This window comes from Ipomoea nil, unplaced genomic scaffold (genome assembly GCF_001879475.1).
Source record: "Ipomoea nil cultivar Tokyo-kokei standard unplaced genomic scaffold, Asagao_1.1 scaffold2036, whole genome shotgun sequence".
Taxonomy (NCBI): Eukaryota; Viridiplantae; Streptophyta; class Magnoliopsida; order Solanales; family Convolvulaceae; genus Ipomoea; species Ipomoea nil.
In genome coordinates this window covers 1,169,152-1,232,461 of record NW_017618464.1, presented here as the reverse complement: position 1 = coordinate 1,232,461, position 63,310 = coordinate 1,169,152, and the positions used below count along the sequence as shown (strand labels likewise).

The 63,310-nt window shown below is 34.7% G+C and overlaps 2 protein-coding genes, 2 long non-coding RNA genes and 1 pseudogene across 8 annotated transcripts; 1 reads left to right on the top strand and 4 right to left on the bottom strand.

The window, feature by feature from the left end:
- Window positions 1-2,581: 2,581 nt before the first annotated feature.
- LOC109148129 (cellulose synthase A catalytic subunit 1 [UDP-forming]) lies at window positions 2,582-9,415 on the bottom strand. Of its 2 annotated transcripts, XM_019295919.1 has the most exons (15): window positions 9,363-9,406; window positions 9,101-9,233; window positions 8,040-8,235; window positions 7,716-7,897; window positions 7,066-7,180; window positions 6,778-6,970; window positions 6,421-6,687; window positions 5,949-6,294; window positions 5,423-5,560; window positions 5,183-5,308; window positions 4,751-4,963; window positions 4,374-4,638; window positions 4,058-4,254; window positions 3,607-3,957; window positions 2,582-3,516 (listed from the first exon to the last, which is right to left on the bottom strand). In XM_019295919.1, exons 2-15 carry the CDS (start codon window positions 9,179-9,181, stop codon window positions 2,929-2,931), a joined length of 3,258 nt encoding a protein of 1,085 aa, XP_019151464.1. In that variant the 5' UTR covers window positions 9,182-9,233; window positions 9,363-9,406; the 3' UTR covers window positions 2,582-2,928. The 2 variants fall into 2 exon arrangements, with proteins under 2 accessions (XP_019151464.1, XP_019151463.1); XM_019295918.1 differs by having other exon boundaries at window positions 9,101-9,415.
- A 6,066-nt stretch (window positions 9,416-15,481) lies between these two features.
- LOC109147755 lies at window positions 15,482-19,477 on the bottom strand (annotated as a pseudogene).
- A 441-nt stretch (window positions 19,478-19,918) lies between these two features.
- Window positions 19,919-35,514, top strand: LOC109148194. Its single transcript, XR_002048767.1, has 3 exons — window positions 19,919-20,405; window positions 20,590-20,859; window positions 35,504-35,514. It is a non-coding gene; the product is annotated as an uncharacterized LOC109148194 (long non-coding RNA).
- On the bottom strand, window positions 30,910-35,142 carry LOC109148193 (homeobox protein BEL1 homolog). 4 transcript variants are annotated; one of them, XM_019296040.1, is made up of 6 exons: window positions 34,754-35,142; window positions 33,761-34,646; window positions 32,883-33,265; window positions 32,362-32,422; window positions 31,620-31,890; window positions 30,910-31,571 (listed from the first exon to the last, which is right to left on the bottom strand). In XM_019296040.1, exons 2-6 carry the CDS (start codon window positions 34,595-34,597, stop codon window positions 31,198-31,200), a joined length of 1,926 nt encoding a protein of 641 aa, XP_019151585.1. In that variant the 5' UTR covers window positions 34,598-34,646; window positions 34,754-35,142; the 3' UTR covers window positions 30,910-31,197. The 4 variants fall into 4 exon arrangements, with proteins under 4 accessions (XP_019151585.1, XP_019151583.1, XP_019151584.1 ...); XM_019296041.1 differs by having other exon boundaries at window positions 31,194-31,338; window positions 31,437-31,890; XM_019296038.1 differs by having other exon boundaries at window positions 30,910-31,890.
- Window positions 35,515-55,699: 20,185 nt separating the features above from the next.
- Window positions 55,700-59,983, bottom strand: LOC109147910. The gene is made up of 3 exons (XR_002048727.1): window positions 59,974-59,983; window positions 56,122-56,243; window positions 55,700-55,998 (listed from the first exon to the last, which is right to left on the bottom strand). It is a non-coding gene; the product is annotated as an uncharacterized LOC109147910 (long non-coding RNA).
- Between the last annotated feature and the right edge of the window lie 3,327 nt (window positions 59,984-63,310).

Genomic DNA, 63,310 nt, shown 5'->3' with positions numbered 1-63,310 from the left:
GAAAAAAGAAAAAAGAAAAAAGAAAAAAGAAAAAAAAAATTCTTCTTATAGACCTGGAGCTCTTGATACCATGTTAAACTCCATATGTTTTATATATTTCAATTAAAGGATATACCTATTTATACAAGAGTTTACACGCTAACTATGATAAGTATCGAAATACATCTCTAAGAATATATTCTGAATCCCTAAGATTATGCTAAATATAATCCTACCATATAATGTCTAACAGAGTTGAGAGGCAAGAACAAACTGACCATCCATTCTAAAGGGCTCAATGTGAGTTATGACGCAGAGTTGTTAATCAGTGGTGTGTGTGTTTGAATGTCGCTCTGTGACTGTATGTATATATATACCCAAAGAAGTAGCATAGATAAAACAAATAATCATAACGCCATAGCTACTATTATGAAGCTAAACAGGACTAAAGAGGACGAATCATTTTCCAAGAACGGTACACACCAATGAGATTAAATATAGCTACACTTCTAATTAACTTGAATAATTACAAATGATAAATAAATACCATAAATAAGTTCAACCAATGAAAAAAAGAATTCAAATCAATGACAATCGTCTTATGATACCAATCGCTTTGGGAACCAAAATATCTTAACCATCATCGCAGCTTCATCCGTAAAATCTGAAAAAAAAAAAAAAAAGATCAAACTTTGCACTGGAGAATGGATCAATGTTAGAGGCCAAATCGTTTCAAAGAAAACCAAAATAATCATAACGCAGTAGCTACTATTCTGAAGCTAAACAGGACTAAAGAGGACAAATCGTTTTCCAATAGCAACACACACCAATGAGATTAAATATAGCTATAAAAGAGAAAAAGAGGATTAGACTCCTAATTAACTTGAACACCCATCATCTCAGCTTCATCTGTAAAATCTAAAAAAAAAAAAAAAAAAACAAACAAACAAAAACCAAAAAAAAAAAAAAAAAAAAAAGCAAAAACTTTGAGCCGGAGAATGGGGCAATTCATCGGCAAAATCCCCTCTCTTTATTATAATAAGAGATTATTAGGTATTATTTTATAAATAAATAAATATATACAAGTGTGCGCTAACAAATGCCCAGAAAAGAATTGAGAACCAATCGCACTCATTCACATGTCCAGATTTAATGGATCATATATAATTTTTTAAAAAAATTTGTGGTAGCATTTTCATAAATAACTCGAACTTTGGTGCAAGTAACTGATGCAAGTGTGCAAGTAAAATCACTTAAAAGTGTCACAATTTTCACTTAATAGTGCAAGTAATTACCTTCTTAACGTATTTCACATTGGTGCAACTAATGACAACACTAGGTGCACTTAATATTGATGCTCATTGTACATTATTTGTTGCACTTTTAATACATTTTGGGTTCTCACGGAGTCACGGTAATCAAACTTTAATAAAACTGCTCCGTAATATTTTTTTTTTGCTCAAATAATAGTCAAACTAGTATAATTCACAATATTTAAATAAAAAAATCAAATACTACTGATGGATTATATGAACCCGGGGGTCCGGATTATACAACCCGAATATATGTCGAATGTGATAAACGAATAATAAAATGATAATTGGGGTGTGTATGTAAATGATATTATATTAATCGAACGAATAGTGCTATTACAGAGGTAATCGACGTGTAATAGTCAAACAATTGTTGTAGGAAAGTAGAAGATGCTTGAATAGGACAACTGGGGTTTTTTTATACCCCCCGCCACTACGGGCCTCGGGTCTGCGGGAGGAGCCGCGACCCGCGCCGCAAGACTCGCTCCAGCAAGGACCCGGTCCTTGGCCGAGCACGGAGCTCGGCCCCATGCTGGGGTGGTTCGCCACGCGTCGCGGGTAGTCCGTTGATGTCGGGTCCGACCCGCTCCGCTTCGAACCCGCTCCATGATTATTCCATCAACTACATTTTTTAAATCTTAGAATAGTTAAATATTTCATCAATTCTCAATAAAAAGTGAAAAATGAAATGTCAAGTCCCTCTCACAAATTCTTGATGTAGACATATTTTATGGAATCCACATGATAAAAATAGCCAATCTTTATTTGCCAATTGCCATGTCATGTAGTAAAAGTGAAGGAGTAGAATTTGAGAATACATGTAGTAGAACTCTATTCAAATACTTTTCATGCAAATAAGAACATAAATACACTATTACAAAAATATAACACATCGAATAACCAAATACAATACAACATATCTACAACATATCTACAACCTTAATAATAATAATAATAATAATAATAATAATAATAATAATATTATTATTATTATTATTATTATTATTATTATTATTATTATTATTATATTTAAAAAATGGGGAACGGGACAGGAAAAGGTATCCCGTCCCATCCTCGACAAGAAATAGAAAATATTCTCTATCGCCACTCTTGTTTCTAAATTTTTTTTCTCATCCTCGTCCCCATTTGAACGGGAATTGAGTATCGATTATCAAGAATTCTCATCAGAGCCGAGATATGTAAATAACTTTTATATCAAAATGCATTTCAATTGAATATCTGATAAATTGTTAAAGAATAATTTTACTCCCGGAATTCATAAACTTATATGACTCAAAAGAAAGAGCATTGATAAGTTGTTGCACAAAATGGTTTCACTATGAAAGCAGGCAGCCATGAAAGGTTGGGTTCATACATGTATTGTTTTAACAACATTGTGTAAGAACACTGCACACTAACAATATATAATCTATTACATTAATTAAGGCTTTCTCCCCAGAAGTATATATCAACAAAAGAATTATGCAGTTGAGACCACAAAGTACAACAACACCTCCACTTCTCCATTTTACAATAACACTTTCTTCTTCTTCTTCTATTTACGCAAAGCCGGTAACTGAAACTTTCTGGCCATGGAGCTTTTTCTTGATCTAAATAAATACAAAACAAAACCCGTTTAGCAGTTGATGCCACACTGACCTCTGGCGGCGGCTTTTGCGCTGTCTGACGTGAAGGGGTCGATGCGGACCCACAGCAACGAGAAGATGGAAGCGAGGAGGATGGACCAGACGATGACGATGGTGGGCGTGCGGTTCTGCCTGCCCAGCAGACCTTTGAGGAAAGGGTACAAGTGGACAATGACCCAAATGGCGAAGAACAGCCTCCCAAACAGAGGACCCCACGACTGATACCCGCTGTTTATGGCGAACGAAACTCCCGCGACTATACCCACCAGGTTCACTATAAGGACGGTGGTCGGGGGAATGAGGAGCGAAGTCCACTTGAAAACGTAGAGCTCTTGAAACTCCCCGTCTTCGTCGGATGCCTTTGAGGTGACGGTGAAATTGGTGTCGATCCCAGCAAGCACTTTCAAGAGCCCCTGGAACACCGCAAAGAGATGGGCTGATGTGCCACCGATGACCCAGAACTGTTCGTTTCTCCACAAGTCCTCTATACTCACACCACTCCACCTAAGCTCCAGAATTCCAGTCGCGAAAATGGATATGAAGAGAAGAATGAACCATGCACTAGCGTAGTTGCTTATCTGCAGATTCAAAAACATACGATATATCAAACACATGCAGAGGAAACAATTAAGATATATATATTATGTTAGATTCCATATGACATATACCTCGGGAACAATAAACTTCCCCGTTAGAAGACAGATGGCGGGAAGAATGCAGTATGCAATCAACGGGATTGAAGTGAGAGGATAGACGATGGTGTTAATGTATGCTATTCTCTCCAAGAGCTTCAGTTTTCCGTTGTACCCATACCATATAGGGCAATGACGACTGAGGAAAATTTCGATGGATCCCAAGGCCCATCGAAGCACTTGGTTTAAACGATCAGAAAGATTGATTGGAGCAGACCCCTTAAACGCTGGACGAGGAGGCATGCAATACACTGAAATCCATCCTCTCGCGTGCATCTTAAACCCAGTCAAGATATCTTCAGTCACAGAACCGTAGATCCATCCAATCTAATTAATTGCGGAAAACAAAGCCCGATCATCAATCAATTTGCATTTCAAATCGGTACAAAAGAAGCAAAAAGAATTTATGTTCTAGTGCCAATAATACCTCTTTGCCCCATTCAGTCTTGTCCTCGTAACCACAACTAATAACATGGATTGCTTCTTTCAAGAGGGTTGCGGGGTTAGTAGATGGCGGAATGCCTCCTTGTTCCATAAAGGTGGCAGCGATAAAAACAGGAGACTGACCAAACCGCTTCTCTAAGCTCTTTTGAGACATCAGAAGAGACTTCTCGTCATCATACCCTGCATTACGAAATCGATTCTTATCTCTATCTGCACCCTTTTGATGTACTAGAAAAAAGAAGCTTGTCAAACTACACATGAGAATTGGAAGGATAGTCGAACGTATCATAAATTCCTACCTTCAACACCCTCTTCAATGTCCTCCATATTGAAAATTGGAATAGTGGATTCGGTTCGTTTAGCTGCCCTCTTCTTATCGATGTATTTCTTGTTGCCATTCCTTCCCTTCTTCCGAGAGCCACAACAGCTCTTGACGATAATGTTTGGCTCCAAATCAGCCTCAGTTAAGACCGGATCATACCCATACAAAGCTTGCCTGTTGAAACAACATCCAGTTCCCACATAGACGGGACCTTGAAGCCCATCCAGCCCCTTCAAGTTGATCTGAGAAACACAAATATGAAAGAATAAGCACCCACTAACAGAATAAAAAAAAAAAAAAAAAAAAAAAAAAAAAAAACAGATCCCTTTTGTAAAATTCTTAATAGCCACTTACATCAAAGAACACAATGTTGCGGTTGGCATATCTATCATGCAAGTCAATGCCATCAAATCTCTGGGGGAATTGAACATAGCATGTCTTCTTTCCATAAGCGGGATCCATCATGAAACACATAGCTTCTCTAAGTGCTTTACTGTTGTTGAAGTAGTGATCACAATCAACGTTCAAAAGATATGCTCCATTAGTAAGGACAGCAGACACTCGAATCTGCAGAAAGAATCGAAAAACCTATTATTCAGCCTCCATAGCACTGAAAAATGCAATCATAGAAATATAAGAGTACCAAGCATGAGGTTATCGCCTATCCATTTTGTCATATAGGCATATATTACAAGCATTACCAGGAAATGATCCATATAATATAAATATATGCAAGTCAAAACACAAAAATCACTAGATGGAATCTAGTTATTATCTGTTGCCTACCAAAGCATTCATAGCTCCAGCCTTCTTGTGGTGTTGAAATCCTGGCCTCTTTTCACGGGAAACATAAACCAGACGAGGAAGTTCATTTCCATCTGTATCAAGCCCCCCACTGTGGCCCAAGAAGACCTGTTTATCCAATTCACAGTAATAGCACAAGTTAAAAGATACCTCGATGATTTATGCATTTCAAATGATAAGCAAGCAAGATTCTTAAAAAATAATAAAGAAATTGATAAATACCTGGATCATTCCGGGATGATCCCTAGAGTTGTTTCCAGGCCAAGGGGTTCCATCTTGCATTGTCCAACCTTCCTCGGGCATCTTTTGTGCTTTTGCAACAAGTGCATTGATTCGTACCTTAAATTCTTCATATTCCCTCTGCAAAACAGAACCTTTCGGGTGTTAGAATTTTTGCTTCAATGTCTATGAATAAATCGAGAAGTTTGAATTTCTCAACAAAATTGCACATTAATGGCTATATGCTCAACACGCCCAGTCGCTTATGGGTGGCGATCCGAACCCATGACCTTTGGTCTGGCTCTGATACCAAATTGAAGCATGTGCTCCATCTCAACTAAAAGCCTAAGCTTATAGTTGGATTGCACATTAATGACTATATGCTCAACAGTGAGAAAATCCTACAAGGCCATCTGAAGAGTGAAGCCAATACAACACATGTTTAAATTATGAATTTATATTTTAAATATATGCACCGCATAAATGTTAAGCACAGTATTATCAATGCAACACTACCATGATCTCTTACCTTCATTGCCCTGCGCTCTTTCACAAATGAAGGCTGAATCTTGTCCTTTAGATAATCAATCTTTTGAGCAAAATAGAACTCAGGAGCCCGAGGCTCGATATTGAACTTCTTACAGAAGGGCACCCATTTCCTTGCAAACTCTGCAGTCTCTGAGAGGGATTCAAATGTTAACATTGCCGAACCATCATCAGAAACATAGCACGAGACCTTGTCGACGGGGTAATCCACAGAAAGGATTGACAACACTGTGTTTGCTGTAATGAGAGGAGGCTCCTTCATGGGATCCACAGTACTGACAAACACATCTACTGGTGCTAATTGGGAAGGCTCCCCTTCCCTATCAAATCTGACAAAATGAGAAACAAAATTAATAATATAACAAACCAAAAGCCCACTTCAAATATGGAATTAGAAACCCATCCTGGTGATATAAAATAATAAAGTTTCTTGCAAAGCAATTTCTGACACTAACCTTAATGCAAGCCTGTCTAGGTAGGTCTCACGGTTGATGGGTGACCATTTTGGGAACTGATCCAAAAGCCAAGATAAGGCAAACCAGACCTCACAGATAACTGATACCAGCCACAAAGGATAGGCATCATTCACAGGGTGAGTAAGCCGGTATTGCATGAAAAATCCCAAGATGATCAGCCGAAGTATAATCACAACACGATAGGGAGTAAGGTGAGAAGAAGGAATAGGCACAACGCGACTTAGGGGTTGGCGAGCTTCATCAGCCCTGCCACAAGGTTGAAGCAACATGATAACATTGAGAACACATCCTTGTTACCAACCACATAATGATTCCAAATGATAAAAAGATACTCACATCTGTAGCTCTTCTCCATTCGACCCTATCACTTCAGTATCTCCTCCTTTCCCATCTGAGTATCTGTTGTTCACATGCACCATTGTTTTCTCCTGTTTAAGTTTCCAACCTTCCACCCTCTCTTTCCAGTCAACATTTCCAAGTCCATAAGTACTATTCAAGTCCTTCGAAGGGTCCACAATTCTCACAGGAACTGAAGATATTATAACCCCATCAGAAGTCCATAAGGAAAAAAAAAAAAAAAGTCTCAGACAAATATCTAATGAAGTTTTGAGATAAAGGGAATACCTGGCTGTCTAGGGTCGAGATATGGAACTGAGTGGCCATGCCTGTCACCAGGACCCAAAGGTCCTGACATGCTCCTTACAGATTGAGTATCTGGTGTAGGGATTTCACCAGAAATCTATAAGCATGGTCACATGGGTTAGAAAAATGTTACAAACAAATAATCTTAACATATTTCAAAAAACAAGAAAACAGAATTAAGTTTCAAATAAGAACATATTAATGAAAAAGAAAAATAAAAATACTTCAGTAGTTTTTAAGCCCCATACAGACTGCTAGTATCATACTCTAGTTATTATTTATTGAAAAAGTCATTACCAAAACTCAATGATAACCCATTTCCTTGGTAAACAGTGAATATTCAGTATTTTTTTTAAAGGACACAGAAAGAATATAATACACAGCAAAATATGGTAAAACAAATATTTATTTTTCCATTACAACCATGATTTGACTGATGAAATAAGCAAATAATGGATGATAGTTATCAGAATGTTTCTGAGAGGTAGAATGAGGCAAAGAAAGCATCTCTAAGAACAGATTTTTTATCTGTCATTTGTCATTGAAATCCCAGGTCAGGATGATAGAAACAGTAATGCAAAACATTAACAAAGAGTTGATATCTTGATGCTGTAAGTTTGATCCTCACTTACAGGCTGACGATTCATGAGAAGAGGTATTGGCTGCTGAGACTCATGCCTAGAAGAAGAAGAGAGATCCACATCTTCTCCCTGCCACTGGCGTCTAGCCTTGCTATTCCCCTGGGCATGATTAAACTCATCATCCAGGTCATCACCATCATCTTCTTCATCATCCCCATCAACCCGTGGACTCCCTAACAGTGCCAAAACAAAAGTTCATTCCAATGGTTTTCCAGAAAATGATAGATAAAGATGCAAGAAGAAAAGGGAAGAGAAAGAAGAAAAGGAATAGCAAGTCTTAAATATTCTATTCAGATTTCAGGCAAAAAAAGAAACCTTTTTGTCTCTTGTATCTAGTTTTGCATTGGGGACACGCTTGATTTCCATCTTTGCGCTCATACTCATAACAAGGCCGGCAAACAGGGAAGGCACACTCATTACACGCAACAAATGCATCACCACTAGCAGTCACCCCAACAGCATCACCACAAATCTGGCATATCTGACTATTCAGATCCTTAAGGGGTTTTGGCTGCATTTGAAACAAAGTGTGACCAATCAGACAGAAATTCAAAAAACCCATCACTGCCTATATGCATTGCAAGAAGAGGCAAAGTATTTCCTGAGCATGCAATATTGGTATATGACGTTACTACAATAACTGATCAGCAACGTAAAGAGAAATCCAGTCCTCAAACTGCTATCTAAGCACAAAACAGCAATCTGTAACTAACTTTGCCTTGAGTCTTAACTTATATGGTGCATATAGAACTAAAACTCAAAGTGGACTAAAAAGAATACCAAGATCTATCCAAACAGACATTACTTCGAATGAACTATAAAAGATTAGATCTACCTAGCATAGCTAAATGATCACTTCAGACATCCATTATGTAGAATCAATCAAGTAGCTAGCAAATATGAGCTAAATCTCACTTCCATGAGACAAACACTCACATCTTAAAATATCCACTTCAAATGCCAATACGAAACAGATATCTACTTCATTATACCTTTTAATAAAGCCAACCTAAAGCTATCATCAACCAACCAACCCTACCTCAGCCCATCCTAATTTGGTGAAAAGATCAAATTTTCAGCTCAGAGCGGAGCTCACACTCCTATACTTCCACCACCCACCCATCTAAGCTCCAAATTCTGATCAAATAATTGAACTTCAACTAAAAAACAATCGCTTTTTGATGATTAGTGAAGTGGTATTTTAATTGAAAAACAAGATCGACTGGAAATCCAAATGGGTATACCCAAAAGGCCAAAACTACTACTTTTAACACTAGAAACTAAATATTAACAACTTTTAGCCATCATAATTTCATGAAAATTCTATAACGAGATTCAAGAATGAATCCAAACTAGTCTGCTGGCAAACACCGTACCGCACTATCAGAATCATGGCGGATTCGAACCAGCTCATTCCGCTTGTGCGATCCGGCAACCATCCCAGCACCGGCCTCCATTTCTTCCCCGAGAAACAGAGGACTTCACTTCACCGAACACCCGCAATTACTTCTGATGAATTACAACAGCAATGCGGATTCAAAATTGTGGGATGATTAGACCATTAATGTTAATGGGGACTAAATAAATAAATCACGATCTGGGTCTATCACAAGAGAAGAGAGAAGGGATTCTTTGGACTGCTGTTAACTAGCTGTCGGCTGTCGGCTGTCGCCGTCTTATTGCTTCTTCACCTCTCTACTTCTCTGTCGTTTTATCACCTTCTTCATTTCTTCAATTTATTATTTTCCCTTTTTTTATTAATTTATTAATTAGCTGTAATGATTATTACCGGCTGAACCAGTCTCCCATTCGCGGCTGGCTTACCGACTCTTCTAAGCCAGCCTACTGCCTACGTATTTGACAAAATCCGCATAATAAAAATACAGAAACGAAAATTTATATACATCAAAATTTTCTATTTTTCATTATTGAGCTCAAATCTCTCTCTCTCTAAATACATAGCCCTATAAATACATGTTAAAAGACTTCTAATAAAAAAATAAGTTTCCAGACTACATTCCATAAAATTTCTTTCATAAAGACTTATTCTCATTTGATCCAATACCTATATATACATACACTATATTTGGTAATTAAAGGTTAATGAATTAGTTACTGGCTATCAGATAACGAATTGTGTTAATGATCACTATTTAATATAAAAGCTTATAAAGACATGTACATATTTAATTAATAGTTTTTTCCATGTTTTATTCCAAGGCTATTTGATCATTTTCACACTTGCTTCTTTTGTTCCGTACTTTTTAATAATACAATAATTATTACTTATATAATAATTGTATTTAATAAAATGATTTTATGTATAAATTTTAACAAATAAATAATAATAAATTTATTCCCTTTTATAATATAATAATTTTAATATAATTACAAAATTTTATGTTAAAAAACATAAAAGTACTACACTTGCTCTATTTGGCACGCCTAGCTGAAAGTTGAAAAATTAGTAACATGATTTGGGATGAAACAATTAATGAAAAACATGATTTACCAAACAATCAAATCCATAGTACACAAAAATGACCCCCTCCCCTCACCCCACTCCCTAAGAAAATGGTTACAATACGGTATTCTTATGTAGATAAATAGTATGATTGGAAAAGTTAATGTAACAATAAAACTTTTTATATTTATTAGTTACTTATGAATGAGTCAATCTCATCAATATTAACAATTAGCATTACTCAATAAACTATATGTACATATTAACTATATTTACACATCCATACTTTATGCCATATAAGTCTAGACTAGACCTAATAGCATTGACTAACCGTGCATTCATAAAAGCAATTAGATTAAAGTAATTAAAATTAAAATAGTTGTGATAGGATAAAAATGGTTAAATGATTGTAGTCACATTGCTCTCAATGAGTTTTTATATTTCCAATTGAAATATTTAAAACTAAAGTGAGAATTAATTGTCCTAGTTTTTTTAACTACATATAAAGGAAAGCAATAAGAAAGATTCATCATATCACTCTAATCATCCTAAACATTATCCCAAACGGGCCCTAACTTGTTTTATCATACTGCCTACTTAATCATTGAACTAAATCTGTACGAACTTTTATCATATAACTTGATATATTTAAGATTGACATCAAATAAGATAAACTGAAACAAATTCAAACCAAAATAAACTTAAAAACTAAAAAAGAAAAAAAAAATCTTTCTATCTTATTTTATTTGTCTTATTTGTTTTAATAGTCAAATAAGCCGCACTTCTTTATTTTGTTTAATATTTAAAAAATTGTTTTTATATATTGATAGTATAAAATACGGCTGTATTATTGATCGTACGTATAAAGGTGAGTTACATGATTCGGCTAACCAGGTAGGTCACCGCAACTATAGACATATGCCTTTACAAAGAAACTCGATAAGCGTGACAGTGGGCAAGAGGTTCTCGGACTCCAAGACGTACTTTCCTTTAGGTAAACAACCAAAAGTCCTCTCTGACTGCATTAAATGCGGTATTTATAGGGGTTCAGGGACAACCTCCAACATGATGGCCGTATGGCGACCATGCACTGGGCCATCGCACAGTCCGATGGAAAGGAACCACGTGGTAGCAGATTCCTTAGCAGTATAAGATCAATCAATCTTCCGATACAGATCGGTAACGACCTAAAGGGATTGAGAGGAGGTGATGTTCCGCTAAGGACTATACCTCCCCTGAGGGAACTCGGTGACCTCAATTGACCAGGAAAGTTTGCTAACCGACCCGAGCTTGACCGGTTTAGGCTGAGTGTAGCTCGTACTTAAGGGACTGGTCAACATGTTGACTCAAAGCATAGGGAATAATCCCTATCATATATAATTTTCAAATATAAAAACTTTGTATTCACTAATACTAAATTAATTAATACAATCATTTCAATTGAGACTCAATGAGCCCTTGAAGTGCATAATTTATACCATGTTTGATATTATGCTTCTCAAACAATTTGAATTAAGTTGTACTCTAAACCATAAGTTTATAATATATGGTAAAGAGTGCTAAAAAGGACTAAATTAATTTTGTTTTCATATATCAATCCATCTATATACGTACTACTCAAAATTCAAATAAGTCTCATGTGAAACAGTTTTATGTGAGACATGTAATAATTTTTTATCCAAAATATAATAATTTTTTATGTGACCATAAAAAAATATTACATTTTAACTAAAAAAAAAATTATTATGCATCTCATGTGAAACAGTCTCACACAAAACTTATTCTAAAAATTTGTCAAACAAAATAGAGTGCATTGCATGTTTAGAGAGTGCATTGCACGATTAAATAAATATGTCCAGTAAAAAATAGAAGTAAAATTATAAACAATTAAATGTATTAAAAAAAATTGCAATGTCGAAAAAGTGTGTTGCATATTTTCATAAATAGAAATATGATATTTTTATAAATAATTATTGTGTTATTACTAAATATCATCAAAATGTAAATGTATATTAATATATAAATATTTTTGTATATTATAATATTGTAATATTTGTCTTAATAAATAAATGAACTAAAAGAGTGGGTGACTCGAAGAAGCCAGCTATATTGAGCTAATGAGTGTGTTACCACTTACCAGGCTGTACTACCGGTTACAGCCGGTTGCTCTGCGGACAGCTAAAGTAGCTGTCGGTGCCCTCATTCCCATTTCTTTTTAACGGAGTACGATTTAACGGACAGACACAATATTAATCATTTTCGATGTGATTTGTAAAAATAGAAATATTGTATTCTCTTTGTCAAAATTCAAGTGTCTAATTCAATTAAAAATATAATTAAAGTTATTTATATTTTATATTTTTATATTGTTAAGTTTAGTATTAATATGCTAATGATGATCTAGCGGTATGAAGTGACTTTTTCAAATGGGAGATTATGGATTCGCAATAAGTTGAGAAAGCAGATATGAACAGATACTACATTGTAATTGAGTCAGTAATACTAAACAAAGTTTAGTATTAATATATAAAATTTATATATTTAAAATATTATTAAATATGAAAAATTAAATTTTAAAATTATAACAAAATAATTAAGGGAAAAAGTTAATTTTACTAATAAATACTCACTCCGTCCCATTTTATGTGTTGGGTTCGGTTAACGAAGCTTAACTGCAATTATTTACATTTTATTTTTTTATAATGTTAAGTTTAGAATTAGTATTTAAATTTATATATTTAGAAACTACACTGAAAATACTCTTAAACACAAAAAATAAAAATTAAATTTAAAAATTATAAGAAAGCGCTAATAGAAATAAGCAAAGAATAGTAAGTAGAACAGATAAAATGGAACATAGGGAGTAGGTCTGTTCCATAAAAATATGACATCTGTCTATTTATAGAGGTAAGAAACATAATCAAAATACTTCTGAAAGATAACGATAAGTAAGATCTCTATAATTGATGTATTTGACTTTAAATCTATTTGGACTTCAAGTTATTGTATTCTATAATAACAATAAAAATGTAATAAAAAAATGTGTCCAAATATAATGCATAAAGATTCAACAAAGAAAAAAAATACATTTCAAAATTTAATTTAAAAGTGACATTTTTTGTGCATATTTAAATACAAAATTATGTTTTAAAATAAAACAATATTATTCACCAAAATTTAATGTCAATTCCTTCTAAAATTTTATTTTCAAGTATAATTAAGACCAATTTATTTATTTTACAAACATAATTATTAAGTATAAAAATAATGACTTTATATATAAAATACTTGGCTAAAAAATATTGGCAACCTGGTACCGTCTATGTATATGTATGTATGATTTTGTTTGTGTGTGTGTGTGTGGGGGGGGGGGGGGGGGGGGGGGGGCTTAGGAGAAAATAGGAGCCCAGAAATAACTAAGAACCCATCAACGTGTCCAGATTCAACGAATCAGATGTAATTTTTAAAAACGATGCGGTAGCATTTTCGTAAGTAACTCAAACTTTGATGCAAGTAACTAGTGCAAGTTTGCAAGTAAAAGGTGCAAGTAAAATAACTTACAAGTGCTATTTTTACTAAATAGTGCAAGTAATTTACCTTGTTAACATTCGTGCTCCTACTGATAAAGTCTTTCACATATGTGCACTTAATCAATAATGTTTGGTGCAACTAATGATAACGTTAGGTGCACTTAATATTGATGCTCAGTGTACATTATTTGTTGCACTTGTAATACATTTTACTTGCACTTAGGTGCACTATATGAAACTGTTACTTGCATTTTGATGTTCAATTATTTACGAAAATGTCACCGTATTTTTTTTTTTAAATTAGTGTTTCTGATTCGTTAGATCTGGATGCGTGGATAGCTGTGAGTGGTTCTTAGTTCTCTCCTGGCAACTCGTTCTCACCTTAATGACTTCCTCTCTCTCTCTCTCTCTCTCTCTATATATATATATATATATATATATATATATATATATATATATATATATATATATATATATAATTGCAATATATTTCTCAAACAAATAATTACCCAGAGTATCGCGTTATCGATCCGCAGGGAAGCGGGGCGTATCAAGCACTAGTTACTAATTTATTCTTGTGAAGCTAATCCTAACGAAAATCATGGATGGTTGATTAATTATAAAACTAATTTAAATAGCAAAGTAGCCAGTTTGTGAAAACAATAGAGAGAGTGTGTGAGATTCCTGAGATTCAAGTGTTTAATCACCTAGTGCCAATCTAAAGCGCAATATTAAATCTGGGTTAAAACAAGTGTGAGAATGCAAACAAGGGAAATAGTTACTCTCGTAATCTCCAACCTAAAACAATACAAGTGAATATTCACTCCCGTGATATAAACACCCAACAAAGTAAGAACAAGCATGCATAATAAATTCTCAACTAATAGTCATCTCCCGATGTGCAAAAGTCAAGAGTTAACTCCTTAACAAATATGCCATCTCCCAAGGTGCAATAGTTAAGTGCAATTGTGGGTACTCTTAATTACACCCTAACTCCCGCTAAGACATAAGGATAGCTATGAAACGAGTAATTATGACCATTAACTACTAGCATCAACAATACAAAACACAATTGCAACACAAGTTATAAAACCCAAATGTCAATATATTAAAGAATCTGAGAACTAGGCACATAGGTTCATAAACACTTTCACCCAAGAATCTCTAAGAGAACTTAGACACACATGGCTAAACTAGAATTCATTGCAATAATATAAAGAGTTCACAAACAACGAAGAGGGTAAAAGAATAGACCAAGAGATTTTCTCAAATCTTCTTAGCTTTTCTTCTTTCTTCCCAAGGCAACTTGTAGCTCTTGATCTCCTATTTTCTTGTATCCAAAACCTTAATGCCCTAGGGGTGAGGGAAGATGGGCCTTTTATAGCAGGAGCTCAATAGGGACAGATTATGAAATTCCCGCAAAGCTTTCCAAATATTGCCCAGGAAATTCGACGTGTCGAGTTTTGCTCGCCATCCGTCACGCCACCTACTGGAACTTCTCGACGCGTCGAGTCTTCGGCGTTGATTTCCCGAAACATTCTGGATTTTCTCGATGCATCGAGTCTTCAATTTGTGCCCTCCTTTTGCTTCTGGAATTTTTGGACGTGTCTAGTCTGATTCTCGACGCTTCTAAAACATTCAAATCAAGTGTAAACTATATCTTAAGAAACATGTACAATTAAGTTAACATTAATACACACACACACACACACACACACACACACAAACATAGATCCTTCCGTCACAAGCTGGTTAAGTGGACGTCAAATGAAGGGGTAAAACAATATTTTAACATGCTCTGCGTATAATAGCTCTTCATTCTCCTCCCCTTTCAAGCCAGCATTATTACATGAGCAGTAAGATTCCTTCTTTAAACTGGCACTGGAATTCACAGCTGATTTCCTCTCCCACTAGCCGGGTAGATCACCTAAAGAAATCTCTGCTTCAAAGGGTGTCAAAAGCGGTTTCCCAAATGTGTCTCCCCAATCAATGGATAGCCGAGGGCAATCGATTTGAATCCAAGCTTCCATTGAATCCTCAAACAATGTAATCCTAGTAGGAGATATCTCTAACATCATAATCACTGTCCAAGTCATCTCCTTTTCCTCCATCTTCTTTTCCAACATATCCAAAATCCTTGGATTTCCTTGCCGCCCTAAAGTCCCTAACACTACTCCCTAGTTCTTGGCTCCCTTTGCCTTCTCAATTGCTTTTCTCCTCTCCTCCTTCATCCCATCATGATCATACTCCTCAAGAAACAACTTCCCTATGTATGGATCATACCTATATGTCATTATCTCTAGATTAGCAATCATAAATGCTTACAAATGAAACCTACCATCAGCAACAAAGATCAAAACTGCATTGTATGGACTACAAATCTTACTAACACTTGGAGTAGTGCGGTGATTGTAGCATATTTTGACAAACAAATACCTAGAGTATTTCAGAGTTATCAATCCATAGAGAAATGAGGTATTAAGCACTAGCTACTAATTCATTCACGGGAAGTTATTCCTAACATCACGAGAGATGGTTCAATATAATAATAATCAAATAATAGTAAAATAAAGACAAGGCAAGTAAACTTGAAAATTCAATAGAGTGAAGAGTGAGATTTTTGGGGATCAAGTGTTTAATCACCTAGTGCCAATCTATGGTGAAATAATTAATTTGGTCTTAAACAAGTGTGAAAGATTGCATACAAGTGTGAAAGATTGCATAATTCCAAGTGTGATCCCAAAATCTCAAAGGTAAGCTTAGCCAACCATGGCTAACATAGTCTTCATTACACAAGTATTAAGGAAGATGCAAGAAACAATGAAAGTAAAAGAAAAAGGGAAGAGATTCTCCCAAATGATGTTCTTCCAAGCTTTGCCTCCGCCTTTCGTGCGACTTGAAGCTTCCAATCTCTTCTGTTTTGGCCTATGGTGTGATTCTACTCTTCCAAGGTGTGGGAATCCCTCCTCCTTCCTTTGAAGTTTGAAGAATCACCTCTCTTCACTCATTTTTTCTTCCCAAGCCGCCTCCAATGTTAGGGTTTGAAGGAATGATGCTATATATAGTGGGTGGAGAATGGAGGTCAGAAAAGACAATTTTTGCATAAACAGTTCTCAGATCTGGAGCTCTCGACGCGTTGAGCCTTTATAGCACAAAAATATGGCCATTCTGCCTCTTCTAAACGCGTGGAAAATAATTCTCTAGACGTCGAGAATCCTCCTACGATGCAGGTCTGGTTTGTAGGCTGATTGTAATCCTTTTCCATTTCGACATAGACTTTGATATATTCATAAGAGTTGTATCCCTTTAAGTCTTCTTTCCAATGGCGCAAGAATCACTTCATTTGGATATTCATAGACTGAGATATGGTCCAAATACCGAACAATGGTCAATATGTGCGAGAATTTTAACTTCTTGCTCTTTTGCTCCAATTTTGCCTTGGTTTGCCCAAGTGATCAAGACCATTGAAGAAACCACTATTTGGCTCCCTTTGAAGTATTTTAACCACCTCCTTAGCTTCACCTTGACTTCAATTGACTCGAGATTCATTCAAAATGCCCCGAAAGGCATACGATTGGCTTCTAATTCAACGGCTTATGCACCTAAGGATATAAACAAATGAATTAAGGAACATTTTGCATAAAATCAAAGTATCTTTCACTCAAAATAGGTCTATATATGGGGTAGAAGCATGGATATAAATACACTTATCATGCAGCCCAACACTTCTCCAGCTGATAGGGGTTTAGTTTGAGGTATCAAAACCCTAAACCTTAGTTTTTCCAACTCGGGTTTCACAGCTCAAATTGCACCGGCAAACTGAATAGTCCCAACCATAATGAAATGATCATACTACTCAGGGGCAAAATTGACTTTTAACTTGTGGAGAAGTTTTCATACATCAATGGCGATTTCAACGAAGATGTAGAGATAGGGGATTGTTGTGGTGTCGATAGGCAACTGTGGCCGTAGTGCATGAGGAGGTCAGCAGAGAGCGTTGTGGCGGAGAGGTTGTCGACGCAGCAAGCACCGTAGGTGACGTCGCCGAGGATGAAACAGTAGGTGGCGGAAGTGAACGTGGAGAGGATATCGACGATAACGAGGGAGTACATGAGGAGGCCCTCCGGGAAATGCAAAAGCGACGTGTTTTGCCCCCGTGGAGCATATGCGCCAAACGCACTTGTGAATCTTGAAGTTGTAGTTAGCTGGTGATAACGTGGTTTTTATTAGTAGTGGAATGTGTGTGAAAGAGTGTAAACGGAAGTGTGGAACTCCCGAATGTCGAACTCATGGATGGCAAATCGGAGCAAACGAAGTGCAAGACAATTTGGTGTCAAAATATATCAATAGGATAGATGATGTAGCAAAAATAAGATGTGAGCTCGGGTGTGTTATATCGTCCTCAGGGGATTGGGGGATATGGCACGCAATATGCAATCACAATAAACTAGGCACTAGCATAAGGAAATCAACAAGAAGCTAAGCAAACTACAAGTTTAAGGAAGTGATAAGACTAACACATATACACAAAGATAAAGACAAAATAAAGAAATAGGACTCAAGCTAGGGAGCATTATCATCTAGATGCTTTAACAACCTAAGGGATTAGGGAGAACAAGTAAGCAAGGAATCAAGCGGGAATGCACGTAGGTATCCTAGTCTACAAACCATTTTCGTGATTAATAAACAAGGATTAGAATAAGGAATTGCCCCACTTTCGTGGTGAATCAATTCCAAGTCCATCAAGCACACAAAGCATCTAAAGCCCCCAATTTCCCCTATTTTCGTAGGAAGAAATCGGGTCTATGCAAGGGGTGGCTTGGATTCATCACCCAACTCTCGTTGAGGCAAGGAATCCTCCAAAAATAAGCTAATGAATGTGTACATCAAACATTAACAAGATATAAATACAAAACCTTCACAAACACATGAACCCTAGGTTGGAGTTCTTCCCCTTTTTGCAATAATCACAAATCAAGCATCAAGATAGATAATACAACCCTAACTCAAGTCCATAAACTAACTACTCATGATTAAATAGCATAAAGAACACAAAAACATAAGTGTAAAGCATAAACATTGCAAGATAAAGAGATAAAAGGGAAAAGAAGATTATCTATTGAAATGATGGTAGAATCTTGAAATCCAAGTGTAGATCCTTCAATACAAGCTTGAAATGTGTTAAGAAACATAAATCTAAGTCTCACTACAACAAACTGATTATTTAGCGACATATATTTAGCGGCGGTTATACATAACCGCCTCTAAATGACTATTTTGAGGCGGTTTAGAAACCGCCGCTAGTTTAATATAAGAAACTTGTTAGCAAAAATAGAAATCTAAATAATTAATTTTTAACGTCAATTACTTGCGGCGGTTCATCATAACCGCCGCTAAAATATTTTTTAAGAAGGTAATTTCTAATATAGATATATATTATATTACGGAGGATATTGAGTCAGCAACATTCAAAAGCCAAAAAATCACCCTACCCATTACCCAAACCGGCACAAATTTAGAAGAAGGGTTTTACAAAAATCAACTCTGAAATCCTGCGTCTGCTCCGACCTGTCGAAGCCTCTTCCGACCTCCACCGGACCACCAGCCCCTCTAAAGTGTGTGCTCCACGGCGGTACGGCTCCACCGCAGCACCTCTTGGATGAAGTGTTAATCTGCTCTACCGCTACAGCCTCCAGTCCTCCTTGAGTTCGGCGGTTGGCGTCTCCTACAACCTCCGTCTCCACCGCCACTAACCTCATAAAAAGGGAATTATTCCATTATAAGGTTTGTGACTCCTGTGAATTTCTCACTGATTTTGTTCTCAAGGAGTGTGTGTGTGAATTTATGAACCAGTGAGTACATACTTTTTTTTTTTCAAATATTGATTTTTGGCTTTCTGGAATTCTTTTAAATACTTTTAACTGCTAAATACTTTGATCTCTTAATGCATATTGAGATGGTTACACTCTAGGATAGTATGTCTTAGATCTGTAATTGGTTGATTTGTAATGTAGGTACCCCGATGAAGGAAGCAATCAACAATCTTCACAAGGGAGTGGAAAGCAAAATTCATCTTCTAATCATCATGTTAATGGACAATCAGAGTATGCTGAAATTTTGTCTTCACATTTCCATATTTTATATGCTTTATTTGCTCATAATATTGCATCCAGATGCCAAAACATGACTTCCATCTTGCATAGTAAAAAGAATCTGTTTTGGGGGTGGGGAGATGAGGGTGAGAATATGAAAGTGGATTTTTTAGAGTATTTACAAATTACACTACTATCTTCTCTTATAGTTCCTTGTTCAGTTTCATTATCAAAGCACAATAAAGAATCTGAACTTGTCTCTGTATGGTATTCAGTAGGAACTTTAGGGATTTTATCTGTAGTGCATGAAATGAGGCTTTTAGTTAATCATTGGTGTTTAACTTCAAGGTGCAAGTCCTATGCAATTCTTTCACCATGGTCCATTATCATGATCTAACATACTATGCATGGAAAATACCACTTAGGAGCTTGCATTGCTGCACATGATGTTCTTTGATTTCCTTACTTCCTAATACACTCAAGATGTCTGCCACTCTGCCTCCACTAATCATTAATCGTTTTATATGATTTAGGAATCCGCGGAGTCTGAGCAGAAAGTGATCGTTGCTGTAAAACAAGGGAACATGCTACCTTTGTATGTGATCATTGTGATGGCAATTCCTTTTTTTCCCCATTGAGTTAAAAAATTGACAAGAATGACCCCTCAATTGATAGAAATTGGGCAGAAATAGTCCCTCTGCTTTTGCTTTTGTTATGAATTGCTTTTGCTTTTGTTAATTTCTTTATTAATGGATTGTAAACTACATTTTGTAATGTAGGTATCAGTCTATCATATGAAGAAAGTGGTCATCAATCTTACCGGAGAGTGGAAATGAATTTTCATCTTAAAGAAAACGGGAAATTTGTTGCATGATAGCGCATCACGTTGAGTGGAATACAATGTTGCGTTATATTTTTCATATAACGCATACTTTTTAGTTATAAATGATACTATTATTTGACAAGCATTATTTCCAATTAATTTTTTTAATATGTAGAATTGATTTTTCTTTTAATATGTGAACTTCGTTGAATATTGTTAAACTTTAGTGTTTGAAAATACAAGTTACATTTGATTTTCTTCTAAATTAAATGTGTATTTATTTGTGTTTACAATGCACATATGAAAGTAGAGGTTAAGTAATTTAATGGCAATTACAAATTTTAATAGCAATCTAGATGAGAAAATAAAAATATATTTTAGCGACACTTATAAAATCGCTACTAATAACTGTCGCTAAAATTTAAAATCAATATAAAATAAAAATTTAAAATCAATATAAAATAAATATTAGCGGCGGTTTTAAAACCGCCGCTAAAGTTTAAATTAATATCAAATAAATATTAGCGGCAGTTTTAAAACCGTCGCTAAAGTTTAAATAAATATTAAATAAATATTAGCGGCGGTTATAAAACCGCCGCTAAAGTTTAAATAAATATTAAATAAATATTAGCGGTGGTTTTAAAACCGCCGCTAAAAGTTAAAATAAATATTAAATGAATATTAGCGGCGGTTTTAAACCGCCGCTAATATTTAAAGTAAATATTAAGAAACTTTTAGCGGCGGTTACAAACCGCCGCTAAATGCATTCAAAACCACCGCGAAATAAGTTTCCCATGAATTCCCGCGGTTGTAGAAAACCGCCGCTAAATGCTTCGCGACACACTATTTAGACGCGGTTGAATAACCGCCGCTAAACATACTAGTGGCGGTTTGGAACCGCCGCTAAACGCCTGATTTGGTGTAGTGTCTATTCTAACCTAAAAATATGAAGGAGAATGAAAGAGAGTGTCTAGGGTTCTAACAAGAGTAAAAACCAAGTAGAAATGACAAAAAATCGAACTTTAAAAAAAAAAAGGCAGAGCACAGTAACACGGCCAGGGACATGACCACGTCCCTGGCCGTGTCCAAAACGGCAGTAGCTACTGGAATGCACAGAAAATACACGGCCACAGACATGGCCGTGCACTTGGCCGTGTCTTTTGGCCTTCAAAACGTCAGAATTTGGAATTATAGTCTTCAACAAAGTTATAGCCCTTCGATTCTTCTTTCCAATGGTGCAAGAATCACTTTATTTGGACATTCTTAGGCCGAGATATGATCCAAAAACCAAACAGTGGTCAGTTTTGGATTGTCAGTTTGAAACTTCAACTTCAAGGACAATTTGGACCCCTTTGGCTTCCTTTATAGGCTTTGATGTCTGAATATGAGTTGTAGATCTTTGAGTCTTCTTTCCAATGGGACAAAAATAACATAATTTGGATATTTGTAGACCGAGATTCTGCCCGAAAACAGAACAGTGGCCAATCCATGCGAGAATTTCAGCTTGTTGACACTTGTTCCACTTTTGCCTTGGTTTAATTTGTCCATAGAGTTAATTCCAGCAATGGTCCTCCGACTATATTGATTTTCCAAAATTAGTCCTTGACTTTTAATTTGGACACTTTAGGTCCTTTGACTTTCAATTTCTTTCCAATTGAGGTCCTTTCGTCAGAATACAGTTAATTGAATTTTAAATGTAGGGGTAAACTCATCATTTCACCTGCCTATGTATTATTCTTAGTATTTCTTCATTTTATACGTGATATATATGAAGATAATGTTAGTCGAAACCCTAAAATGTTCCTCGTCGTTCCCCATTTGCTGACTACTCGTGGGTGCGTTCCTCTATTATTGAGATGTTTACAAGGTATAACAGCGAAATACGAAGGGAGAAATACGAAGAATAATACATAGACATGTGAAAGGACGAGTTTACCCCTTCATTTAAAGTCTAATGAACCGTATTCTAACGAAAGGACCTCAATTGGAAAGAAATTGAAAGTCAAGGGACCTAAAGTGTCCAAATTAAAAGTCGGGGACTAATTTTGGAAAATCACTATAGTCGGAGGACCATTGCTGGAATTAACTCTTTGTCCATATGATCAACACCATTGAAAACATCACTCTTTGGCTCCTTTAGAAGTGTTGCATCCATCTCCTTAGATTAACCTTGGCTCCCCTTGACTCCAAATGCATCCAACATGATCTAAAATCATTCATTTCTACTCAAAGATAATGAATTGTGCATAATAGATCAAATGAGCAAAATAAAGATCATTTTGAACAACATTGTGACACTTCATAAACAAAACAAGGCTAAATATAAGGTAGACATGGGGTATAAATATGAATAATTATGCACTTATCAATAGACTAGGGGCAAGATAGGAGAGTTGGTAGTTAAGTGTGGAAGTGGGGAAAACAACGAATCAAAGAAAGTAAAGAAAACAAAGGAAACTAAAGAGAACAAACAAGAAGGTAAACGGGGATTTGGATGGAATTGGAGTTGTGGTTTGTGCACTCATTGGTCTTTAGTGGACAAGAGTGGTTGCAAGGTTTGGCTAACCTAGGGAGACCTAAGGCACCATCACTAGGACGCATAGGACCTAGTCTCTCATTCCCTACGGCGGGCAAGGCATTCTATCAAACACTTGGCGGGCAGTCTACTGTCTCCTCCCCTAAGCTCACCCCCTCGGGTCGTAGGAAGGGGATTGCAAAGGCAAGACTAAGGAGAGTGCAATCTCTTGCTAAACTCCCACTCTCACACTCATCTAACCATTAGGGCCATAATAGAAAGAGATCAATATGCACTCCTCTATAACAAAGGCATTCAAGGCCAATACATACAACCAATCTCATCATTCGTACATTCAAATCATAAGAACACAAACACAATCCAATACCAATCCAAATCCTAGAATTCTATCAATTCATCATCATCAATAGATAAAGAACACACAAATTAGATATGAAATATGAAGAAAGAGAAAAAATGTTACAAAAGTCTTCAATCTTTGGTTTTGAAATCCATAAGCAATGTAGAACAATGAATTCTAGGGAGGAAAATGAAATCTAATCTAAGAGATGAAATGGAAACCTAATCTAACCCTAATCTAAGAGAATTCTACCCTAGCTACTGTATGAAAATGTTCTCTAATGCACCCCCTTGATTTAGACCCATTATAAGAATTTAAATAGGCTGAAATATGCTTTTCCGCGAATCTGGCCGCACAACGCATTCACAACGCGCGTTGTCGGGTTAGTGGAACTTTTGACCTACCCGTCAACGCATATCACAACGCACGTTGTGAACTCGTTGTTGCGAATTTGCCTTTCATGTCTTCAGCAAAGTTGTAGCCCTTGAAGTTGTCTTTCCATGACCACTTGAATCAATACATTTGGACACTCCTAGCTCGAGATATGACATTCTACCGAACTGTTGCCGGAATGCCCTGAAAATGATAATGTTTTGCCGTTTTTCTACAAAAGCAAATAGAATTAGTCCTTAATCCTAACTTCTATTGAATTAATCTATTTAAGCATGAATTAGGCATAAAAGGCTCCAATTATAGCACAATTTACCGCCTAAATACCCTATAAAACATAGCATATTTGATACTTATCACAAATTTCCACACTTTACTTCTTGCTCGTCCACGAGCAAGGTTTCAATTCAAATCAAGGATTGATAACTGACAAAGATGCTTTATGTGAATTCAATCAAACAATTGGTCAATCGGAAAGAGTGTGTGACTCAACGGAGGAGGTGAAATCCTTCATGCTATCAAACAAGTGTGTCAACCACGTGTCATTCTTTGCAATTCAAGGAATATTCTAATGAAGCAAAAACCCCTAGCAAAGGATAAAATTAAACTCAAGGGAACACACTTTCCACACTAGTTCAAGCATGCAAAAATTTTCAAATTCACCTCCTATATTCTAAGGGCCTATAGTCGAGCCACACTAGTGGGAATGATGTGTACATCCCAACCGATATCCACCCTTATAACGCCAAGGTCCTTTACATTAAAGTAAGTGAAAGGTCACCAACCTTAAGCCAAAATCCAGTTTCCTCCGGCACGGAGCTCTGTGTTGTAACCCGGGGAAACTTTTTAAGGTCCCGACTTAAGCGTTGGTTCTCTCTCGCCTCCACCCTTATGCCAAAGATCGACTCCCCACGGCATAGATCTCTATGTTTAATTAGCCCGGGAGAATCTTTTGTGATCTCGACATAAGCAATGGCTCCCTCTTTCATTTTTCTCTCTCTTTTCTTTGGTTGGCCATTGTTTTTGGTATTGCCTTTTTCTCTTTTTCATTCCCTTTCTTCTTTCACTCATGGTTTTTCTTTTGGGATTAGGGAATTTTTTTCAATTCTCATCCACAAGGCTCACATTTTGCTCCAATACCTCACCAAGATTAAGTTCATTTCCGACCTTGCTTTATTTTATCTTTCCAAGGTTGAAGAGTACACACTCCCACTTCGAGAGATCATTTACTAAGGTCCAAATAATATAAGAGGTGAATAACATGCAAGCATACAAAAGATGTAAACCTATTTGGCTCTATGCAATTCTCACTTGGTGTAAAGAGGTAACTTCCAAAGAATACTTCAAGAATTAAATATTTTTGGCACATCATCACCACACTTCTAAGATAGCATAAACAATGACGCACTCTCCAATAAGACACACAATCATTCACCATGAACCAATCAATCAATTGAATTTCCAACCACTAAAACACAAAGTGCATCCTTTCCACACTTTAAAATAAACACCGCCCTCGATGTTACTTTAAGCACTAAGTGGAACAAGAAGGAGCACGAGTACAAACAAACTAAGGTGAAAGTCCCTTTCCACACTTTAGAAGTGGTACCGGGACTTGGGGTGCACAAAAGACAATGTGAACTATGATCTAACAAATGCATGCAAACCCCTTTTCACACTTTAGGAATAAAGATCGGGGCAAACTTAAAGAGTAAGGGATGTGGAGAATTTAACCAATGTGTAGATCAAATCCCTTTTGTAAGCAATGTAGCATTCAACTTGTTGGCCCCTTCAATTGTTTGATTCAAGCTGCAAAACATTGTTAGTGGCAAATGGACAACTCATAATAATAATGGTGCAAAAGGCAGTAACGGGATCATTATTATGAAAATAAAAGTAATAAAGAAAAACAATTGTAAAAGTAGTAAAATGTAAAATCCAATAAAGTAACACAAGCATGAAAATTAAAAGAGTCTAACAAAAGAAAAATCGCAAGGGAAATTAAAGCATGGCCCTCTCAACGCCACTCCGGGGGTGGATGTGGATGAATTCTACTAAGTTGCTCCCGGAGTTCTCCAATTTGTCTCGCCTCCATCTGGATTTGCCTTTTTAGCATTCTTTGTTGTCTAACCCTTAAATCTGTGTAGAGTTGGTGTTGGGAAGCTTGCAAGTGTTGCTTGTGGTTCCTCTTGTTCCATGGTTGCTTCTACAAATATAGTCCAAATCAACAGCCGAGATTGAAGATTAATTAAAAAACGCGCGGTGGCATTATTGTAATTTTGAGTAAGTCAGATTGTCTTTGTATCTGAGTGCACATTTTTCTTCTTCGAGTGCACATGTTTCCTTCTTCAAGTGCATATTTCTCTTCTTCGAGTGCATCTGTTTTATTTCAGTATATAGTTTCTCCTTTAAGTGCAAAAATTTGGAGTTCAAGTACACATTTTGTAGCCTTCAAGTGCATGTTTTCGTTTCTAAGAGTGCACCATTAATTTTCTTCAAATTTTCCCTTTTAGTGTCTTTTTCTATCCTTGCCTTCTAGTGATCCTCTTTATGCCTTCAAGTGCTCAATTTCATGCCTATAAGTGCTCAATTTCATGCCTATAAGTGCATGTGCGTCTTACTATTGTGTAAAAAAAAAAAAATTACTTAAGCATTCCATTGAACCATTTTTTTTTCTTTCTCGTGCATATTTTTAGCCTTCAAGTGCATGTTTTCCTTTCTAAGAGTGTACAATTAATTTCCTATAAATTTTCACTTTTAGTGTCTTTTTTTCTCCCTTGCCTTCTAGTGATCGTCTTTATGCCTTCAAGTGCTCAATTTCATGTCTATAAGTGTAGGTGTATCTTACTATTGTGTAAAAATTTAAAAAAAAAAAATACTTAGCAATCCAATGAACCATTTTTTTTTCTTCTTCTAGTGCATGTTTTTAGCCTTCAAGTGCACATTTTGTAGCCTTCAAGTGCATTTTTTTTTTTAACCTTCAATTGCACAATTCTGAGCCAGTATTTGTTATATCTTTCACATTTTTTTCAATAACATATAATTAAATTTCTAATGAAATTTGTAAGATTTACAAACGATTTGTATGGTAATTGCTTTAATAACACTTAAGTTGAATAACTTCCCCTTTTGGTACCATAAATTGCATCAATTGCATATCTATTTACCTTCGAGTGCAGAAATTTTGCCTTCAATTGCACATTTTTGTATCTTCATGTGCATGATTTTGAGCTTTCAAGTGCACAATTTTTATTAATTTGAAAGGAAATTTTTTTTAAAGATCAAAACATCAGATCTAGGTGAATTCAATGGCTGAAATTTGTGCACATTTTTTACCTGGGAAGTCATTCGTACATGATTCTAGACCTATATATATAAAAGAACAAAATTGGTAGTTGCCAAAATTGTGGAATATGACATTTCACCTATGTGTAATATTTCTTATCTTGAGCCAAGCATGCAACATAGTTTTCCTCTTACTAAAATTGTTGAAGTTTTCCAAAGACACAGTTGGCGTGCTTTTTTGTGCCATCAATATTAGTAGTCGGGACCGGCAAGGTAATCTAAGACTTGGTTGAGGTTTTCTTTGTCTTTTATGTGATTATACGCGCAATACGTGACCAAAAAAAATAATAAATAAACAAAAATATTAGTGAAATTATATAATCAAAGTATATATAATTCTATAGTTTTTTTTTATTAAAAATGTTGTAAAAGGATAAAAATTATTAATACATATGTATAAATAAAAATAAAATGAATTTGTAAGTGTACAATAAAATATGTAGAGCATACATGTTATTATTATATTTAACAATGTTATTTAATAACTTTAATAACTTAAGAGGAAATTTTTTTTAAAAAAAAAAGTGAAAGAAGGACAAAATTGAAAAAGATTTGTGAATATACAAAAGAGAAACCATAGTATAGCAGGCCACCCCCCAAATACTATAAAATTAATTTTAATTACAAATTAATTTTAAAAGCTAATAGTTTTATAGTAAAATAGTCTAGATAGTTTAAGCAAATATTAATATAATTTGTTAAATCTAGTCATAAATAACTAATAAGTTTAAATAAGTAGATAATCTACACAAATTTATCCAAAGTTTAAAATTGTTGAACACACATTAATATTAATATATATACTACTAACTTACTGAGTAGTACAAATCATTTACAATATAATGTATTAATTATATAGAATTGTTGGTCGAGACGAGGCAATTGGTGAGCTAACCTGTTTTGACAACTATAATCTTACCATCATTGAGTTTTATTGTATTTTTATTTTTATTTTGTATTATAAGATAAGAAAATAAATCATAGAGTTTGTAAATTTTTTAATTATTTTTATTTTATTTTAACCGAAATTCCATGCAAGTTTTTTTTTTTTTTTTTTTTTTAAAGAATCAGTATTTATTTCATCTCATTTTCCCTATTATATTAGAAAAAGTTTATGAAATTTATAACAAACATTATTATCATTCATATTCGTTAGTTATTCACGTATTACCAAAACACATAACATTATCACCAAAACAAATAATAAAAAAGATAATTTAGGTATCTCTATCTCAATTAACTTTTAGGTAGATCACTTTTGCTTTGATGGTCGAAAGTGGTAGCTAGCTAGCTAGCAATGAACAGTTGTTTGGGGCATGAAGAGATTGATAAGATGTTTTTATTATTTTTTGGGAGAGAATCATTTAAGGACCACAATTTATATTATTGTGCATGTGATAATCGTGATATTTTAGTTTCATGAAAAAGTCCAAGCATTGAAATTGAGTGCCGCCCAAACAGATTTTACCTTAACTCAATTGTCTTTATGCCAATACAACAATAAAAATCTTGGTGTGCCCCTACTAAACATCTTTGGATCTTCGCATCTACATCACCACCACAAAATCATTCATGCTTCTTAAGCTGTGCTATCAAATAATTTAAACCATATAAAATAATTTTTTTAGAATATATATATATATATATATATATATATATATATATATATATATATATATATATATATATATATATATATATATATATATATATATATATATATATATAGAGGAGTGATCACATGTGGCCATGTTGTTAGGTGTGGTCATATGGTCAATTATAGACCATTAGATTAGATAGATCTAATGAATCATATTAATCAAGATTTTTTCTAGTATTTTCGCGCATATTCTACTACCCAGCGAACTATAAGGGTAAACTTGTCATAAAACACCGGAATAGGGAAAATCACATTGTTGTGTGTTTTATTACACTATTGGTGCATGTTGTCAACACTGTTGGTGTATTCTGGAACCCGATCGCTATAAATGGCCACTGTAATTAGCATAACACGGGAATACACCATTGGTGTGTTTCACTGTGGTGTGTTTTATTGCACTATTGGTGTATGTTGTCAACACTATTGGTGTATTTTGGAACACGCCCGCTATAAATGGTCACTGTAATTACCATAACACCCCCACTTACTAAAACGCGCGAAAATTCTCAGAATTACCACTGCCTTTAGATTAAACTGATTCAACGACACAAATACAACCACACGACCACACCTAATGACATGACCACATATGAGCGTTTTTCTATATATATATATATATATATATATATATATATATATATATATATATGAAAAATGCTTTGTTTCCCTTGCTTCAAAATTCCTCATGACATGATTTATAACTGTTGGGTGCCATGAATTGATAATTTGTAGTATTGTGTAGCCACTAGCCAAGTACGCTTAAAGACAACATACAAATTAAAGACAATGGAACAATAAAATCATTATCTTAAAAAAATAAATAGCATGCAACGACAACGGTTGTCTTTGTAGTGTTGTGTATCAAGTGTTCTTAAAGACAACACACAAACGACAACGGTTAAATAAAACCGTTGTCTTTAAAAAAAAAAATAATGCGCAAAGACGACGGTTTTTTAAAATCGTCATCTTTGTGATGTTGTCTTTTCACAAAATGCACAAAGACAACACACTTATAACAACGGTCAAGTAAAAACCGTTGTCTTTGACAAAAGTGTTTCGTCAAAGACAACGATTTTAGGCCAAACTGTTATCTTTTATACAAAAGACAACACTTTTGTTAAAAACTGTTGTCTTTCTAGTGTTGTCAATGTGCATTTTTCTTTGTAGTATCATATAAATAAGCAAAGAATAAAGAATTGATTTGACTAATAAATAGTAAATATGACGTGTAAAGTGAGAAAGATGGAGTATAATAAAATGAGAAAGAGGGAGCATAATATATTATGGCCCTGTTTGGTAAAATAGTTAGCCTATAAACCAATTTTGACTTATTTGACCACTATTAGTTGTTTAACTTGGTTTAAAAATCATAAGTGTTTGGTTAATTAGCATTTTATACTCCAAAATGCTAAAATTCAAAAAGCTACTCAAAGCAACTTTTTCAATTAGCTTTTTGAGTAAAGAAATTATACCAAACAGCTATCAGCTAATAGCTAATTTACCAAACACCTTTTTACAATCAGTTAATGTTATCAACTAGTTATACCCTCTAATTAACTCAATCAGCTAACAGTCATTTACCAAACATGACTTATATATCTAAATGTATTGGATAGATGATACGCTATGAGCAGTGATAGATGGTGACTCGATCTCTACTCAATACAGTTGAAAATGGAAGAATTTGGGGACAACTTCAGTCAAGTTGGTCAGACTGTTGGTTTGGTGGCTATAGTTATAGGTTTACTCAGCGCATATCCTCAAATATTGAATGCAAGCATGCAGCTCTCTCTTGTCACTAAAAAAAGTGATGCATAATTTTCGTACTAAAAGATGGGTTGATTCTTGCTAGTACTCTCACTATGATGTTTTTATTATTGACGATCCTTGAACATACAATGAAAAAGAGAACTGTATATTTTAGCAAGAACTGCAGGTAATTCAAAATTTCATTTCACAATTCATACAATAATAATCATGGGTTTCTTGATGGATAATGACAATATTAAATTAAAGCATTCAAAATTACCAGCCGTGGAAGCAATTCAAATATATATTAAATTGTATACATACATCTAACCCCAATGTATTATGTATATATGTAGTAAATCCCCATTTTCTTTAATCAGTATTATACCCCATTCATATAGTAATATATAATTAAAGAAGTAGGTTATAAATTATAACAAAGATGATATATAGGAAGGCAGACCAGCATAATATCAACTTCAATTCTTTAATGAATTTTTGGACCCTAGTTTTAGGTTTTGAAGTTGTTTAATTTGTTGATACTCTAACCGGCCAAATCATGAAGCAACTGTGCACCCATCAAGTTCCTATATGGCAAGTTCTGACCTTCACTGTCCAGAAGTGAATAAGGGACTGTTTGGCAATCTTCCATTTGGTCTCTAGGGTAGAAGAGAGACGATGAACTCTGAGAGGCCGCCGACGAGAACGCCGCCGCCGCCGCCAAACCCATTCCTCCGCTTCCCCCTTGCTGTTGCAGTCCCAGCGTCAACGACACGCTTCCACCGCCGCCGCCGCCGTTTTTTCCTCCGCTGCCACCCACTGCGGCGTAGCTGAAGGCGGCTCCGGCGGAGTTGTGGTTGTAGGACGAGAAGTCCATCCCCACCGGCCCAAATTGGTGGTCCCCGCCGCCGCCTCTGGCCCCGAGGATTTGAAGCGCCGCCGCCTGTTGATGAAGGTGGTGGTGGTGGTGATCATCCTCGCCGGCGTTGTTCTTATTATCGTCGGCGGCGGGGTGGTTGTTGATGATGGAGGAGATGCACTCGGAGTCTATGCGTACGAGGTTTGGCTTCTGATCCTCCGTGTCGTTCCTAGGATTCTGCAGATTCCGGGCGGCGGCTTCCCCGTTGTCGTCCGACGTGGCAAGAAGATTCTCTTGTTCCTTTGTTTCTTCCACATACATCTCCTCCACCATAGGCTTCCATAGCCTCACCCTTGCATTGATGAACCAATTAGACACCTACATGTACAAACCCATGCACATATTATTATTATATTAATAATAGTTAATCACCCACGACACATACTAGAAAACAAAGCCCTAAGCAGATTACACCATTGATATTATAAACTATAGATTAAAATAATCTGTGATATGACGAAAATGTGAAGATGAATCCCTTGTGCACAGATCGAATTATGTTAACTATAGGGATTAACTTGGAGGCTGATTGGGTGACTCATAATTTACTTCTTCCAGCTACTCTTAGACAATTATTCCGAGACTTTGAATTAGTCTATTTAAGCTGAAAATCTAATGTATCAAATAATAATTGCCAATTATTATGTAATGTGATGACACTTCTGTTACTATTCCAAATAGATATATACATAGTCATAGAAAAGATTGAGAAAATATAGAGCAGATATTACATTGTAATTATTTTCGAAAAGTATATAATAATAATAAGGGGAGGAGAAAGGGACATGCCTGGCTTCTTGAAAGACCAGTTTGGCGAGCTAAAATATGTTTATCCACATCACTGGGGTACCTGCAAAAAGGTTTCCCATTAAAAACAAAAGTACCTCACCTTGAAAGTTAATTAATGATTTTGCTGTGGCTAATAACTTTCTAGTACTACATGCATTTCCTGTGTGTCTGTTGGGTGCATGGGACCTATGGAGCTGGAAGAAGAAGCCAGAAAATGAAAACCAAAACCACACAAACCAACCAACAAAAAATCTGATGGCTAGCTAGCGCAGCTAACAGGAAGAAAGAAACGACAAGACAGACAGTGATGAATAATTGGAATCTCAAACGTTTGGTTATATTCTTGAAAAACGATTGATGCCAACATATTGTACTTACTAGATTTTAAGAAAAAATTTATGATTACTATGCGAATAATTTAACTCGACTCAGTTTAAGTTTTTTAACTGATTAGAAAAATCTGCAGTCACTATTCGAGACAGTATAATCTGACTAATTTGATTAGGGTTTAGAGAATTTACGGGTGGAGAAAGTGCTCGAAGAGCCAAGCCCGGAGAACGGAGACGGATCGCTCCGGTAGGCCGCGTTGGGGGCGCCATGGGTGGCTTTCCATCATGGTCATCTGCTGGAAAGCCCTTTGTTGCCGGAGGGCTTGATCCAGGACCCTAAGCCGCGGCGTTTCTCCCTTGGTGGAGCCGGGCGCCGCCGTGTCTTTCTCGCTGGTGGCCTTCTTGATGGCTTTAATCTGGGCCACAATCCCATCTTTCAGGCATCTAAAATGCCTCGACATCGCCTTGGAAGCCAAGGCGGAGTACACGGTGGCCGCGCCGTTTCCGGCCACCGCCTCGAAGGAGGAGACCACCGCCTTCATTTGATCACAGTAGTGCTTGTATCTCCTGTCAACCTGTACAAGAAATCGTGGAAAACAACGTTAATCTTTGAAAAATAATTACCACAACTAACTGCTAGTATTAGTGCTAATAATTGTGAAGTATCAATTTGTCAGCATGTGAGCATTAATATAACCGAAAGTGCATTATATTGGTGGCTTAATTAGCTCAAGATTTCAAGTCTCACAGTTACCCAATAATCATCAACCATATATAACACACTTAAAAGCTCTCCATTTCAACTTCCGCCATGATAAACGTTACTCGTTTTGAGAAGTGAATTGAATATATTCATATATTATTCCAACTAATCAGCTTATAAGTCTTTAATGTTGATAATATAATGGGTCCTGAATATGCCAAAGCACCAATCTTTTCCTTGGAGCAGTTAGGTACAGTAAAAAGGGAGGAAAAAAAAAAAAAGTGAATTTCAGAACAAAAAGGGTTTTCAAAAATGGTGTCCTGGGCTTTAAACTTATATGTATATATATGTATATGTATATGTATACCTCTTCAAGCATTTGAAGGAGCTTGGTTTTTCTCTTCTGCAATTCAAGGAGGTCAAGGGAAGCCAAAGAGGGGTTTTTGGAAGAAGAAGCGCTCTCATTATCCTGCCATTGACTGGTCTTCTGGAGCTTCATTTTTGCAGAATGATGATGATTGGTATCTGCAGAAGTTCCCAGGCAACAGAACTCATTTAAGAGGTCCTGGGCAGGCCCCAAATACTTTGAGTTTCTGATCTGGAAATACCCAGTTTCTGAGGGGTGGTGGTTCAGATTCGCAGCTGCGGCTTTTCCCAGGAACCCTCCATCATGCATCATGGAAGCTCTCAGATCATTCTCATGGTGTCTCAGCTCAAAGGACTGTAACCCAATCGCAGAAGGATTAGAGGAGCTGAGAGAGAGCGAAAGCCCCTGGCTTGGCCTCTCGTTTCCCTCGCAAGGGAACACGCATCTTAGAGATGGATCATCCTCCACCCACGCCCCGCCGCCACCCGGCGGCGCCGCCGCCGCAGCGCCGCCCATCATGGTCTCGCTGGTAGTACTGATGAAATCTTGATGATGGTAGAACTCATGGCTCGTGGATGGCTCGCCGGAAAGACCAATCTTGGAAGACGACGGCCCCGGTCCTCCGGCGCCGGCGCCGGCGCCTTTGTTGAAGAAACTCTTCCACCCTATCATCTCCATCCCAGTGGTTAAATTATAGATCTCCGGATTGGGGTCAAAGGTTTGGTGTATTTGATGAATCTGAGGATTATTCGTAGGAGCATCAGCGTACCAATATCCGGTTGTTGTCACCATAGCCGACCTCGTTTTCTCTTCGCCTTGCCCAGCCATACATAACATAGATGCTTTTTTCTTGCTAAATATATGCAAGCTAGTATAGAATCGGCTCCTAATTAATACAAACCCAAAAACGGAAAACCGGTAAACTAAAAACAATAATACTAGAAAAAACCTTCACAGGAAAGGAAGAAAACATCAATCAAGAATCAATGTTACCTTTTCCAGACAAAAAGATTCAATCTTTATCCACTTGGGTGTCTACCCAAACTCGTTTTCAAGACTGCAGCCACCATGTTTATTTGTCGCTTCTTTCTTTCTGAAACTTGATCTTCTGTTAATAGCCCAACAAGAAATGGAGTCCCATGAAAGCTAACCCAGGAAGGAAGGAAGACACACAGACAGTTTGCAACTAACACAGAAACAGAAGATCAGAGGATGTTTGGATGTTGTGTGTGGAAGAAGAAGAAGAAGAAGAATGAAGAAGAGAGAGCTGTGAAGGGTAGGAGAGGGTGATGTGATGATGACCTCTAACTCCAAGCCATGTTCTTCATCTCATATACTCTCTCTCTCTCTCTTTCTCTCTCTCTCTCTCTGGGTGTGATTGTGTGAGCTCTCTGGTGGGTCAATGCTAAATATGTACAAAAAAGACTTCTTGGAAGGAAAATCAAATCCTCCACCCTACCAATTATTACAGGCCCCATCCAATTAAAAAAATTACACTAATTATTATAATCATCTAATTTTTTAATCTTAAAAATAAAAATTTGGAACAACCCACCTAAATTTTCCAGACAGTAGAGTTGCTAACTATAAAATTACAAATTTGATTCATAACACTAACAATTTATTGATCTTCTTTGAACCGATCAGCCAGGACAACCTAGCTAGGTTTGATTACCTCATTGTGGTCCTTTGCCAATTACTGACTAGGATTACAATACGGAACGAATTTATCCAGTGCCTTAGATTAGTAGTTGCTAGACTCCTTGTAACTCAAAAAAAAAAATCAAATTTTTAAAAACTTATGCACAAGCTAAGGTAATATTTAATTAGCGTTAATTACCCAAATTATTCATGCACAAACACTTCAACCTATGTATAATAGTAGCATAAAACCTCAAGTTCATGCATTACAAACACTAATCTTAAAGGGATGAGAACAGTGGCAAGCTATATGTGATCATAATAACTTAGTCCTCCTCATCCTATTACATAGTACTATAGTACTAGCACATGCTATGTTTTATCTTCATATATTCCTATACTTCTACATTAAATTGACCAGTCCCCCTAAAGTTATCATGGTCCGTATGTATAATAATATAAAACAATGTCATGCCATAACTTCTTACTTGGTACATATAATAATAAGCTCATTTTCTACCAAATTTAGTCCTCAACTTTTCTAAAAATTTTAAATGTAATCCTTTACAAACAATTCTATCACATTTTAGTATTATAGCTTTCATGATTTTCCCAAAATTTTGTCCTCTGTCATATAATCTATTCTATTATGTTAACTTCAATTCAGGATGTCATCTGAACTCTTATATTTGATAAAGAATGGTCCTTGATCCCTTTTTTTCTTTAGTAAGGGAAACATGACATCATTGTATAAGAGTGTGCACTGGACAAATTTCACCTTGTGACTTTAGCTGGCAAAGAACCACAATGAAGTAAACCAGCTTAGTTTGTCTATAACTGGCTGACTCAAATCAAGAAGCCCAATAGACCAATAACATAAGGAGTATGTCAAACTTGAAACATTATACGTGGTTACTAATAAACTAATCGTCTCGCACCACTACGCGATGATGATGTACTGGGTAAATTTTACCTTGTCACCTTAGCTAGCAAAAGATCACAATGAGGTAAACCAATCTAGGTTGCTTATAGCTGACCAATTCAAACCGGGTAAATTTCAATTTGTGACCTTAGCCAGCAAAAGACCACAATAAGGTAAATCAATCTAGGTTGCTTATAGCTGACCAATTCAAACAAAATAATAATAATAATAACAATAATAAATCAATCTTACTAAAATGTCAATCTTAAAATCTTGTGATTACTAAATTAAAACTACTTTTGAAGTCGAATTCAAGCATTAATTCTACATAGTACATGAAGTCATGAATAGATACCGTTGAGGGAGGGGGGGGGGGGGGGGGGGGTTCTTAATAATGTATGATTATATTGTAGGGTACAAACCCCCAGAAGTCGAGGTAAGGTATAGTTGTAGGAATGGAGTTTATTTCACAGATGGAGGGGGGAGGGTATCTGATCTATCTCTGTGTGTTCTGACTTGTGGGGCTTAAAGAAATCTGGTCAGAAATAAAATTGAATAGAAGTGAGAGTTTTGAGAAGTTGCCCTGAGCCCTGAGGCAGTGGGGGTTGGGAGGGAGTTTTGAGATTTTCTGACAGGAGAAGTGAGAGAGATAGAAGAGAGAGAGAGATTAAAAGAAGAATTGGATGCCAAAAAAAAAATGTTCCCAAAACTAGGCCCTGTAGAGAGGGGGGTGGGGTGGGGATCAGGTGGTCCAATCTTTCCCTTCCAACTAATTCTAATTAAAACCACCCGGCAATTAAAGTCATCCACCGGTTTCTTCTCCAAACATGGGACCACTGTCTTCCTCTCCCTCTTCTTTTTCTCTCTCTCTTTAGAAAAAATAAAAAATTATTTCTTGAAATTGTACACTTGCTAGTTGCTTGCATGTATGGATGATTCAGTTCATAGTGGAATGATGGTGGTTGATCTTGTTTCGTACGAACAACTTTTGCCCGTCCACCCGATTCTCTTCCCATATTTATATTCATTTTTATATTCATTTTGCATGCCCAGATGCCCAATCCATCGGAACCCATAGTTACTTATCAAGATTCTTTATTTTATTTCATTTTCGATCTCTCACTTGTTTGCCCACCAATTATAATTTATAATCGGTAAAGAAACTTTTGATCCCTAGCTAAAATAATAATAGGAAAAAGGGTCAAATAGGTCATTCAACTGCACACAACTGCTGGAGACGAAGAAACTAGCAGGAGACGGGTGTCTCCGGCCGAAGTTTGTTTGTTTGTTTTTTTTTTTTAAAAAAAAATTAAAAATAATTATTTTTTAAATATTATTTTTTAAAAAATAATTAATTTGAGAGGATGACCTGTTGGAAACCTTGAAATTGAAAAAATTATTTGAAATTGATTAGTTTAGGACCTAATTGTTGATTTTTTCGGTTCAGTGGCCTAATTGCATTATTGTGTGCAGTTGAATGGCCTATTTGACCCTTATTCCATAATAATAATGATTTCAATTCAGTCTCTCATGAGGTTAATATTTATGACCAACGAAAAAAGTGTACAAAATTTAGTTTTTATAAGGTTTCTAATTAAAATTTTCGACCACCTTAGGTCCACGATTTTCAATTTCAACTAATTAAGTCCTTAACTTTGCAATTTTGACACGATTTGGTCCTCTATCTATTTGACCGTTTGTTGACCGCGATTTTTGAGGATATATATGTAGTTTCACGTGCAAAGCTCAAGAGAACGCTTTTGGAGGTGACATCGTTGTTTCGGAGGGGGAAGTGCTTCTCTGCTTGCTGCTTGGGGATCACGAGCCAGTTCAGCTTAGAGAACGCTCTTGGAGGTGACAACGCCGTTTCGGAGGGGGGAAGTGCTTCTCCGCTTGCTGCTTGGGGATCCCGAGCCGGTTCAGCTTGCCTACATCGCTTGGAGTCACAGCTTTCTTGAAGAGCCACTCCAGGGACTTCGGCGATCTATCTATCAAAAGCTATAATCTCTCCGGCATGGGTGCAACGCCGACAGTGGATTCAAATGTAACAGTGCGGTCTAGAATCCTAATGGAATCTTAAAAAACCGACGATGGACCATGAAATTACATATATATCCTAAAAAAGCGCAGTCAACAAACGGTCAAATAGACAAAGGACCAAATTGTGTTAAAATTGCAAAGTTAAGGACTTAATTGGTTGAAATTAAAAGTCGAGGACCAATTTGTGAATTTAGCTATAGTCGAGAGACCATTTTGGATGTTTACTTTTTTTTTATTTTTATTTATTTTTATTTTTTTTTTATACTTAGGTGATTCTAACTTTTCTAAATTAATCTTAAACTCCTAGGATCTCGTCCCTAAAGTCACTCCAAGATAAATTGCATGTGGTGCAAGCAACCTACCAGTTAAACCTAGTCTTCATGCATGCATAATGGATCTAATCTACACATTCCATCATCATGATCATTGAAAAAACTTGCCAGAATTTAGGTTTTTATAAGGTTTTTAGATTTTCAATCACATTAGGCAGTGATTGAAGAAGTTAACAATTTTATTAATTTGTGTCATTTTTATTTATACTTAGGTCCTAGCATTGTCGGAATAATCCTAAGTTCATATGACCCCACCCACCCTGGACTAGAGTCACTGCAGAGGTAAATCGCGAGTGATGCAATCAGCTAATCGGTAAGACCTTAGTCTTCATGTGTGCACAAGGGATCCAATCCACACTTTTCATCATCCTGAGCCTTTTATCATTCATGTTTCCAGTGAGATTCGAACCGCACACTACTGCCTTTAGTCGTGACATTAAGTTAGGCGACAAACCACTATACTAAGCTCTAGGGACATTTATTAGTAAAATGAGTGGTTGGTGGTTGACGAATTTCTAGTTACGAGTCTTTAGTTTTGTTTTTTATTTATAAAAAGACCCGTAACCACTACTTGAAAGTGTTTAAATAACTTTTAAGTTTTACTATTTTAACCACTTAATGGGCTTTGAATTTACCAATTATAATAGTACGTAGTATTTGTATGTAAAAATATTCTCACATAAATTATGAAGTGGCAAGTGGCAACTCATGTTTAGTCCATATGAAAATTCACGATCATCGATCTTGTCAATTTATAAATTATTTAAACCCAATAAAATCACTAGAAATATATATTCAGACCATTCAATAATAATAATAATAATAATAATAATAATAATAATTTGATTATTGGCAAACACCTTGTGTTCAGATAGCATGTACTGACAGTACAATGTAATAAAGTCAGTAGCTTTAAAAAAAAACCAATTTGATTATCTGAATATCAATATTATTTACATTATATTTTCTATAGATTCCCCATGCTTCTTTTTCAATGTCAGATAGCAATTGCACCCCTACAATGTTTTCGATCACTACCTATAATATAACGAAAGTAAATGACAAAAATTAATTTATATTTCAAATCTAATTTTAATATTTTTTTTTGAAACAAATCTAATTTTAAAATATTGCAATTAGTTCACCATAACACATGCACCCTTTGTAGTTGTCTAAATCTATGGTTTTCTTCTTCTCTCATTGACTAAAATATTATGTTATACGCCCCAACAATATTTATCAGTCACAACTAGTCACTTGCTAATGTGAAAATTGTATGTATGTGATGTAACAATTACATGTTTGGGTGGTTATTACATATTTGTGATGTGATTTTTTCTTTTTTTTCACATCATGATCAGTTATTTGTGAGTGACAATTGTAAGAATACTTAACATTTTTTTAATATGAAATTTCTTAAAAGTTTAATAAATAAATTCCCCTATAAGCATAGGAGCAGGTTCGTGAGGTCTAAAATATAGTTCGAAAAAGTCGAAAAATCCGAGTTATAAAAAAAAATAAGAAGTGTCTACTACTCATTAATTTAAGAAATTATACCAAGTGCCCGCATGGGTAGCTCAACTGGTCATAGAGGTGAAATTTTGGAATAATGACTAGGGATTGAGTCTCACCAGCGGCAGTGTGGGGGGCTTCTTGTGCGTAGTAAGCACCGGTCTAGCCTTTTTTGGAATAAGAAATTATACCAAGTAAACTGTAGTTAATGACATCTCCATGGGTCTTTAAAAAAATAAAAAATTATAAACTTATATTGGTAATTTAGAAGCCAAAAAAGAAAAAAATTGGCGCAGAAGAAAAATTCAAGAAATAGTATTAGTGGCAAGAAGCTGAAGCTCCCATCACATAGTGGTGGAGCACCCCACGCGCAAAGCACGTGCGTGGACCTGCCTCACTTTTATCCCCTCCAACTTTAATTTGCCTGATAAAGTTTTGTGGTCCTGTACTATATTACAAAGCTTTCTCCGCCGCCCGCCAATTTACCTTTATACCCTCTCGACAACCTACAAAATAAAATAAAAAACAAAAACAAAAACAAAAACACCTAAACCTACACGTACGTATACACATATTATATTATGAACCGCTGACGTCAACCTAAGGATGTTTTGTGGCCCTTTCTTGGTGGGTTGGTCCTGTACTGACAGAGGGTCATATTATAATAATAAACAATAAATAAACTACCTATATTAATACTCTCTCTCCATCCCATTTTGTTTATCTGGTCCCGTTAACAAGACTTGATTGAAGTTATTTTTAATTCAGTTTTTCATAATATTAAGTTTACTATTAGTATATCAAATTTATATATATTTAGAAACTACATAAAAAGTACTATTAAACATTAAAAAAAAAAATTTAAAAATAATTAAAAATTAGCAAAAAAAATAATCAATAAAGAAAGGGTTTGACCAATGAATAGTAAACATGAAAGATAAAATGGGATAGGGGAAATACATTGGCACTGTTTGGTAAAATCGCTGTTAGCTGATAGCTGTTTTCCGTTAGCTGATTGTGTTAATTATAGGGTATAAATAGTTGATAACATTAGCGGATTGTAGAAAAGTGTTTGGTAAATTAGCTGTTAGCTGATAGCTGTTTGGTATAATTTCTTTCTAAAAAAGCTAATTGAAAAAGTTGCTAGGAGTAGCTTTTTTAATTTTAGCCTTTTGGAGTTGCAAAAAGCTAATTAACCAAACATTTATATTGATATTTTAACTAAATCAAACAATTAGAGCATCCACATTGGTTGGGGAGAATGGGGGGATAATGTAAGAGTGATTAGGAAAGAGAATGTGGGAGGGGAGAGAAAAAAAAAAGAAAAAACAAAACAAAAAAAAAATTAAAAAAAAAAAAAATAATCAGACGCGTCAGGCGCGCCGACTGCACGCGCCCGGCTTTTGCCCAAGGTGTGCGCGAACGCGCACAGCCTTTTTTTTTTTTTTTTTTTTTTTTTTTCTGACAATATCTTCACATTTGCAGGACAATTATTTTTCAATTATCTCCCCTCCACACTAGCTATTATCTCATGTAGGGAAGAATTAATGCTGAAATCTCCCCACAATATACACAAGTGTGGATGCTCTTAATAGTGGTCAAATAAGCTAAATTGACCTATAGACCAATTTTTTACCAAACAGGACCATTATAAAATTAAATGATTAATAATTAAATACATGTATACCATAAATAATAATACCAAGTAGTTGGTGCAGTCCTAGTTTTACATGCCATGCAATATAATGTCCGGTTGGCTTACGCAATATATCCTGGATTTTATATGTCATGGGGTCACTCTTCTGTGGAAGCTTGTGGTGCATGCTGTATATGCAACGTACCATATAGCACCTAACTTGGCTAATTAACAACTTGATTATGCTAGCTAGCTAATGAGGACAATATTTTCATTATTTATATCGTGACGATGATTATTCACCGTGAAATAATAATTACAATCCTATATCTCATGCGCGCGTATGCATATATTCACGGAACAAATAAGAAAGAATTTATATAGCGTTAACGTAACTAGGAGGCTGCAAGTAGTATATGGGTTGGTCTTTGGCAGGGTGCTAAAATTCTATGCATTGGTTAGACAAATATAATTCTTATTAGGTCATAGTAGGCCTTAATAATAAGTAGTTAATAGCTAATTAAGAGTGAATTGGAAATATATAAAATCTTACCCTTTGACCCTTAAGCGGCCATAGTCTATTATTCTGCTTCATGGATAAGGGAATTTGACTTCATACATATCCTTGATTATCCAAGGTGAAAAATCAATTGTTATATCGTGCACTAGGGCGCACAAATGCACAATACATTGTGTGCCCTAAAAATCCACTGTTTCGTATGTACATAATTGTATAATAGAATACACATAAATTCCTAATATAATACACGTAATCTTAACATAATACATAATATACATAAATTCTTAACATAATACACAAAAGCTTTTAACATAATACAAATAATCTCTTAACGTAATACACATAAACTCTCAGAACGCACAATGCATTGTACACTCTGGTGCACGATATAATTTAATTTGCCGTGAAAATTGGGGTGAGATATGATCGAGCCGTTGATCAAATCTAGATCAACGACTCAAATCAATGTTTTTTTAAAAGACGTGCATCCTCACTTAAAGAAGAAAGTTGTAAAAAAATCGCACATTAAAAAGGAAAACAACGCATCTTAAGGAAAATAAAGCATCTTAAAAAGAAAAACAAAGTACCTTGAGAAGAAAACCAACGCACCTTAAGAAGGAAAATCACGCACCTAAAACTTTAGACCGACACACTTAAATTTCAACAATTGACGCACCTTAAGCACACATCACAAAAATCACGCACCTTAAATTTGACCTAGATGCAAAAAGATCAAATTGTTACCGCGTTTTTTTTAATCTGTGTTCAATATGGACTGTAGATTTTGATTAGATCAATGACTAAGATTAAACCACATCTACGCACCTGAAACCTATCACCGCATATATATATATATATATATATATATATATATATATATATATATATATATATATATATATAGTCGCGTTCTGGTGCGAATGACGCGCCCAAGTACGAAAATGCAAACCAATCAACGCGGACCACGTGTCCAAATCTAAGTGCACATATAGTTACAACTTGGTGCACCTAGGTGAAAGTAGGTGCACCTAATCAATGAATGTTAACAAGGCAAAATTACATGCACTTGTATGTGAAAGTAGGTGCACTTGTAGGTGAAAGTAGAGGCAAAATTACATGCACTTGTAGGTAAAAGTAGGTGCACTTGTAGATGACAGTATGACACGTGACGCGCATTGATAGGTTCGCATTTCGTACCTGGGCGGCTATTCGCACGAGATCGCGCCCATATATATACATACATACATATATATGCATGCATGCATGCATGCATACATGCATACATACATACATATATATATATATATATATATATATATATATATATATATATATATATATATATATATATATATTTATTTATTTATTTTGGTAGATCAATGATAGGGTTGAAGGTTGCTGAAAAATAAGAGGAAAAATGTGTGTAACTTTGAAAGTTTTTAATAATTAAAAAATTTATTATTATTATTATTATTATTATTATTATTATTATTATTATTATTATTATTATTATTATTATTATTATTTTACTAAAACACTCAACTATTGATGAATCTTGATAGGCGGCTGAGATCAATCGTTAACTTTAACATAGGGTTATTCTCATTTAATTTAAACCTACCGTGACCTATATTTTTCAGCAACCTTCAACCGTTGATTTATCCAGATTGATGTTGGATCATATCAGTCGTCACTATATGTGTGTGTGTGTGTGTTTAAGTGAGAACACCTGTAAAAAGTGTGGTCACATCAATATATTCAATATTGAGAAATCAAATGCTAGAATTTACCATTACTTCAAGTTTGTAATAATTATAAAATGAACTTCGCTTGTAAAAGTTTTTAATAATTATAAAATTGATTCAGTGTTTCTTTTTTTCGTTTTTTTTTTCTTTCTAAAATCGTCAATCATTGATGAACTCTGATGGACAACTAATATTAATCATCACTTTTTATAGGACCTTGTTGTGCAGGTATTTGTGTAATTGTGTCTCTAGGGAATTTATGAAATGGGAGAAAAGTATCCATGTCTCAAATTCCCCATTTCTCTAAGGATAAAAAGGTTAGAAATGTTGTTGCAAAAAATTAAAGTGTAAACTTTTCATGGTATGTCTTTCTCCATTTCTCCAAATTTAGAGAATTAGTTAAATGGATTTTTCAAAATCTAGAAAAATAAGAACAATCTCCCTATTTTAATTTGGAAAAATGGTTTTCTCAAAAAAAAAAAAAAATAATAGTTCATTTTTCACTTTTTCATTTCTACAATTTTAAATTCTTTTTAATAAAAGATGACTCATTTCTCCGGTTACTAAACACACAATCGTTATGCTGGGAGCACGTGCCCACTTTGCATAGTGCACACGAATCTATATCTATAATTCCTATACTGTAGATCCATAATTTCTATATTGTAGATCCATAATTTTTAGACTCTCGGTGAGCTAAAATTTATACTTTAGATTCATAATTTCAAAAATCGTAAGATCCATAATTTAAATACAGTAGATCCATAATTTCTATACAGTAGATCCATAATTTCTATACTGCACTGATTTGTGAAAACATGGTCCAACAATTGGAATCTAAAGTATAAATTTTAACTCACCGAGATTCTAGAAATTATGAATCTATAATATAGAAATTATGGATCTATAGTATAAAAATTATGGATATAGATTCGTGCACACCATGTACATGGTGGGCACGTGCTCACAACATAATTTGCCCTAAACACAACTCACATAGTTTTTCTTTAAAATCGGCCCATAATTCTTTTTAACATGTCAGCTTTAGTATATGACATAGTAAAAATTCCGTTATATAAGAGAAGTATTTTTTGCGTTAATTGATTTTGTGAGGATTTTGTCCGTTGATTTAGCAATTATTGTATTTAACTCGCTATCTACATCAAATCCTTCAATGACTATTCTACTTTCAAAATGCAGTCCTTATCGTCATATATCATAATTGTAATTCATCATTATTTTCTCTACACTTTGAAATTCCAACTCTCCTTTAAATATAATATAACAATAACAACAACATTAAACTTTTATTTTTTATTTTATTTTAAAGAGTAATTGAATTTGTGTTAAAAATTTCAAGTTTGTAATATAATTAGCCCTTGAAAAAAAAAATTCCACCTAGAATTGAAAGTCGCACCTTTGAGTCTTACTGATGAATTATAATTATATCATTATTATATATGCTTAAAGACTTAAATTAAATGTTAAATTGAATTGAAGTTGGGTTCTTATTAATTCATTGATACACCGACTACATGTGCTCGATATGATGACAAAGTTGTGTTCTTAATTGGTCTTATATTTAAAGATCATATGCAGTGTAGGATAAACTTTGAAAACATCAAGGAAGAAAGAAGGAAAATACAATATAATACTTCATTATATATTATTACACATATATTTAACAACCATTTTTAGCAAAGACTTCTATTTGCAAGAGGACACAATATAAAACTATCTAGGCTGTCTGACTCTTATGTTGTTGTATGTAATGGCACTTGTATGTATCTAATTGATATTTTATTAAAAAATAAAATAAAATTTGTCACTCTCTCAGTAGAGTGCTTCTTCTGCTTTCCACCTTAATTGGTGGATTAAGCTAATATCATAATAATTTTATAATTTAGTTACGCAGTTAACTTATAAATGTCTTCTATATTATTTATAGTAACTAGCTCTTCTAACTCATGCGTCATATAATATCATGTTGTAAATAATAATAAAAAAAAAAGCATAATAATATAGTGGAGGTCACCACAGATGAGCTACTCAAACAGGTTAATGGACCAATACAAGGTTCCAAGTTCGACTACATATGATAGCTGTCTATATATACCTAAATGTATTTAACTCATTGTAATTTTTACTGACTATGGGTCACAAGACGTGTTTTAACCAGAACGAACCGTACCTTTTTTATAAAGAAAGTAGTTGTGGAATATAACATTCTTTAAACATAAAAACATCTCTTTACTCTATTGTGTGTGTGTGTATATATATATATATATATATATATATATATATATATATATACACACATACATAAACATATTAAATAATTTATAGAAGAGTTGATGATCATTCAAGAAGTTGCCATCAAAGGACGACAAGAACATTAATTCAACCGTATGTTGGGCGCAGGTCATGAACTACTTGTTGCATGTCTACATTATTCCCTACCATTCACGTCCATATACTGCCCACCATGCATGCCTCCATCTCTTTCATTCTTATCTCCAAAAAAAAAAAAAAAGTCACAGTTCCAATATAATAATTTTTTTTTTCTTTTTTTTAAATATTACTTTGGTTTTCAATCATTTATTCAACCATTACAAGTGCATGTGTGTCTACCAATCATATCAATCATGTTTATTGTATATAAAATACTCCATTTATTTCATGTTATATGTAATTTTTACTTTTCTTTATGCAATTTAAACTTAAGATTTAAGAACAAAATGCTAGGATACCGTATAGTAAATATATATGTCGACTAATATATATAGAAAGAACTAGTGGCTTGTGGTCCACTGGTATCGGATTATTTCCTTATGTGGGAGGTCTAGGTTTCGAACCTTAGTGTAGGCGTAGTTTGTATGGGTATCCCCTTCTTTTGTAATATCAAAAATATATATAGAAAGAACGATGATATTTTTGTATATAGTATTGAATATTACAGAGTATTAGTTAGGAAACTAAAACAATTTACTATGTGTTTCTTCATTCGTAATAAAAATTGTTAGAATAATTATTAATATTATTCTATTTGCTCATTGTATTATCTTATGGCTCATAACCATTTAATTATATTTAATAATATATGATTGGCCAGTTAAAGATAATGGCAGTTTCAACTGCTCATCGGATAATAACCTCTCAGGTTGATGGAACCGAGAGATAATGTTTACCCATTATTCTGATTCTCTGGTCCTCTTCCCAATCTTCAGAAAAATAAAACTAAAGTCTCTCTCCATCAGAGTTCTTAAAGAAAGGAATGTTGAAGGTCTGGAGGGAGAAACCAAGTCTCTAGTTCAAGCATTAACGGGACAAGAATGGAGCCAGATATGTTCTCAGAATGTCATTTAAATACATTATGTGAAAGACATGTGTTCTGAAGATCTGGTTCTTATAGAATTTACTAACAAAAATAAGAAAATGTCTTCAAAATATAGTTAGGCATACTAAAGTATTGCCCAGCTTGGAAAGTGAATTATTGTACTGATTGATTGACCCATCTTGGCTGGAGTTAGATTTAATGAAAATTGAAATATGCTTGTCACAAACTAAAAGTTTAAACTAATTATAGGAAAACACATTTATATTTATATACATTATATATTGCTCAACATTAGTAGATCGTGTTTGAGTCAGGGCAGTTTGGTCACCGCACCATAAGACCTATATTGGTTGTCAATTGTGTTAGAGTGATTTAATCACACTATACTATATGTAATTGTTTTTTTTTTCTTAGGATCAAGAAAAAGTACATTGGGGCCACCCAACGAAGTTGGTCATGTTGATTCGGGACAGTTTGCTCACCACAATATAAGGCTTATATTCATTGTCAATTGTGTTAGAGTAATTTAATCACACTATATGTACTTGTCTTTTGTTCTTAGTATCAAGAAAAAAATACATTGGACTAACTACAATTAAGTTGGTTAGACAGTTAATTTTGTAATTACAAATTTACAAGATCCTAACTCCCAAGTTTAATTCCAGTGAGAGTTGTCTATTAACCTTCGAGACTTGAGCCGGACAGATATGGGTAATCTAGGTTGATTTATCTCTTTGTGATCCGTGAATTTTCCCAAAGTACACTTTTGAGTTTTGAGTAGTGTATGTGGACTTTTCTGTAAAATCAAAGGAAAAAGTTACATGACAAGTAATAATTAAAATAAGTGGCGGGAGACAATTTCAGCATAAGTATGCTTCATAATAAAACATAAAGGCGTTCATTATGATGTTGAGATAATATTGTTTACATGTAATAAGACATTGATTTGGTTGGATCGTAGCATTAAAAAATTGTAAATTATATTTAATAACAACGCCAGTAAAATTAACAACAATTGATCTTTCCGCAGCATGAAATCCTTTACATGTTTGTTAGGTTGAATGGACTGAAGATCCCATGGAAGCTATCATCATGCCAAATTATATTAATAAAGTTATTAATTACACTTTTTTTGTAATACTATTAACTCAGTATATATTTGTTCATACATACTTGAGTTAGTGTCCCACACTAGAGTTTGAACCTGAGACCTCTTATGTAGGGGTCATAGCTATACCACTCGAACACAAGACCTTTAAGTATTAATTAATTACACTTTTAGAAAATCAGATCTGAGAGCTTGCAGAGGCTTACATAAACGGTCATGATCAATTCTAGTTTTAAAACAATGCAAGATGAGAGCAGTGAAGTGTCAAAACAGGAAGACTAAGATGGTAATCCTTTTTTATAGTGAGTGACAATGAAAGAATGGATGGGAAGTGATGTCTCGAGACAAGTTGGAACTATACAAGTGATTATATTCTATTTTCGTTTGTGTACTGTGCATCCTAATCCTCAACGTTGTCGCCAGTTATTCTCCCATGGATAACAATATGTCAATGCACGCATTGAGGTAATGAGGTTGATCAATTCTTGATATCTTCTGATTTAGTTAAATATTGTTAGTATCACGCTATAGCTAGCAGGGAATGCATAACTTTACTTTCATACTTATAGAATGACTGCCTTTGTTCGAGTCCAGCCACCTAATGTACTAGACTTGGCCTTTTAACTACCAACCTCTTCCCAATAAATATTAATCGTGACATGTGGTTCGAATAAAAAGAACTTGATTTATTTTAAATAAAGCCTTACATTTAATTTCTTTGAATAGAGCAACAAATGTTAGATAAAACCCCTTTTACACACACACACACACACACACACATAGATAGATTTAGGATCATATGAGAACACTTGCTTTGGTGAGAACGTGAGAACAAATCGAGTGCAACCATCTAATTTAATTTTAATGGTCTAGATTAAGTGGGTGCGAATGCAGATTAAATGTGTGAAAACACGATTAAGTGTGTGCAAAAATCACAGCCTCTCTAGGTGCGATCGTGTAAATAAATCTGGGCCATCCATCTAAACATGATCAAAGTCTAAAAATCAATGAAAAGGGAAAAATGCACTGACAATTTTGTAGTTTTTTGCACCAAGTATATTTCTGTGGTGTACTAAGTGTTGGTCTGGGTGAACTAAGTGCGCAAATTATGCCCTGGAAACGTGTTCACCATGAATGGTGAACACGGGCCCAAACAACGTCGTTTTTACGGGAACAAAAATTAGTTAATGTGCTGTTAACGGCGTTTTGCATTTTATGTTCAAATTATGAATTTACATTTATTAATTATTATGAATTTTCTGTTATAAGATTATGAATTTATAGTATGTAATTATGAATTTTCTGTAAATTCATAATCTCATAACAGAGATTATGAATTTTCTGTTATGAGATTATGAATTTACATTTATTAAATTATGAATTTTCTGTTATGAGATTATGAATTTACAGTTATGTAATTATGAATTTTCTGTAAATTCATAATCTCATAATAGAAAATTCATAATTTCATAACAGAAAATTCATAATCTCATAAAAGAATATTCATAATTTCATAACTGCACATTCATAAATCTATGCCTGCATATTCATAATTTATGAGTGTCGAAGAAGCTTGCGCGAAGAGGAAGTGAAACCGCGAAATGTGAAAATGAAGAAGAAAAGTCGCGCTGTTAATTAAGAGAGAGAGAGAGAGAGAGAGAGAGAAAAAAAAAAAGAAGATAACGGTGCAAATCAAATTCCAACTAGAAACGAGATCGAAAAGGCTTGATTCAAGCCCGAGCTCGTGTGCACCGGAAATTGGTTGGCCTTGCGGACTAAGTTATGCCAAACTTCTGATATAGTCACTTGGTTCGGCCAAATCGAGAGCACCACTCTCGTGCTACAGAGAGCACGAGAGGTTGTGGTGCACCGAGAGCACAACACTCGTGCAACGGTGAACACGAGAGGTGCACATTCGTGTTGCTGGTCCTTGTGCTCTCGTGTTCTGAAACCCGAACCCGAAAGTTCAGCCTGTTGTGAAGATTAAACTCATCTGTTACGGAATTAATATTGTTTTAATTCCAATTTTAAAACTGAGTTTAATCCTAGTTAGTGGGTAGTTGTTACAGGTGTTACACAATTGGTTTTAATACCAATGTAATGGTCATGTTGAATGCTATCCCTTCCAACAGCCCTATATAAAGAGAGGTAGGGCAATAGCTTTTACACACTGCAGAAACAAAAGGAATTCCAGAAAGTTTTAGCTTCTCAAAACTCTGCTTCTACTATCTTCTTTAGCCAACCGGTGTTCATACTTTGCTTTGTTTGTCGGGTTCTTTGTTTAGGTGCTTAAACAAAAAATCGTAGAACGTTTTATCCTGGGAAACCTAGGCTACAACGCTCCTAGCACTTGTGGGAGGTAGCAAATAAGGTTTTAAGGAAAAGAACAATCTGTTCAAACTCGTGCTAACCTCTACCCAAATTGTTCCACCTTTTCCTTCCCAGTTTTTCTGTTTTTCCTATAGAATAATAATTTTTCTGTAGGATTATTATTTTTGGTTTTTTCCACCTTATTACCCAACAAGAAGCACTTTATATTGTTTTAATTGCACTATAAAATTCGAGTTATTTACAAATGTCACCACATTTTTTTTCTAATTGTTTAAAATTCATTAAATCTATCCAAATGGACAATTCTGATTGGTTCTTAATTCTCGAAAAGGTTTAAGTGAGAACATATGAGTAGATCAATAGTTGATGGTTAAAAAATATATTAAAATTTCTTCAAAGATAAGAGTTCGTCCGATTTTTATTTTTTGCACTGTATAAAAATCAATACGATGGTGAAATTTGAACTTAATTTTCTTCTATTGACAAAATTGGAATGGAGGGGAGATTGGGGTTGGAGTGGATTGAAGTGTTAAAAAGAAATCGTCTCCAAACTTTAAGGAAAGAGATGGCTATATATATATATATTGAATTCTAAAATTCAATTATCTTGCAGAGTTCTTGCATGGTTTCCCATAACTGGGAAAAAAACACCTAATAACAGTATTTATATAATACAAGCATGATATCAAAATGCTAAAGAAAATGACATTTTACAGTGTTCAATTTCAACATCACTGCTCAGAGTTTGATCACATGGACTAATAATCATTTATGGAATTTTATCCAAACAAAATTGACGCAAAAATGTCTCAAAATAATTGCCATCATCGCCCAACCATTATAACTCTTTGATTTTCGAAAAAAGTCTTACGGTTGTTATACTCTGGACCATGGTCCGAAAACGGCGTCATTTCTTTATGTAAAGAAACGACAATCGTTACATTTTAGTAAATCCCGTATTTTTATATGTTCAGAAACTACATTGTATCTAAAATGAAACTGTCTCGCATATTGTGCTTATATTATCAAATTAAACTATAATTGAATTGAAATGATATGTTGGTCCCGATAGAATGAAATGAGAGTCTAGAGAGGGGGGGGGGGGGGGGGGGGGGGTGAATAGACTCTTTTCGTGAAAAGCCCTAATCGTCACCTTTCGGTGTCTTGGCGCAGCGGATAAGAAAGATTCGTTTTAATACTTTGCACGAGTTTGCTTAATTAGACAAACTTTCGGTAACGATGATTAATGGAATGATGTGAATGCAGAAAAGAAAAGCGTAAGTAAAGAGATAGAAGGGACACGAGATTTTATAGTGGTTCGGCCAATGTTGCCTACTCCACTCTTCTTCCACAACTGTTGGAAGGATTGCACTATCACTCTTAGTATAATTACACAAAGACTTCCTTGATCACTAAGCCGTACAGCCTTCGTAGGTTTTTCAACTCCTCGAGTTTACTCCGCCTCTATCAACTTCTTCTCCTGAGTTGAGGTTGGTAGAAAATGATTTCTTGAATTCTCCAACTATGAGGTCTTGACTCTGAGATATGATTGCTTCAAACAGATGGCAAGACTTCCTTTGAGGTGTAAGAAAATGATCAATAGTCTTCTTCAAGTAACTTAGCACCTCAAAACTGGTTCACAAAAGCTTTTTGTAAATTGTAGGCGTTTCAAGTGCTTTTGTAAGTGAGTAAGTCGAGTGAGAATGAACCAGCACCTTCTTAGTTGATGAAGGTGGGTTTATATAGGTGATGAAAATTCATCCGTTGGAGGGAGATGAAATTTTCGAACCTTTTAACCATTGGACAAGGACCGGGGAGCTTCATGCATTAAATGCTCCATTAATGAGGTTGTACCATGTAGCCGTTGGAGGTATGGAAAGCATTAGATTTTGTCCTATAGCTTCAGAGGATGGTACATCTTCATTTAATGCTTCTTGAAAAGAGTGTCCCTTAAGGTGAAGTCCTTATTGTCCTAGGATGTTGTCAAAACGGATAGCTAGAACATTCTTCTCGTTGTTGAAGAGAAGTAATGTTTGATACAGATCGTCTTCATAAAGAACTGTCTTTTCGTGTTTGTTGACAACTCCTTCTTGACTCTCGTTGATGTTCTTCATGTCTCGTGTCTTCTTTCGCCTTGGGGACCCTAACATCTAATCATAACTCATTTTCGTGTGTTTGTCTAGCTTAACACGAATTACATAGGAGTTATGGCAACTCTCGTCTAGGATGAAAGCAGCGATTAAAAAAGCTAAAGGTTAGGGGTCTATTTTTCTACATTACATTGGTATCATCAAAATCCTAATACAATGTTCCTAACATGATACTTTAGTTATGTTGAAATGAAACTGCAGTGTGTATAAAATAAAATTGAATAACATGTCTCACATATTGAGTGAATATTGTCAAATAGAATTGTAGTTGAATAAAATGATACTTTAGTTTTGCTGAAATGAAACTACAGTATGTATAAAAAGAAACTGAATAACATGTCTCACTTATTAGTTAGTGTATATTGTCAAATGAAACTGTAGTTGTGTTGTAATAAAACTACAGTGTATATAAAATAAAACTGAATAACAGTTTCACATATTTGAGAGTATATTATCCAATGAAATCGTAGTTGAATAATTATAATTTAATGGTGTTATGATAAGACTATAGTGTGTATAAAACGAAATTCAATAACATGTTTCACTGTAATAAGACTATTGTATGTATAATGTCGAATAAAACTGTAGTTGAAACAAAATAGAACTGTAGTTATGTTGAAATGAAACTACAGTGTATATAAAATGAAACTGAACATGTTATACAAGTAGAGCTAATTACGCGAAACGGGTGCCGTTTCTTTTCATTAAAAGAAACACCACCGTTTTGGACTATGGTCCACAGTAAAATTTGTCCACTACTTAATAGTGCTTTGAGTGAAACTAGCCTTATAACTCTAACTTGTAAAGAACCACAAAGAGATAAACTAGTCTTGGTTGTTCATAGCTAACAGACGGGTGATGAATGTCTAAAACTAATGTTTTTTCCTTGCACACACTACAAGAAAAATGCACATAGACAACAGTTATTAACCGTTGTCGTAGGGGTATACTTTCTGTTGTTGAAGCCGGTGTTGTTGTAGGTCATGCGCATAGACAACGGTTTTTTAACCGTTGTCTTTTCTACCAACGACAACGGTTTTTTAACCGTTGTCTATTAAGTGTTGTTGAAGCCGGTGTTGTTGTAGGTCCTGCGCATAGACAACGGTTATTAACCGTTGTCTTTTCTACCAACGACAACGGTTTTTTAACCGTTGTCTATTTAGTGTTGTTGAACCGTTGTTGTTAAAAGTCACGCAATAGACAACGGTTATTAACCGTTGTGTTTTCTACCAACGACAACGGTTTTTTAACCGTTGTCTATTAAGTGTTGTTGAAACCGGTGTTGTTAAAAGTCACGCAATAGACAACGGTTATTAACCGTTGTCTTTTCTACCAACGACAACGGTTTTTTAACTGTTGTCTATTAAGTGTTGTTGAAACCGGTGTTGTTAAAAGTCACGCAATAGACAACGGTTTTTTAACCGTTGTCTATTAAGCGTTGTTGAAACCAGTGTTGTTAAAAGTCACGTACATAGACAACGGTTTTTAACTGTTGTCTTTTCTTTAAAAGACAACAGTTATAAACCGTTGTCTATTGGGTGTTGTTGAAACACCCATAAACTGTTGTCTTTTGTAGAAAAGTCAACGGTTTCTAACTGTTGCCTATTGTAAAATATACAACGGTTTTTAACCATTTTCACCTGCTTAAATTATAATCGTATAAAAAAAACAATTTATCCATTCACCATATGTTGCAAAGTGTAGTTACATAATTGTGCACAAGCTAATAAGGTTCAAAATAACAAGTCAAAAGACAACACATGACCAATTCTAATTATCATCCAAGTCATAATACTACTACAACAATTCCCCGAACCAATTCAAGTCCAGATGATCACAACGTTCGAATGACCAAATCATACCTACTCTATATGCCTTGATAGAATATCGGCCCATTCAGATCGCACCAGATCAATAACCTCTTTGTCATAATCAACTTGTTGAAACTACATGTAAAAAGTAAGAAAATAAATTAGTGTAGATATAAATAATTTGCAATGAAATGAAAACATTTAAATGGTAGATAAATTTTAAATGACTTTCACAATTTTACATAATGTTTAACAAACCTTTATAAATTTTAATCTGACATTTAGAGACATGTTTTAATGTTCAACTATTACAAATATCATTATCCCACAACCATTTTACCATTTTATTTATAAAAATTCTAATCAAATTCTTTTTAAAACTTTTAAAATGGTTAAAAGTTTATAAAAATCCGGATTGAGTTCACCCCTCTTTGATTGAGTACTATGAGTAGGACTATGAATCCCAACAAGGGACAAACAACAAAATAATCCAAATTTGTTGGGATCCTCAACGTATTCGTCATAAGCAGCATTTACCATATCTATAGGGTTTTCATAAAAAAGCATCTGCTCCTCTCCCCTAATTTGACCTCCCTCATTTATTCAGTTGTTAAACGTGGCCTTCTCCCCGTGCCATATCCATGACACATACGTTAATTCCATTGTGCAGTTGAACTAGGAATAAAAAGATGCTGAAGTACCATCAATCTCCATTCTCATTCTGGAAGAGTTAGTTCTGTGTTACCATTTTTTTTTCACAATTCTAAAAGCTTAAACTTGAAGCTAAAAGCTTCTTAACAAGGAAAATTTCGCATTTCATAAAACAAAAGAAAAGCAAAACCATAAAAAAAAATTAATCACAAAGAAGCTCAAGTAATTTAGAATTTCACTAAGACCAGTAACAATCTTCTTATTTCTTAAGTGCTCAGGATCTTCTGGGAGTTAAAAAGCCCAGGCAGACGAGTTTGTAAATTTGCACGACTCTTAAAGCATTGATGAACTAAACATAAAGCTAAAAACACATTAACAAGAACAGATCAACATTTCATAGAACAAAAGAAGGCCATGACTGTAAAAATAATTAACCAGAAAGAAGCTTACCTATACTTTTGAGATTCTTTTCACGTTTTGCCATACTGTTTAGGTTCTTGTCCTATTAAGTAATGATAAATTGGTGAAATGTTATCAAACATGGATAGAATTTAATAAATTTTTAAAACAATCATCATAATAATTAAAGAAAGAATTCTAGGCCCCCTTTAGAATTTCACCATACCTTTATAATTGGCTCACCAACCTCACCATAACGAAGAAGGCGTTGCTCATGCCACCCTTGCATAGCACGGGCAGCAGCATCTCTTCGTGTTCTGCCTGATCCAGAAGCTTGATGGCCATTTCCTTGAATATTTGCTAAAGAAGGTAAATTTGCAGATCAATTGTTTAGAAGGTTTATGCAGATAAAGGGTGGGGGCATAAAAGAACTTATTTCAAGCAAAATTATTAAAATGTCAACAAAGTGAAGCTGGTCATTACTAAAGGCATAAATAAATAATACAGTGCATACATTCTCATTCACTCATTCCAAAGTTTAATGGATTATTTTTCTCATCTAAATTAATTTTTGCAATATATCTCTCGTTTCCAACATCCATAAACAAGTTTATAGTGGTGAAACGCAGTAATTTTTTGCTCTTATTGAACATCTCAAAGTAGAGAAGTTTTCCTCATGATACAGGGGGAAAACTCAAATTAGTGAAAAAACTTTGAACATAGCATATCCATAGCTCTCTCTAGCCAACAATTGATGAAATTGTCCAAATACAGTGCTAACAAATGTCACTTCAACCATATGTTGTGGTGGACCAAGTTTGTTTGCCCACAAACGTTGTGTGTTCTTCAATAACAGTAACACAACACAATAGAATTTGTAAATCACTTCAACCACTTGCCTTGCATTTTGGTTTAATCTTAGTTGGTCTTCCACTCTTCCTATTAAATATTAATGGCTAGCTTGTGTTTCCATTTAATTTTGTGGGGTCACCTGCCGCATATAAACTATTAGTATTATGTTATGTTTCTAAGACTTCAAGTCTTTTAACATTCTGCTTATAATCCCTAATCCTAAAAATCCTCCCTAATCTGTGAACATTCTGCTTATGATTCTAAGCCCTGAATTAATTTCACTCTGCCTAAACCCTAAAAATCTTCCCCATTCACAAACCCTAAAAATTCAAACCCCAATTCCCCAACCCTTCAATCCAAAAGTGTTTAGCATAAACACACACATTGATACAATTAGATAATATTTGGATGAATTTGACAGCTTATTACATTACAAGAGAAAAGCCAACCTGAAATTTTATATTTGGATGAATTTGACGACGGCGGTTGGAAGCAGCGACGTACGGTACTACCGGCGGCGGTCGGAGGCGGAGATGTACGACACTGTCGGCGATGGAGGCGGCGACGTACGTTACTCTCGGCGATAGAGGTGGCGACGTACGACACTCACGACGGCGGCGGTCGGAGGCGGAGAAGTACGGCACTCTCTACGGCGGAGAAACGACTTCTGCTCTCTGTTTTGCGCTGAAAAGACGACCTCCTATAGTTTTGTGAGGAATTAGCTAGTTTTTGCCGTGTTTTGGCAACAAATTTTGTTTTGAGAGGGAATTATTTACAAAGATAGAAATTTTTTTATTTAAGGGGGAGGGAGATTTTTTGCATATATATATTTTTTGGAATGCATATGGTGAAATTTTGCGTGGGATATATATACATTAATTATTACCTAAGGAAAATAGAAATTTATGCATAGTGCATATATAAATTACGCGGAATTTATAAAACTAATCAAATGTTAATGTTAATAATAATAAGAAGAATTTTAAAGTCAAAATTATAAATTAGGTATTAGGGCAATAATTAATCTATATATATATATATATATATATATATATATATATATATGTATATATATATATATATATATATATATATATATATATATATATATATATATATATATATATATATATATTAAAACAAATCCATTCCGTGCATCGCACGGGTGCAAATACTAGTTATTTACAAAGATGAATTTTTTTTATTTAAGGGGGAGGAAGATTTTTTGCAACTTGTGTAAATTTTGAAAGAGGGAAATTATGCTAGCGCTACTAATACAAAGATCCAAATACAAAGATCACGATCCAATAAATGGGCTACAGCTAATTATGATAGCGCTACTAATAGGAATCAAACCCCAAGTGACTAGGTTGAGGCCGGGTATAGACTAGAGACCACTAGACTAGGGTGTCTGTAGGCCGGGTATATTCATGGTTTTATAGGGACCAGGTCCACCATAAATCGGACGATATAGATATAGAACAGGGTAATAAAATATTAGCTTTATTACCCGGGTCGCTAGACCCAAAATAGTATCGGGTATATAGATACAGAACGCGAGATTCATAGATTTTTATACTGTAGATTCATAAATCCTATATTGTAGATTTATAAAATCTTTGGTGAATAATTTTATATTTAAATATGAACGAAAATAGAACTATTAAATTAACTTTTGAATTGTATTATTTCTTTGTTAAATTTTTATGCACTATATTTGGACAAAAAAATTTAATTACATTTTTATTTTTGTTCTAGATTTTCTAAACATCTATTTTCATCTCGTAACAAAACAATGAAGGTCCAAATTATAGGTAAAAGATAAGGTGTAACACTTTAATAAAAAAGAGTTGGTATGGCTTGGTAGGTTTAGCTTTATTTGTTATGTTAGAAGTCACGAGTTCTATCCTTCCTAGTGGCATCTTTAACCTATATTTTATACAATCATTGTCTTGGTTCTCAGAGACAACACAGAACCAAACTCGTTATATATTGGATGTTGCGCTTAAGTACATACGTGTTGGTGTGACTTGGTGGGTTTAGCTTAGTTTGTGATGTTAGAAATCTTGAGTTTTATTTTTCTTAGAGGCATTTTTAACCTATTTTATAAAATTATTGTCTTGGTTTTCACAGACAACACAGAAACAACCCAGTTATATACCAGATCCTGCACTTTGGTACATAAAAGTTTGTGTTGCTTAGTTGGTTAAACTTTAATTGTTACGTTTGAGGTCATAGGTTCAACTCTTGTTGTTAACATCATTGTTTATATTTTATACAACTGTTGTCTTTTATAAAATAATGATGCGCAAAGACAACGGTTTTTTATAACTGTTGTCTTTGTAGTGTTGCGTATTCAAATACGCTTAAAGATAACATACCAAAGACAACGGTTAAATAAAACCATTGTCTTAAACAAATAAAGAACGCGCAACGACAACGGTTATATAAAACCGTTGTCGTTGTAGTGTTGTGTATTCAACTGCTATTAAAGACAACACATAAATGACAACGGTTAAATAAAACCGTTGTCTTTTATAAAATAATAATGCACAAAGACAACGGTTTTAAAAAACCGTTGTCTTTGTAGTGTTGTGTATTCTAGTGCGCTTAAAGACAACACACCAATGACAACGGTTAAATAAAACCGTTGTCTTTTTTAAAAAAAGAGCGCACAAAGACAACGGTTTTAAACAACCGTTGTCTTTCTAGTGTTGTGTATTCTAGTGCGCTTAAAGACAACAAACTAACGACAACGGTTAAAAAAACCGTTGTCTTTTAAAAAAAAAACGCACATAGACAACGGTTTTAAAAAATCGTTGTCGTTGTGGTGTTGTCTTATCACAAAATGCACAAAGACAACACACTTATAACAACGGTTAAGTAAAAACCGTTGTCTTTGACAAAAGTGTTGCATCAAAGACAACGGTTTTGGACCAAACTGTTGTCTTTTATACAAAAGACAACACTTTTCTTAAAATCTGTTGTCTTTCTAGTGTTGTCTATGTGCATTTTTCTTGTAGTGACATTTTGGTATTTTTACTTGTTAATCATTATATTATTGAGCCAATTTGGTAACTTATGGAATGATTGTTTGTGCTTAGGTGACTTGACAAGAAAATGGTGTTTTGAGCCAAACATTGAGTTATTTGATCAAGATTTCAAGTCATCATAGCATGATGATATTTTTGTGAGGCAAAATGAAGAAAAGAAGATTGAACAACACTCTTCCATGTGCCAAATATTTGTGCCTTAGTGGTCTTGATGATATAGGCAATTCAAAGCAAAGGCAAAGCAAAAGATAGTAAGGTGGCATATCTCGCCCAGATTGGCGCAGTCTCCGTATTTTGACCATATCTCGGTCTAGGAGTGTCCAAATCAAGTGATTTTTATATCATTGGAAAGCTAACTTCAAGGGATACAACTTTGATGAAGACCAGAAAGGCTAATTCAAACGTTTCGAGGGTGAAAATATGCCTAGAAGATGGACTCAGTGCACAAGCAGTGCACACTGCCTGTGGCCACGGGTGTGGCCACGGCCGTGGCCACACCCGTGGCCACTGGGCAGTGTGCCCTGCATTTCTGGCCACGGGTGAAGCCACACCCGTGGCCAGCCTCTGCAACTCAAACCAGACCCGTTTTTACCCTTTAAATTGGATTTTTTCACCCCAAAAACATACTTTTCATTTCTCTTTCACTCCATAGCTAGGGTTAACTTTAGAATAGCTTAGATAGGTGTAGATTGGTTGTTTCTTTCCATTTCCAAGCTCAAGAACATTGCAAATCTTAGATTCCAAGGCTTCAATAGAGAAGTGTTCTTTTTATCTCTTCTCTTTACTTTTCATCTATGCTTTCAATTACTCTTTCAATATTGTGTTTCTATTGTTATATTATGAGTAGCTAAGTGTTTTGGGACTAGGATTTAGTTTGATTTCTTGCTATTGATGCCTATTTGAGTTGTATTGCATAAAGGGGATTATTTGGGTGATCTAGGGTTGTTGTGTGAAATGGGTTTGTTGAGAAATTTGTGTATGATTGTTGGATCCCAATTATATGCTTGATTTGGAGTGTGTTTGTTGCTACGAGAATAGAGCTTGTACACTAGCCACACATTCACACACTTAATGCCCAATACGAGAGTATTTCGGGTGTTAAGGAGAATTTTTGCCTTGTGTTCTTGTTTGGGCATCCTTGGGTTGAATTACCACGAGAGTGGAGTTTAATATGAGGTTGCAAGTCCAAATAGCTACGAGAGTGGTATTTGGACACTTTTGTGCATCTCACTTACCCTATGCCTTGTTTAATTCCCTAATCTTAGTGTAATATTTGGCATCTTCGCTTGAATCAACCAAATCCTGGTCCTCTGTTTTGCTTGTCTTATTTGTTATTAGCCTAATCATATCAAACCAACTCCTTACCAATAGGTCTAGCTTCTAAAAGAATAGTTCTAGCTTGTGTTTAGCTTCACTTTGCATCAATTCCTAACATTACAAGAGTCATCTCCAGTGGAACGATATCTAAACTCTATACTGTAATTTGATACTTGATGGATGTGTGAAAAATGTCCTCATCAACGGGAAAACTCAACCTAGGTTGTCCATAACTGACCGACAGGAACACTCACAGTCACTACCCAATTAAAAATATGCTATGGGCGGAATTCGTCTTGTTATCCTAGCCCGCAAATAACCAACCTATGTTGCTATAGTTGACTAATTCAAATCAATAATACCAATAGACAGCTTCAACTAATTAAGACTTCAACTTAAAACTCTGTGATTACTAAGTCAGCTTTTCAATAAGTTTGTCTAGTGAATTATAACTCTATCAAGTTATGTTTCGGGTTCGAATCCCCTAGGCTACACCCGGCTTACTCTAAGGTTTTCCATCAAATTAAAAAAAAAAAAAGTTATATTACACTTCCCTAATCTTTGCTATCTTCACATCATTTTCATAGGCTCACCTTTGGATTTTACTACCTTTCTTGCTTTTTTAAAAAAAAAAAAAATAATAATAATAATAAATTAAGATAAAGATGTGAAGCATAAATTTTGTGAAAAAAACAAATTCACGTCCATTTCCAAGAAAAAAGAGAGTCAATAATCAGATTCATAAAGATGCCTCTATGAAGTAAAACCATCAACAAAAGTTTCGGAGATAACAATGTTGATCGTTGATTATTTTAAAGGCATGCATGGGAAGTTTTGCATTTGTCTTTTTCAATTTTTTAAATTTCAAGATTTTAAAAATAGATATAAAGTTCAATGTGATTTGAGCATTTAGCTTAAACATTTTTATCATTCAATGATAGAAAGTTCGACCCCACTAGCATTAACAATTAACACTTTTCCATAATTTGTATAGATGTAATTAGTTATAATCTATTTATAATTTTATTCTTTTTTTTAACTCTGAGTTGTTAAATTAACACAATTTTTTGAGTACAAAGAGTAGTTACTTTCTCAACCTATTGAAATACAAAGAGTCAATATCGCTCCCACTGGGATTCAAACCCATGATCTCCCATTTGAAAGAATCACTTCATGCTAGCTATTAGATCACAAGGTCATTGGCAATTAACACAATTAAATAAATAAATAAATAAATAAATAAATAAATAAATAAATAAATAAATATATATATATATATATATATATATATATATATATATATATATATATATATATATATATATATATATATATATATATATATATATATATATATATATATCCATGTGTGTGTGAATAGCTTCCCGTGCGGTTGGACGCACATTAAGCATTAAGCTGACGCACTTTAAGTACACAACACACGCACATTAAGCACACAAACAAAACACCTTAAGAACACAAATCACGCACCTTAAAAACACCAACCACGCACATTAAGCACATAACAAAGCACCTTAAGAACACAAATTAAATCACGCACTTAAGATTTTAAAAATGGTTCACTTTAAGTTTCACATAAGTGAAGCAACTTAAGTATACAAATCACGCACCTTAAGATAAAAACAACGCACATTAAGAAGGAAACTCACGCACCTAAGTTTCAACAACTACTCACATTAATCATAAACTCATGCACCTTAAGCACAAAACTCACGCACCTTAAGTACAAAACCCAAGCACCATAAGCATAAAACTCACGCACCTTAAATTTCAACAATTACTACCATTAAGTACACAATCCCACGCACCTTAAGTACAAATCTCACGCACCTTAAGCACAGACTCATGCACCTTAAATACAAAACTCACGCATTATGTACAAACAATAAGCATTATATATATATATATATATATATATATATATATATATATATATATATATATAATGCTTATTGTTTGTACAATTTTAAATTTTTTTCAATTTTACATTTATTGGTTATTTCTATTATTCTTTTCTTTTTATATTTTTATATTCTTTCTTATTAGACATTTATTCGAATACTAGTTTTTTACGCGCATTGCGCGATTGGGATAATACCCAATGTTTTTTTTTTAAATAAGTATTTTACAGTATATCAAGGCAAGATTATATTGGAATTGTTCATGCATAGA

Bases quoted from the DNA above. Each gene is read 5' to 3' on its own strand.
- LOC109148129 (XM_019295918.1), bottom strand. From the start codon at position 9,181: ATGGAGGCCGGTGCTGGGATGGTTGCCGGATCGCACAAGCGGAATGAG. The intron at 7,181-7,715 runs GTAAGTGAGGAT...CCATGCTTATAG, and splicing joins TTCTCATGAATCGTCAGCCT to ATTTCTGGTGAAATCCCTAC. The intron at 5,561-5,948 runs GTAAGAGATCAT...TCTGTTTTGCAG, and splicing joins AAGAGCGCAGGGCAATGAAG to AGGGAATATGAAGAATTTAA.
- LOC109148193 (XM_019296038.1), bottom strand. From the start codon at position 34,597: ATGTTATGTATGGCTGGGCAAGGCGAAGAGAAAACGAGGTCGGCTATG. The intron at 33,266-33,760 runs GTATACATATAC...TTTCTTGTACAG, and splicing joins TCCTTCAAATGCTTGAAGAG to GTTGACAGGAGATACAAGCA. The intron at 32,423-32,882 runs GTAAATTCTCTA...ACCTTTTTGCAG, and splicing joins TTCGAGCACTTTCTCCACCC to GTACCCCAGTGATGTGGATA.